Source organism: Lutjanus erythropterus, chromosome 7 (genome assembly GCF_056507025.1).
Source record: "Lutjanus erythropterus isolate fLutEry1 chromosome 7, fLutEry1.hap2, whole genome shotgun sequence".
Taxonomy (NCBI): Eukaryota; Metazoa; Chordata; class Actinopteri; order Lutjaniformes; family Lutjanidae; genus Lutjanus; species Lutjanus erythropterus.
In genome coordinates, this window is record NC_139323.1 from 6966677 (window position 1) to 7031581 (window position 64905).

The 64905-nt window shown below is 39.2% G+C and overlaps 2 protein-coding genes across 10 annotated transcripts; both read left to right on the top strand.

The window, feature by feature from the left end:
• Positions 1-242: 242 nt before the first annotated feature.
• evi5b (ecotropic viral integration site 5b) lies at positions 243-45734 on the top strand. 8 transcript variants are annotated; one of them, XM_084722497.1, is made up of 20 exons: positions 243-462; positions 12331-12563; positions 19383-19572; positions 23207-23431; positions 23616-23690; positions 23813-23938; positions 24049-24192; positions 25669-25758; positions 26022-26119; positions 27047-27107; positions 27197-27250; positions 28326-28358; positions 29947-30099; positions 30967-31098; positions 32232-32372; positions 32460-32618; positions 32957-33103; positions 33526-33621; positions 40350-40445; positions 40576-41261. In XM_084722497.1, the coding sequence occupies exons 1-20, from the start codon at positions 421-423 to the stop codon at positions 40639-40641; spliced, it is 2361 nt and encodes a 786-aa protein (XP_084578623.1). In that variant the 5' UTR covers positions 243-420; the 3' UTR covers positions 40642-41261. The 8 variants fall into 8 exon arrangements, with proteins under 8 accessions (XP_084578623.1, XP_084578618.1, XP_084578625.1 ...); XM_084722492.1 differs by lacking the exon at positions 40576-41261 and adding an exon at positions 45075-45734 and having other exon boundaries at positions 303-462; XM_084722493.1 differs by lacking the exons at positions 243-462; positions 40576-41261 and adding exons at positions 3341-3598; positions 45075-45734.
• A 4863-nt stretch (positions 45735-50597) lies between these two features.
• Positions 50598-56698, top strand: gfi1ab (growth factor independent 1A transcription repressor b). Of its 2 annotated transcripts, none has more exons than XM_084722501.1 (6): positions 50598-51687; positions 52291-52512; positions 53719-54098; positions 55352-55489; positions 55635-55800; positions 55982-56698. In XM_084722501.1, the coding sequence occupies exons 1-6, from the start codon at positions 51576-51578 to the stop codon at positions 56158-56160; spliced, it is 1197 nt and encodes a 398-aa protein (XP_084578627.1). In that variant the 5' UTR covers positions 50598-51575; the 3' UTR covers positions 56161-56698. The 2 variants fall into 2 exon arrangements, with proteins under 2 accessions (XP_084578627.1, XP_084578628.1); XM_084722502.1 differs by having other exon boundaries at positions 52327-52512.
• The last annotated feature ends 8207 nt before the right edge of the window (positions 56699-64905 follow it).

Consider the following 64905-nt stretch of genomic DNA (forward strand, 5'->3'; position numbering starts at 1 on the left):
GCCTACAGCGTCAGCTACATCTCTGAGCAGAGGCGTGTCTAACAAGCAACAATGGATATGCGTCACTGCTGACATGTAAAACCTGAAAAGTGGGTTTTACGTCTGTTCGGTATGTGAATCAAGGCTGTGTGCCTCGTCACATTTTCATCATGCTCTGATGTGGTTACTTCGTTGGTTTCTATTGACTTCTCTCACTCAGTGAAAGCAGGTGTGTGAACCTAACAAACACAGCCTTCCTGCTTCTGGTCATTTTCTAGTTCTTTAGATTATTTAACCTTATTTTTTATTATATATTTATTTAGGTTTATAGTTTTATATTGTAAGGACTAACCAGCAGACTTTTTACACGAGGATTAATAGGATTTTTTGATTCTACGACAGCACACCTTAGAGAGAGCACAGCGTTTGAACCTCCAGTCTATGCAAGCAGAAGTATTTTTTCCTTTCAGCGATGAACTTCAGGTAAGTTATTCAGGTTCAGATACTGATTAGATAAGTACTACACATGTAGAGCTACAGGAAATTTGACATTCTTTTCTCTGACTTATGAACAGTCATGATGTGCTGCTCATCTGAAACACAACAACATCACTGTTAGCTGTTAATGTCTCTGACAAAGCTGAATGAAAACTGAGGTGATATGTAGTCATGTACATGGTAACATTAATTTGGCTCAGTGTGAGCCTTCCTTGTCTCCTGTTTCCTGAACACATCATCTGTTATGGTCGAAACTAGGGCTGCAGCTAATGATTATTTTGATACTTGATGAATCAGATTAATCATCGATCAATCGATAAATAGTTGTTTGTTTTAACATGTCAGAAAATAATATAAAATGTCAGTGTTTCCCAAAGCTCAAAATGATTCTTCAAATGTCTTGTTTTACTCACATTTCAGAAGCTGAAATCAGAGAATTTTGCTCAAACTGATCACTCAAACTGGTTCATCTATTAAGTAAATAGCTGGCGATTAATGTAATAATCAATTAATAATCAATTACTTGTTGCAGCTCTTGTCACTACCCTAATTCTGAGAGTGCTGCCAAACTTTAGTAGTATAAAAATAATATACTGTGATTATTAAGAATTTGAAATGGACCTAGAATTGAGAATAAAAAGGGTAACATGTCCGAATAAATAAGGTTATTATAACACTTTGAAATACCTGCACCCTGGAATATCCACAGTCAGTCATTTACTTGAAGTCATCCCTTTGGTAACCCCAATTAATAGTCCCAGCCAAGGAGGGAATTTGGTTTTTTTTTGTCAAATGTCGGTGCATTATGTGTTTGTTAAGAACGTTTTAATACCAATAAGTCTGTTTTGACTAGAGTAGATTTTTAATAAGCTACATTATGATACTCAACTAGTACTATTAAGGCAAATACAGAGTAGCCTAAATCAGTGTTTCTTCAACTTTTTTTTATTTCCGAGGGAACCACTTTTAAAAGATGACGACCATAGCCATAGTCACAATAGGCCTTATCAATAAATCTTTGGAAGAGTTAAATCTGGTGTAAATGAAGGTTCCTGATCATTTTTACTGCCATTTCTGCATCACTTTTTATTATCTTACTGAAAACAGTAAATGAAATAAATGCATTTAGGCAGAGTTAACAGGACATTTCATTGTTTATATTTCCAGTCATCAGGAAAACAATACAGGACATTATAGCCTACCTCATGAATGAGACAAAATAAGTGCATTTAGGTCTTTCAGTCTGAATGTTTTGTGTATTGCAGAGATAAATTTGGGATTTTGAGAATTTATTTCATAGTCTTTTAATTATCTGGGGACCCAAACAAAATCTTCTGTGACCCACCAGTGGGTCATGACCCAGTCTGTGGTAATGACTGGCTGAAGTGATGCTGCTGTGGTTCAGCCACGATGACCTGCTTGACTCATATTAGTTTGCTAACTTTCCACCACAAGGCAAATAATCACTGCACCACATAACCAATATAAGTGTTAGAACACTCTTCAGGACAGCCAGTGTCAGAATGTAACTGAGTACATTTACTCAAATGCACTTAAGTACATTTTTGAGGTACTTTACTTGAGTTTTTCCTTTTTTATGCCACTTTATATTTCTACTCTTCTCTTTTTTCACTCCATTACATTTATCAGAGAGTCGATGAAGATTTTTGCACATGAAACATTTGAAAAGGGTATAAAATCTTATTTTTTATATTTTGAAAAAATTCTAGCAGTTTATACAAGTATGGCCGAAATGATTAATTGATTATCAATTAGTCGAGTGAAGGTGGGTTGACTGGCAACTTCTGATCAGTCAAGTCATTTTTCATGTAAAACATTTCATGGTTTCAGCTTCTAAATTTGGTGCTTTTGCTTTTAATCATTTCAATAAATTGAAAGTATTTATTAATAATTTTGAGGTTTGGAATTTTGGTTAGACAAAACAAACACTGTGAGGGTTTCACTTTGGGCCCAAGTTAATAGATATTTTTATTGCAGCCATATTGATACGAAGTAGTCGGATAAACACAGGTCTTACCAACGGTACCGATAGATAGCAGAGCCTTTCCACTGAGCCAGCACACACAATAGTGGCACCCTAACTCTCTTCAATCTAAATGGAACAGAACCTTAATGATATAATCGGTATCACCTGTGTTTACACCAATATTGCTGTGAAAAAGGTCTATTTTGACAGGATTTCTCACTATTTTCAGAATTTTCTTCAAACCAAACAATCAATTGAAAAATAATAAGCGCATTAATCCATAATGAAAATAATCATTAGTTGCAGTCCTATACAAAATCGTTAAAATTAGCCCCACATGAACCAGGTACAACAGCAAAATCCTGCTTTCACATTTATCTGTGAGTAATAATAATGTCATGATATCATATATAAAAGTATAATAGTCACAAGAGATATGTTTCTGCATTAAGTACTTTAACTTTGAATACCTGAAGTACATTTCCTCATTATATTTAGATTGTAGTATTTTCAATGCAGGACTTTTCCTTGCAGCAGAGTAGTATTTGTACTTTATAGTTATTTAGAATACTTCCTCCACCACTGGCTATTGTGTCCTTAGGTTTGTTTGAATCAACACAGATAATTTGAGATAACTAATCACGCCTCTGCTTTACAAAGATATTCCACTTCTCCTTCTAGCAATGATCCTATCGCCCCTTTTTTGTTCATTTGTAAATGCAGTATTTCCTCTCTCTGAATGAATGAAAAGACATACACAAAAGTCTTGGGGGTGTAGTGTGTCATCATGAACACGTGGTGGCGGTGTTGTTTCAGCTCTGAGCTGAGGGCGCATGCTCTGTGCGATGTAAACATTTGGTAGGCCGCCGCCGTCTGTCTGAGCTCTGCAGACATTAGTGTGTACACGTATTATACGGCTGCATGGGCTGGACCCACCGAGGAGTCAATGGGAACTAGCTAACTTAACACTGGCTAGCTTTCAAGTGGGAATCTAGCCATGCTAACTTGGAAAATATAGCTAATGTGTTCGGGTGAAGTGTTGGAAAACCAGTCTTTTTCTCTCAGTAGTAGGACTATACTTTCGTGCATGGGAAGCAGACGACGTTTGCTGCGGGTGGTTAAAAACGCTTCAAGGTAAAGGATGTCCTTGTTTTTTTTCGGGCTCTGTCTAATTACTGGAATGAACACTAACTCATAAAACCACTGCTAATTATCACGGTATCTGCCCAAGTGAATTGTATGACATTACATTTGAAAACCGGACGGTGTTAAAGCTGAACTTTTGCATTCGGTTAATCGTAAATTTAGCCTTTAGCACAGCTTGTTAGTGTTGTTACTGAATGTTTAGTGTTGGAAAAACTAGTTAACTGGCTCACTAAGGACTCCAGCTATCGCCTGTAAAACAAAACATCATTGTCTTAAGATAAGATGGGATTGTTTTCTACACATTTAGTGTAGAATTAATGTATCTGACAATGTAAAGCTACTGCAGCCTCGTCGAGTTCGTCAACCTGAGAGCTTTCTGGAAGAAAGACACTCTGCATACTGTTGCATTTGATGCTAGATCTCCATTTCAGCTCACAACACAAACGAGCCATGATAGGAACAGGGACTTCTGCTGTGAATAATACATCGATGCTCTGTTGAAGTTACTGCCTGTAAAACAAAATGTGTTTGATATGTGATAGCACGATGTGTAGCTTAAGCGAAGGATATAAACTACTCGGCATTGTCCAAGAAAAACTGTAGAAGTGACTTGCAAGTTGCAGCAACAGCAACAACAACACAGCTGTGTGACCAAAGCTGTAGAGGAGGATGAACCCACCAAACTCTATCATATTTAATATAACTTCATATTGTCAGACATTATTACAGTAACATCAGGCTGATAGATGCGTATGAGGATAGGGATTTAAGAGTGGGAAGGAAAGGCGCAATGTAGGCCGGTGCTGCCCTGGAAGTGACTGGATACTGTATGCAGTAAACTGGGAGATTAGATGTGGGTTATTAATAGTTGGCAGACCAGCACCAACCACAGTTGAGTAATAGTCCTTTAAATGAATTTCATTAATCACTGTGAGGAATGGGACCTTCCTTGGAGTAGAAAAAAAATCACTGTTAAAGGGACAGTTCACGCACATACATGTTTTTCCTCTCATCTGTAGTACTGTTTATCCAGCTAGATTGTTTTGGCATGAGTTGCTTAATTTTGGAGATCGGCCATAAAGATGTATGCATTCTCCAGTATAATGGAAAAAGATGGTACTGGCCATGTGGTGCTCAAAGGGCCAAAAAAAAAAGGAAAACAACCAAACTACGCCAGCCAGTTGTTGAAAGCATGCATCTACTCATGGATCATGGATACTGGGCAGCCAAAGAGGATGCCATTAATGTTTGCATCCTGCATTGTCATGTGCGTGAGCCTTTTGTCCATGAGGAGATGCTTCTTTCTGCACTGTGATACAGCTGGTGGACAGCAAAGAGAAAATAGTTCCTGCGTGAAACTGCTCTTAAGAAGGTCTATGGATTATCTCAAGTAACAGGGTCATGATTTCTGGAAAGCGACATTTTTGTTGAGTTTTTCAAATGTATTTTTGGTGTTCTTTAGCACCACAAGCTGAGCCCATCTATTTGAGTTACATTTGAGAGAGGGAGGCATCTCAACGGCTGGTATCTCCAAAACTGTGCAACTTACAGCAAAACAATATGGGTCGATAAATAATATTGCAAGTGAAAGGATAAATGTGTATCAATTAATGCTGTATTTCACAGCATGTTGACCCAGTAAAGTAGGAAAATTAGATTTATTAATAATCAGGGGCAGACCAGCACCAACCACAACCGAGTAATGCTCCTTTAAATGAATTCCATTAATCACTGTGAGGAATGGGACCTTCTTGGGAGTAAAAAAGAATTGCTGTTAATTAAATTATTAATTCTGACCAAATGCAAGCACTCAAGGAAAGTACTAGTGCTTCTGAATGTGTTTAACTCATTGTTTGATTAAATGTACTCAGTTTCAGTACACATTCGCCTAAAAATACTCTCATCAGACTTGAAAGGTTTTGTTAAGATAAATTTCTGCTTTTAGAATTCAGCCACTCTGCTTACATTAGCAGGTTTGGTGACACTTAACTTGAGGGTAAAAAGAATTTCCTGAATGGTCATAGCAGGATGCTTCTGCACTGAACAACTCTTCTCTTTTTGTGTTAGTCACTAACCAATATCTGCAAGACCATAGGCTGCCATGTCAGAGGACACACTTGTCAGTACTTGTTGCAGTTACGACAGAAAGCTTCAAGATTTGCTGTGACCCTCAGCCTCTGTATAGACGCAGTGGAACATAAAGTACATTTTGGGACTGAGGAGGGAACCGAAGATTCGTATGTATTTCTTTTATGTTTTGTATGTGTTAATTAGTTGTATTATTTGGAATTATCATATGTATAAAAAGGAAGGAAGAACGGGTAAATAGAGAAGAAACAGCTGAGACTTTAACGGGTTCATCTAACGTCTTGAAAATTTGGAAAATGCTTAATTTGACTGGGGCTGCACAATGAGGCCTAATCGACATGTTGTTGAAACGGCACTATCCAAATTGCAGAAGCTTTTTAATGAAGGTAAAATGTGTGACAAAACAACATTATAACGAAGGACTGGTGTGCTGCAGAGATGTTCTGGCTCACAAATCTAGTTGTACAAATGTAAGAAAATATGTTTGTTTGGCACAGACCCCAACAAATATCACATATTTGTGATTTTATTCATTTTTTTTCAGTAAAGACTAAAGTTGTGATGCAAAACTGATCATGTCCGGTAATCATGAATCATATCGCAATACCTGTCAAAATCACATTGCAGTATGATTTTTTTAAACCATATTTTGCAGTTGTAATTTTAACTGATATGTACTCATACTCACGTAATGAGTGAAATGATCCCATCTTCAAAATTGTCATTCGTAGTAAGATAAGTCCTCTGTTGTTAGTCAGCATTAAATAATCATCATCAAAACGTATCAAAGTTAATATGAATAGCCGGCAAAATTAACATGTGAGTGTGACAATATACATCGATCACTGTGGGTATAATGAAATTTGCATAGTAACAGTTTCAAAGACGTTTTTGGTTTGGGTCCCTCGAGAGTGCTATTAAAAAGCTGTACAAACTGCTTTAAAAAGCTGTAGTGACATTTGTCAGACTAAGTGCAGGTGAAAGAAGTGAGTCTTTCATGTAATACCACATATGGGCAAATAGCAGCCTCTGGAAGACCATACACACAGTCTCTGATGTAGACAATGGAGATTACACTCACTTTTCACAGACTGTGTAGTAGTGGGTGTTTTAGATTAACCATAGCTGACACTCCCACAGAACAGACCATCCAAGACTGAGATTTATGTGTTGGCCTTATTGATCGAAACATTGAATTTCCCACTTTTTTCGCAGTGCAAGTTTTGCAGGCCAAGTGTAAAATATTAGCCGGTGGTTGGAGCTCTCATTATGCGGCTACATAACAAAGAATAGCCTTCAGCACGACTATTGAAATGCTGATTGTACACTGGGAAAATCTGAGCTTCCCTCTGTGTGTGAAGTGAAAGGCCTTTCTACCGCAGTGTGAGTGTGTTATTGTAAGTCAGGCAGGCTTGTGTTTTAATTCGCTCACACACACACACGCACAGCACATGGAAGGCATTTTCCCTAAAGATAGCCATGCTGTCTCCTGCTGGGCCTGACTATTTTGTTCATAACCACTGCCTGGAAACGGCATGTGATGAAAGATGAGTGAAAAAGAAAGGCAAGATTAATTAGTCTTATATTTCACAGAAGATTACAGCTGTATTGTAGTTTTGCATTTGTCCTGGCTTAAGAGTTAGTGACAGTCTTTTTGCCTGATCTGTTTTGCAGCACTGTGAGGTATCTGATGGGTGCTGTGCATTTTGAATTAGGAGAAAGGAAATGCTTCTCTGTTCTTCTTCTTTGGTCTTTCTCAGTTCCCCAATCGTCTTGAAGTTGTTTCGCTGAGGCTTTCTTCTTGCCTCACTGTGGGTTTCATTAGCTATGCGCGCTGCATCTCAGGGCCCCTTTTGAGTTCTTTGGCAAACAAAAGCAGAAACAATCTCTCTGTATCCAGGATTTATAGGGAAGCCTGGCTTCAGTTGGCTGGGCTTGCCAGCAGGAATGTCTTCTAAGGCCACCTGGACACTGGCATCTCTCAAAACATGGCCTTCCCCTGTCCTAACTGAACAGATTAAAGTTTAGGTCTGCCCATATTTTGCTCCCTGAATGTAGTATTCAGATCAACAGTATTTAGTCTGCTTAAAAAAAACTACATGAAGGCAGGGCATGTGGGGATTTGTTTTTTCAAGTCAAACAGACTAATAAGCATTAATTAGTTTCATCCTTAATCTTGGCTAATAAGAGCACACATAAACAAGGCAAGGTCCGGCCCTAAATTCACTTGATTCCACATGGTGTTTAGTCGTCATCTTTTCTCTCCCCAGTTAGTTCTGCATGGCAGCCCCTACACTGGCAGTCAGTCTTTGAAGAAGCCTCTCGCCCTTACACTCTTTTTGCTTTATAAAGAGAGAGCACAGACACAATGCAAGCCAGGCTCAGTGGTGCAGGAAAAGAGTTGGCTGGGGTGAAGAGAAACATTCATCCAAGATACAAATTGGGGAGAGCAGTTTTTCAGGATCATCATTTTCCGTTGATGTCCTGTATAAGAAACATTGCTGACTCTTTTCACGCAGTGTGTATAATTAATTATGATCTCCTTTTAAACATCTAACATTTGAGTCAATTGCGGTTATCTGTAATTGGATTAATGTGGCTGTGAGGAAGATTAGATGTCCTGTATTTATTGTGCTTTTGTTCTTGGGAATTAAGTTACAGTGTGTAATTCTGTTAATTCTTTTTTCATATAAACTGGATGTAATCATCAAGAGACTATTTGCTTTCATTTTTCTGCCGATTAAGTGGAAAATGTGCTAATCAACATCTGAGTCAGATTGCAGTGCACATGCCCTGGATAAGGATAAGGATATGTCTGTCACTGCTGTGGATCCTGGTATTTTTCTTAATGACAGTCTGAGTGGGTAAATACAACCTGCATTTTCAGACTCATTATTGTTGACTTAATGTTGGTGTGAGCAGTGTACTGGGTGTTGGGCTGTATGGGGAAAACACAAAAAAAGGTTTTCGTTTATTGATTTCTCTCAGTGATATGTGTGGGGAGTCAAACTGGGGCTGGATACGTTCGGCTTTCTTTCTTCTTTGTTGTTTAAAAATATACAGTAAACACGCACAGTACAATTACAGTGATCTGTGGTAAACAAGGATTGTTATTCTGCCACGTGCTCGCTGTGTCCTCGTCTTTATTTTGAATTCTTGGTATACTGAACAACGAAACAACATAGCAAGGCGTGTTTTTATTTTAATTTTCAGTTTATTCTGCAGACCTTTGTTGCTTGCATCATGTTTATGCTACAAGATGAGTGTTGCCCTCTATAGTTTATGAGTCATATGATCATCCATCCGTGGTCCTGTAATGCAGCCAGGCTGTAGTACTCACAGGATGAGGATCTGTTAGTTTAGCCGTAATGTCAGATTGTTGATCCAGGTCAGTAAATGTCCCCCACAGTGGCAGCTCAGGAACAGGGTGGTGTTATGAAAACAGTAAAAGTTTGGTGTACCAACTTCCTGTTTCTCTCCCTTTTAGAATAGACTTGGCACAGGTAAAGCTCTAATACTGTGTTTATCTAATATGTGTCACAACCACTGCCCTGTAGACTCACTGTAAATTCTTTAATTTAGAATTTCCTTGTTGCCTATTTATTCACACATTTCTCTGGAAAAATTAGGTGAATCGGAACCTATCCTTTAAAAAGTCACACAATAACACAAACTAGTTTTGTGGCTTTGGAGATGGTGGTATTTGGCTTACAGCTAAAGGGCCGTTTCCCGTTGGAAAAGGAAAAGATGGTCTGACAGCAAGGTAAAGCAGGGCCTTTTTTGGGTGACTAAAATACATTTTGCTGCTGACTCTGTGCACAACAGTAAAATGCTTAACTTCCTACACATTACTATGGCTGCCAAATTAGGGATGTGCTGACTGCCATATATTGTAGGTAATACTCTGACTATGGATAAGGAAGTACCTCATAAAACCCCACTTAAAAAAACCCAAACTACCCCTACAGTTTAATGACAAGAATATAAATATATGGGAAAATCCCATGTGCATTCCACTGAGCTTCATGGTAATGTAACCTATAATACAACTGTTCTCTGATATTTTTTCAGATCTACCTTTTGAGATTTTAGCCTGCTTTTGATTTCAGTCATTAGGCTTCAAAATACAATAGCCTTCTATTATTTCACAATGGTATTGTATTTAAAGACAGTCCATCTGTGTTGTGCGGTAATAGTAAAGTTAGCATTTCAGTCTGTGTGTACAGGAGGATAAAAAAAGCTTAGGTAACATATTTTCAGTCTGTAATGTAGCACATTCCTATCACCACATTTACCACAGTCTTTTCCTCCACCTCCTTTGTTTTACTCTCTTCTCCTTTATATCTTTTGCCTCTGTAGACCTGATACTCAGAGAAATGACTCATCATTTTATACAGAGTAAGATGCATGAAATGATTGGTTTCCTGCCTGGTAGCAGGATCCAGACTTCCCGCTGGAGTGAAGCTGAATGCTCATGCTGTGTTTTGTTCAGGTGTTAGGTGAATTTCAGCATGGTTTTTTTTTTTGTTGTGTTTTTTTTCCTTGCTGAGAGCAGAAGTCCACTTCCTGTTGTACGCTGGCTTCAGCAGGAGACTTCAATAAGTTGTAAGGCCTATCTTTTCTGTAGCACTTTGACCGTTCCCGACAGTATGACCAGTGTATGACTACAGAGCACCGTGTCATTAAATCGGTCGAAGGTTCAGGTAAGCGGCTCACCTTCATGATAGAACGCGTTACTGACATTTCAGTTGAATAGATTTTTCTTTTTGTGGTGTTCTCTTTATGAATACATACTGGATTTCCTCAGGGAGTGTGTTGACTGAAAGCCACTTCACAGCAGTTTGGATTATTTGGAATAGCAGGTAGGAGTGTATAGAAGATTATCTTCATTAAGTGTGTTACTTTGTCTTTGATTTGGCATTATTTAAAAACAAAAAATCCATTGAATTATTATCCATCAGGTACTCACATCCTCACTGTCTTTTTTTGTAGACTGGCTGTTGCTGTTGTTACTTGGTACTTGGTAGTCATGTTTGATGCTGTTGTCAGTGTACCACGGAAATGTAATGTAGAAGTTACAGTGTTTGTTAATTCTCAATGATAGGTTATCAGGGATAGATCCTAATGATTTTAAGTACTGACCCTATGGGCCACCAAGACCGTAAATTTGGGGGCCCAAATGTAAATTTATGTAAAAACAATACAGAAAAAAGGGCAATTTAACACAACTTAACCTGGTCTTCCTTCACAATAACACTTGAGTTGTCCACTGTTCCCTTGAATTGTGATGTGGTGTTTCTTGAAGGGAGTGCTTCCAGTGAAAAACAAGGAAACGTCATATTGTAGCCTCTTGAACAACTGCTTCCTTTCACTTCTAAATTTTCATTGCCATTTTGTTTTTCAGTTCAGTTCGCCCTTCATGTTTTTCTAGTTCCTCTGTAAGGATTGCCTCAGCAGTTTGAGTTTGAATTCTTCAGTAGTCTTGGCTCCCAACGTATCAGTAGCTAGCTGGCGAATCATTCACTGTTTTTCTGTAATGTTAAACTAAAAGGTGTAAAGTAGGGGTATAAGAGAATGCTGAAAATATTGAGTATTGCAATATTATGTTTTCTGATACTGTAATTATTCTTAAAATAGTGCATTGGGATATTTTGATGCATGCAAAGATTTGTTGCAGTGGTCAATTTTGTGTTGTGTTTAACACCACAACTGCTAAATAACGACGTTCTTATTTAGTGTTCCTGTTTTGATTGCATTAAAAAAGTTAACTTTTTAAACAAATGTTAAGCATATGATAGTATGTTTTTAATACTATGACAGTTTCCCTAAAATTATATTAAAAAAATAGCAATATATGACCTTGCATAGAGTATCACAATATATCGCAATATATTGAATCAGAACCTTTGTATTGTGATACGTATCGAATCACCAGATTCTTGCCGATACAAAACCCTAGTGCAAAGAACAGGGGGTGGCCAAAGTGTCACATTATCTGGCCACAGACCACAGAAACATGGTTATTGTTAAAAAAAAATGAGCAAGTCATTTAAAGTGTTGATTGTGGAATCAGAAATTGACAAATTGATTTGTCGATACTGAGTTTGAAAACTGAGCAGCTGTATTGATTTGGTCCATACTGACTGCTGGCTCTATGCTGCCAGTGCAGCTCTAACAAAACTGATAATGAAGCATTTAAAGGTGTCAGGATGTAATGATGTTCAGTAGCGGTAAGGTAAGAACTGTGGACCTTTTTATTTCATGGTTCTGGCAGGAATTAGATGCTCACAAAAATATCTCATTCATTGAAAACAATTTAAGCTTCAAGTAATTAAGAAGTTTAGAAATTGCGTGCCCTGTGTTACTAAGCTTAAAGAATAAGATTTATTGTGGACATGTTATTATTATCAATCAATACCAAATGTGTTTTTTCCTTCAAAGCATTTTTCACAGAAGCATATTGCATAATCTCTGGCAACATTACATAAAGACACAAAGGCCTACATATTAGACACATATACATGAATATAGATGATTGATTGATCGAATTTCTAATGACTGATTAATTGCACATCGATTAACATCCCTAGTTATTACTGAGTGAATTAAGAGGTATTTTTGATCTTCTGCAGGTGGCGACAGACAAGGTTGCTGGTAAGCTGAGTTCTACTCTCTCATGGGTGAAGAACTCGGTGTCCCACACGGTCAGTCAGATGGCTAGCCAGGTGGCCACGCCCACGTCCCTGCAGACCACCGCAACCTCCTCTTCCACGTCTCTGTCCTCGCCTGCACTCTCGCCATCCTCGCCGGCGCAGCTCAGCCCCGACGATGTGGAGCTGCTCGCCAAACTCGAAGAGCAGAACAGGTAAGCAGTCTTACGCGGGGATGGAGAACACGATCTGACTGATTGACAGACAATCATAAACACTAATTCTAACATACTACTCTTGTTTACCATTCTCTCATAACTTTCATTACTGGACTCAAGTATTTTGACATTTTTTTTAACATTTTTATTTAGATGTTCAAGTCAGTATTCAAACTTTGTTTAAGTTATTATTGTTTAGTCCTTGCCTTGTTTTCTTTACTCACCTGCACTGGTGTAGAATCTTTGTACTCAACCCCACCATCCCCCTCCTGTTCTACACACACAGACACAAGAGTGACGTCCAACAGGTTGTGACATGCCAGCTAACTAAGCGGAGAATACAAAGAGCTCTGAGATGGAAAGAAATTTCAGAGTCTCTAGTTTATTGGGTTCCAGAGGATTTTGGGGGTTTAGCTGTTTGGCAAAGAGCCTCAGCTTTTGTTCTCTGAGGGTTTGGCCGCTTTTTGTCATTTTGCGCTCCTCACATAAAGGCAAAGCCATGAGTCAGTTTTGATGTAATGTTGTGTGATGTCAGTTATTTGCTGGTTTGTCGTTTTATAGTGTTTGACCTGGCCTGTAGTTAACTGAATGCAGTGTGAGAGGGAAAACCCCAGTGTGTGTAAGCTCGAGCCTGACTGGTTTCAAGATGTTCCCTCTGTCTGTGTGTGTGTGTGTGTCAGGGTTGGATCACTACACTGTAGCCTCATTTCAGACCGTCTCATCCACTGGCTTAACAGTACCTAGGACAAGATATACAAAGGTTAAGATGTGGCAGAGTCTGTATATCCTTCAGCTTTATATAGAGAGAGACTGACAGAGAATGGATAAAATAATCACATCTCTAAAGTCCCTTTTACACTGGGCAAAAAACCCACTAACACCCACTAACATCTGGCTTTTCTCGTGGAAAAGTGTACAATCCGCATTCACTCCTGGGTCAGATGACTCTGCAGTAGACACAGGTATTTATTGTCTCCAGCTCTGATTGGCAATGATGTAAGCATGAAACCCACGAGGACATGCTATTTTCACCCCTTCTTGGCAGAGGCATGAAGGCTAGTTGCCTTGTGTGTTCCTTTGTCATCCACATGTGCTGCTTGGGTTGACTTGGTGCTGCACACAGGGCACAGATTGCAGCTGCTTTAAGGTGTGTATTTAGTGATGATTAGTGCTCATATTTAGTCAACCTCAATGTTATATAAACATTTTACTTCCTAAAAATTCTCCACAAAAAAGTCCTGCATTATTTTGTTGTCTAAAAACTTTTATTGTGACGCAGCAAAATCATGAAACGTTGTTTTTTTTATTGGCAGTAACTTAACACAGCTCCTCTACCTGATGGTACAAATGGCAACACAGGAGAGACTAAACTTCTAACCACAGAGATTCATTTACACAGCATTTCTCTCTGCCTTCCTGCATAGACACAAGTTCAATCTCAGCTTCCCAGCGCACCTCAGAAAAAAACAGAAACGGTACTTGTTATGGGAAAAGGGTCAATTACACCAAAACTAGCATTTAAGTGCTAGTTTTGGTGTACAAATGGCATAATGGGGGCAGGAATGGGCAGCAGCCTCCTTTTAGTTCTGAAGATGGCAATTTGTTATTCATTGTGGTTGTACATTTAGTTTTATGATTTGTGGTTACTTTTGATAAGAGCAAGGCTTTGTATTGGCAAGAATCTGGCGATACAGTATGCATCATGACACAGGGATTATGATTCAGTATGTTGCAATAATTTATGATACTGTAAGCAAGGTGATATATTGTTATTTTTTAAAAACTTTTTAAACTAATTTTAGAAAAAAAACTATCATAGAATTAAGAGCATGCCACCATGCATAATATGCATAAAATCTGAGTCAAAAAAGTTGCAGATTTTGTGTGCTTTTCTTTTTTAATCAGAACAGTGAAGATAGCTAACAACACTGTTATCCAGTGGTCAGGGGCCTAAATACAACACAAAATGAACCACTGCCATGAACCTTTGCATGTGTCATGATGTCAACATGGAGTGTTTTTGAGAATTGATACAGTAGCACAAAACAAAATATCAGAATACTCAAGTGTAATGATATTTTCGTATACCTCTTGTGCAGAGTGTGGTGAGTTGATACTTTAAAACTGTCTAGAAGTTTGGCTGCTTTCTTTCTTCTTTTTAACCCTGTATGGTGTAAATCCAGATGCACTGACATGTTGGTTGTATTCAAGCAGTACGTCTCTTGGCAACGACCACCCATGACAAAGTTAACAAACTAGTTTTACTCTAGTCCTCTGAGTACAGAGTTATCAGAATTGTGCCAAGTAAAACCAAGAACAAAGAAAAATAGTTGCCAACTATTTTGATAATCAATCGTTTCAGTCATTTTTCGAGCAAAAAGGTCAAACATTTGCGGGGATTTGCTGTTTTTCTTTGTCATTTATGATAGTAAAGGGGTATATAGGGTTTCTGACTGTTAGTTGGGCAAAAGAAACAATTTGAAGATCACTTTGGGCTTTGGCCTACTTGCAGCCCCGGTATGGTGTCAAGCCAGATGTACTTGAATGTTGGTTGTATTGATGTAATATGTCTGTCAGCCACTCATGACAGAGTGCTTTAGTTTTCCTCCAGGCCTCTGTTCCAATAAGTTCACTGAGTTATCTGAAGTGTGCTAAATAAAACTGAGAACAGGTCTAGGTTGGAGGTGTTTCCTGGTTTACCACACGCAAGGTGAGCGGATAAGTACGTAAACCTGCCTCTTAGAACATGATCCAGAATGTGTCGTAGTTCACTGGTAAAAAAAAAATCTACAGTATAGCATGCTGAGTTGTAGAGCCCTTAATTGTTTGCAGTTGTCATGTAACTCTACACTATCAGAATCAGCATTAATGGCCAAGTATGTGTACACACACTAGGAATTTGACTCTTTGCTCTCAACGTACTGTACAGTATTAGACATACAGATAAGCGCTAAGGCCACAAAACAGGACAAATAACATAACAGCATCGTCAATAATAGTATTTACACAAGTCAAGTGTTTAGTGCAAAGAAATATCTATATTTTACTGTACAAAGAGAAGACTACATCTGATTATTGGTCATGTGTAACAGTGGTAACAATCGCCCCACATTGAGCAGTAAAGGCCTTTTGTAAAGTAAGATGTATTCTTTGTGTTGTGCCTGAGATGTTCATTGTTCCCATCAGATTAAAGTACTGTTAGAGGATGACGCAACCCCTCCTTTATTGCCAACTTTGTGAATTCTTCCTCCGTTGTGACTCTCACCCATGGCTAGTGCACTCTGCGTCAACATGGAAACCGAGCATGCAGTTCAGAGTTCGGGATTGTGTCACAGTTAACTCTGGTGAAGAAGACAGCACAGCTCTGTTGAATGCAGAGGTCGATGACTCATGGGTACGCCCACAACGGCCACCGCTCCAGAATGCCAAGTGACACTTGTTGTGGTGCTTTCCCTCATTAGGGGAGATCAAAACTAACCAGGGAAATGTTTAATTTTCCCCCTGATGTCTTTTATGAAGCTCTGAGCACACTCCCATCTGGTGAACAGAAGTCATAAGAGTTGAGGGGCTCATAGTTCACCTGCCCTTTGACCCCTGCCTCCCCAACTCACAGCTGGGCCCCTTCAAAAGATCTGTCTCTGCCGTCATGCTTTGCTTCTCACCGGCAATGCAGCAACCCCCCTTAGCAACGTACAGATATCTATCAAGCAAGCAAATCTTATCATTCTGTTTACAAGACAGGTGCATCAACAAGAGGGAGGTCACTGGTATTCATGTGAATGATCCACTGCACTTGCTTACCAAGTGTTTGTGTGTTTGACGAGGCCCTTTGTACCCTACAGAGCAGATAAAAGGCACGAGCATTCGTTCAGGAGCGTCACACAGACGAGGAAGTCCCACGCTGACCTGCAGATTTACTGATCTATAATCTATAAATCAGACATGCCACCGCTCCAGAATTCCTAAAAACCAGAGATGTGAGGAGTACATCATGAGTTTATCTTGGTAAGACGTAGAGTACTTTAAACTTGTTCTCCTGCTTTAATGAACTGCAAATTAAGATCATGACACTGAAATCAGGTACACGCTTGAAGAATGTACCTCTGATTGTTTGACTTTTTGTCCTAGCTCAAAATTTTATACAAAATTCCCCTTTAATCACTGCAAATATTGCTTGACCAAAACCAATTTTCTGTAGTTTTTTGTATTTGGTATTTGTGAAGCTTCAGACTTGTGTTTGCCTACTGGTGAATTATTAGCAGAGGTCTTAATATGTTCAGGTTCATGTGTAGCTCAGCCTGCTACTGACAGTTTGTGACAGGTTAACTGAAATGGTGGAAAAACTGGCAATTCCTGACAATTCCTAGCAACAGCCTGTCCCTTTTATTCTCTTCTGAGCTCCACGTCAGAGCTCGAATACAAGCGAAGAAGCTCTGTCGCGGGCTGGTCTTTCTGGCCGTCCATTCCACTCCCTCCCACGCGACCCAAATTTGGCTGTAACCCTAGCCATTCTGGGAGCACCCTCAGTAACGTCACAGGCTCCAGTGGAGAGGCCCCGGCCTTTTTCCGAGATCAGGTGTCTGAGCCTTTGTGTGTCTGTCATGAGCTCCTCTGTGCCGCACAGGTCGCGAGGCACAGCTTCTTTTCCCTGCACGCTGATCCTTGATCAGGTCATTACCTCCAGTGACAAACTGATAAGAGTGATACAGGCCAAGATTAACCTGCTGGAAAGTAGTTCAAGCTTTTCCAGAAATGCACTTCAAGTGCTGACCATGGATAAAATATACATAAAGACTCTGGAAATATTTGACTGACCTCCAATGGATTCATTGCTGCTTTTGTGCCAGACCTGTGGTAGTTCTTTTCAGCCACTTGAAGCTGTTGCTAGAAGAATTTAAATGAGCTCCAACCCTCTTCTTTAAGTTTTTTCTACCCCTTTTGTATAGTCAATCAATGCTACCTTAAGAGTGTTGTTTTTAATGTCAGTATTAACCCCCTAGTTATTGTGAGAATTTGATTAAGGCAGGGGAATGAATGAATGTAAGGGGCTTACATTCATTGAGAATGTATCTGTATTCCTCCTGTTTCTAATCCAATTGTGACTGCTGATGAACAGACACTACATAACTGGACCAGCTGCTTCACAGTGATGGTGTCATTTATTCTGTCTGGAAAATTCTCGAATCAGGCGTTAGTTGTTTTTGTTTTCTTTTGAGAGGAGAGCTAATTGCTAATTGACTGCTAATGATCAGGTTGTGACAGTTACTGTGATGCAGTGGGTTATTTTACAGTCATAGAGCTGCAATACATTAGTGCAGAGTGGCTTTTTAAATAAGCTCCCCATTTTTAGCACTGCCCTAGAAATGTGGGCAGCTTTGATTTTAACACTGGATGTGTCTGTGTGCCTCAACCACAGCGTGCAAATGATCTGGCAGTGATTCTACATTTAGCAGAATTTGAAGACTCCTATTAGCACCCCTCCACTCCTCCAGTACATCCATGTATGTCTAGTGATGCCAATGTATGTTGTCACATTTTTGACATCTTTTTTTTTAAAATTTGGTGAAGATCTTCAGTGGGGTTGATGTCTTGAGATTAGTGAGGGGAAAGCAATGCCATCAGTACTTTTTGTGCATGTTATTAACCCCAGAATAAAAGAAACACTGTCACGCCTGGATATTTCCATTTAAATGTTTGTGTACAAGTTTTGCATTACTTGTCAGCTTATTGCAACCATAACTGTGACACTTTTAGTTCTTTGGCTCCTATTAAACCATTCAACTTGTTTTGTTAAAAAGGTGTCTTTTGGAAAGCTACTTTGCATTTAGGGCTGCTGTTTGCCACTAAACATATCACTACATTCTAAGTAGCAGGACTAGAACACTTTCTTTTTAAAAATATTATATCTATCAATTTGTTTTGCCAGGGGACAAAATTTGCATCAGCGACAGGCCACATGCTAGTTAAATATTCAAGTGGGCGCTAGATTTGCTTCACTCACCATCAGAAAACATGGAGTGACTGGTCACATTTGAACTCTCACTAGCCATTTAGCTGATGTATGAATAAAAAAAGTTAACTTTAAACCCTTTTTTTTATCATTAGGCCACATTGACTCTCTTTGTTGAGATGGCCTGGTATCGGAGCTGTCCAGGCTTGTCTGCCTGTTCTCGCATTGGTTGGATTTGACTTGACATTTCAAAGCACCAACAGGGACAACAGTACAGCAACATATTAATCAGTCAGTATCATGTAGATGGTTAAAAGACTACTGGAGCATACATCTGTTACTCAACCAAAAGCTAGGAAAACTTTTCTAAATTGCATTTGAACAAGACATTCAGATTAATATGATATTTTCTTTGTAGAGCTACAATGATTAATCAATTATTAAATTAATTGCCAACTATTTTGATAATTGATTTATAGATTTTTAAGAAGAAAAGTCAAAATTCTCTAAATCTGAAAAGTTACCACAGGGATAACTGGCTTGTGGCGGTCAAGCGTTCAGTAAACTGAATATTTTTGGGTTTGAGGATGTCACCTTGAGCTTTGGGAAAGATTAAACAACATTTTCCACAGTTTTCTGATATTTTATGGTCAAACAACTATTAAATCAGTTAATGGAGAAAAAAATAGACCAATGAATTGACTAGGAAAACAGTCAGTAGTTGCAGCCCTAGTGTTGCATCAGTTAAGAACATAAATTTGAATTAGGTTTTGATAAGTAATTGGAACAAACATTTCTTTGTCGTGGACTTAACCATGTGTGTACACAGTGTTAACAGTACATCCCACCTCTTGCCTTCACTGCAGGCTGCTGGAGACAGACAGCAAGTCGCTGCGCTCCATGAATGGCTCCAGGCGAAACAGTGGCTCCTCCCTGGTGTCCAGCTCCTCTGCCTCCTCCAACCTCTCCCACCTGGAGGAGGACTCGTGGATCCTGTGGGGACGAATCGTCAATGAGTGGGAGGAGGTGCGCAAGAAGAAGGAGAAGCAGCTTAAGGTGAGACGAGTGCACATGACTACCTGTAAAGTGACAGGCGAGTCTCGTGCAGACCTGCTTAAGAGCTTACTGACACACGACTGCATTAACGGCTTACTGAGGCACATTTGACCCATCCACTGAAGAAGAGGTTACAGCAATCATGGAGCTGTGATTTTATAAATGTATCTCTTGAGCATACATTTTTGTCTGAAAATTACCCATTTAACAAAGATAACACTGTTCCCAAGCACCCAAAGACGAAAACAGTGGCTCTTATGATTCATTTCTGGATGTAAATAGCTTTAGTTAAAATCTAGGTCACACGGTCTCTTGTGATATACTGGCGTTTTTCACCGGCATTTATATCAAGCTTTTGCCTGACTGTTACAATGGTCCTATCTGTTTGAATGTTTACTTGGTCCAGAAATTAAGTCTATGGCTATCTTTGTCCTTGGTAACCCTGTAGTGTTGTCATTGAACCTGTTATTTTAGTTCTTGACATTTGAAGCTAATTTTAGGGTGCTTGTTTCTACAGTTACTCACTGAGGTCTTGTAATAACCCAATCCTCGGTCACCCTCTGTCGCAGTTTGGTTTAATCTGCACATGTGCAGTGGAAATGTGTGTAAACACAACCACCAGGAAAATAGAAAACCCTGCTCAGTACTTTGTTGGATAAATGATAACAGGCACAAGTCATGGCAGCAACTCCACAAGGAACCACTGCTTGGTGCAACTGCAAAAGTTTAAAGTTGTAACTAGATCATCATGTCATCTGAACGCTCCTCAAACCTTTCCTTGATAATTCTTGCACTGTAACAGGGAGCATGCTTTTGGTCCATTCATTTTTCAGCTTGGAATTTCAGCCACAAAGCTCCAAAGTCAAAACTGCAAGCTCTCATAGACATAGTCACATTTAAAGGAGAAATCTGCAATATATTTACTGTAATAAATCATAAAGTGACCATGATGTGCCGTCAGGGTTCAAGGAAACATGTTAAGTTGAGATACTAGCTACACTTGACATTAATGCTGCAGCCACACTGTCCCCATTTAAATTTTCCAGACCAGACCAGATTTTGGATGCCAATTTCACATTAATCAGAGGACAAATTAGTGCAGAATTTTCACCGAATGAGTAAGTGTCTGTTTATGAGTCATAAGAAATCATTAATAAACTTGTAGAAGGTGTAGATGTTTATAACTGTTAAACTGAACAAAATATTAATGGAGTTTGGCAGGCAGCGAGACAGGCAGCCACCTAACTCATCATCCAGAGTGTGTTGTTTCAGAGCAGTGGGCTTTTGTTTTCAGATAATGGGCTTAACTTTACATTGACAGACAAGTGACAGTTATAAACAGCTGATCAACTTCAAGTCAAGGACTTGTCATCACTTGTAATTGTCAATTTATGTCAAGTTGTGCACATCCTGCAGTCCTGTGGTGCTCCTGCAGCCTGCTTGTCTCTGCAGTGTCTGGGAGGACAGGAGGAGAGAAACAATTTGCTTCAGCCATTGATCCTATATTAAAGAGGATTGTCAATCTATTTAATTTGTAGTCTATGGCTCCAACTTGCTATTTGGACTACAGTACTCATTTCCGCACATGCAATAGCTACATATTGGCCCACATGCAAAAGCAGGTGTGGATTAAGATTAGGTTTCTGCATGAAACTGTTGATGAACCCACACATGCAAATGGTATGGAACATCTTGTGCAGAGGCAGGGTTTCTGTTTTTTGCCACTTTGTTTGTAAATGGGGAAGTGTTGCGAAGGACCTGTGAACATGCATGGGTGTTACTATGTAATTTAACAGAAGTTATAATGACCAGACGGTTGCAGCTAGCCTGGGATATTAATCATAACTGCTGAGGCCTCCACAAATGTGATGTTTTCTTCCCCTTGGCTTGCACAGAAACCCAGTTTCTATTGCATGAAGGAAGGAACGTTGACTTTTCTGTCCTTGTCAGCAAAACCCCTGAACTGTTCATGTTATCTGTCATCAAGACCCACATCTGCTGAAATTTGTCAGTTAATTGATGAGTTGAGCAAAAGAAAATTAATCAGCAACTATTTCCATGATCAGTTGTTTCATTTTTTAAGCAAAAATGTTAAACATTTGTTGTTGCCACCATCTTAAATGTGAGAATTTGCTGCTGTTCTTTGTCATATTTCCAAAATTAAGACTCTTTTGGTAATATATTTTGTTTAGTTGATATCTGTTTAATCAATGTGCTGTTGGAATATCCACTGCATATCTAATAAGTTGTGTTAAGCACAAAACACTGAAATCATTGATGCTTTACATGATATCTGTGTTGGAGCTGTCACGGCGCATTAGTGTAATGCAGTGGTGAGCTTCAGAAAGCAGCTTTCGCTCTGAAACAGTTAAGATATCAGACAGTGCATTGTTCCAGCACAAAGCTTGGTTTGTCTTGTCTAACCTCTGAGAGGGGAGAGAGATCCCCTGCTGAAAGCCTGTGTGGGTGGACCTCTGCTCCAGATGCACCCTGCACTGACCAGATGCACACACACACACAGACACACACACACACACACACACAATCCCACCACAGCAGGAAAGACCAGTGTTCCCTGTCAGCACAGGAAATTGCTTAATCAAATTGTATCAGCAGTAATATATGGAAATGTTCAGAAGTGCTTTACTGACAAGATTGTATTTGGCAGTGGAAATCGTGTTATTATGAGATGCATACTGTGCTGAAGTGGGAACATAAATACTAGAGTACAGAGCACGCCCATGGCTGTATGTGTCTGTTCTCTTTCTCACAAGAAGCTGCTGTGTGTTTTTACACTCTCACACTGTTGTCCACACTCAAAAATGAACAGTCAGTTGTAAAAATGCATGTAAGATATCAAAGTTGAGAGTAGAGCTGCACAGTTAATCACAAAATTATCGAAATCGCAATATAGCCGGTCTCATTAAGCATCCACAAAATTTTGAGTTAAAATAAAGATCCATAACTATTAGAAAACCTAGTTCAAAAACAGCTCATTTTGCTGTTTAGACCGTTCTTAAGACTGCGTAGGCATGGCAGATCATGTTGTGATTGAAATCTCCCTCAGCAATACTGGTACTGAGGCTAAGCAATGTACTGCAAAATGTATTTTAGCCTCCTAAAAGTGGCCATCTAGAAAACTCAGTATCAGTTTAAATGTATGCTTTATTTAAAATATTTTCACAGCTTTACTTTGCTGTCAGAAAGCCCTTTCCAATGGGGAACTGAAGCAGCCACAATTTCTCTATGAATCCACCAGACCTCTTTGACAAAAACAGTAATTCTACCTCACAGAACACAGGCCTTGCTGGTCTACAGCTGCTTTGAGTGGTTAATATTACTTAGTGTTATTGTGCGACTTTGTGTTCTTAATACATTAGTTTGGATCTAAAGTAATGTTAATTGCTGCAATTTGAGCCATCAGTAGACCAACAACTCCTGTGTTCTGCCAGGTAAAATTACTGGAACATGTACAAATATATTAATATTTCAAATTGGGAATAAAATTAATTTCTAATACTTTTTAAATGCTTAGTATTTTGTACATAAGACCCTGGCTTGAAATTCCTCAATAAAGTTTTTAAAGTAAATCAATCAGTCAGTTTCACCAAGTTTCTGTTCTCTTTTTCCACAGGATCTTGTCAGGAAAGGGGTACCTCACCACTTTCGGGCGATAGTGTGGCAGCTGTTGTGCAACGCCCAGAACATGCCCATCAAGGACCAGTACTCGGAACTCCTGAAGATGACGTCACCCTGCGAGAAGCTGATTCGCAGAGACATCGCCCGCACATACCCCGAACACGAATTCTTCAAAGAGAAAGACAGTTTGGGCCAGGAGGTGCTTTTCAATGTCATGAAGGTAAGTCTCCGTTTGGGTTTGAGGAGCCTGACTGTGTGCAGATAAACTGATAGTTGTGTGTACAGGTAACAAAACAAGGGATTTGGCTCTAACAGTAGTTTGGGGATCGAAACAATAATTGGAGTGTGTACAGCTGCGACTCTTGCAGAAACTCACCCAGAGCTTATCACCGTTGGCTCCTCAGGCATATTCTCTGGTTGACCGCGAGGTTGGCTATTGTCAAGGAAGTGCATTCATTGTAGGACTGCTGCTCATGCAGGTAATAATCTCCTCTTCACCACACAAACACACTGACTCACCAGCTTCCAGCAAATAGTTTGACATGTTTAACGAATTATGGAAACACTGACTAGGTTTGACATCATCCTGTAACTTTTCTAGATGCCGGAAGAGGAGGCTTTTTGCGTATTTGTGAAGCTGATGCAAGACTACAGATTAAGAGAGCTCTTCAAACCCAGTATGGCTGAGCTGGGGCTCTGCATGTACCAGTTTGAGTGTATGATCCAGGTAAGACACCTCGTACTTGCAAGACTGCAACTAGGGATGATGACAGCTCATCAGAATGTGGTCATGTGCTGTGGTAACAGCGTGAATCCATGCGATTTTTCTCTTTGTAGGAACAACTCCCCGAGCTGCACATGCATTTCCAGGCTCAGAGCTTTCACACTTCCATGTACGCCTCCTCCTGGTTCCTCACCATCTTCCTCACCTCCTTCCCCCTGCCCGTCGCCACGAGGATCTTTGACATCTTCATGTGTGAGGTGAGTTAAAAGGAGCAGTGGCTGTTCTCAGGAGCTCTCACCTACTTTGAATGATATCCTGTATCTGCTTACATGTATCAGTCTGTAAAGAATTTGTATTAAGACTTTGCATATTTGTCCTTCTATTCATTTAGCTTGCACTTTATTCTTGTGTACTCTCACATTCTAGAAGAAAAACTCTAAGGGCTTCATATTTCACTTGTATATAATGTTTGTGATTAACTAGTTGAATACTAAACATACTTTATGTCAATGTGGCTAATAAACAGACAAGTTGTCTAAAATGTAGATGTGACATCTAAAATGTTAATGCAGAGTGTTTGTACAGATTAGATGTAAGGTTAACATTTTTTTCTACTGCTGTAAGAATGACCCAAGACAGATTGACTGTCATGGAAAGGATATCCATTAGCGCCACCTGATGGAGAAAACAAACATTACAGTGCACATTAGTTGTTATGATTGAATTGTTGTATTCTTTCTCAGTCCAGTTAAAAACACATTTTAAAAAAACACACTGGCTATCATCCATTCACTAACACTTTATAATAACCAACATTAATAAATGGTAAATTAATAGTTAATTAAACTTAAGTTAATAGTTATTTAACGTCTACAAAAGATGAAATTATAAATGTGTTAACTAATTAGTAATAATGCTATAATATGTTATTTAATCATTAGTTTGTTTACTATAAAACAATGAATTTAGAAATTATATGATTTATCATAGTTAAGAGACACAATTACATTCTGCTTAAATTAGTAAACAGTTAATTGTTGCACACATAACATTTTATGTACTATGTATTTGTTATTGATTACCAAATGATCTGTAAACCTTTAAGATTTCTTAAATCATTATTGAGACACTTCGTTAAACATTGTTATAATTAAGTTTCAACTGATGATTATAATATTTTACATACTTGTGTACATATATTATGTTACATTTGTGAACTTATGTAAGCAATGTAATTATTTTAACACAAAGCATGGTCTTTTCCTAAACATACTGAAGTAGTTTTTGAGCCTTTATTTTGAAAGACTGCTCACATGTTGCATATGTGTTATTGCCCACTTGACTAAATGTGCAAAGCAGACATTAGAGGGGCAACGACACTATCATAGTTTAAAGTGTAGGGCCACTGATCAGTCTGCTGTATTTGATGAGTTGGGACTGGGAACCTTCTGTCTATAAATATCATCTGGATGGTTATTTCAGGGTTGCAACTGATGTTTCTAATACTTTGTAAATGGTTAATAACTACTGTTTAGTGCTTGGCATTTCTAAAGATGATTACAGAGCTTAAGAGTTGCTTAATTTATTATTTTCTAAGTATACAGAGGTATTTAAAAGTTAAAAGTAAAATAATTGACATAAATTCAGCTAACTATCAGTTTACCATTTATGAGTGGTTAATTAAGTCTCCATTTCTTCTTTGAAGACATAACTCTGTCGATCTCTTTGTTCAGGGTCTGGAGATAGTTTTCCGTGTGGGACTGGCCATCCTTCAGATGAATCAGACTGAACTCATCCAGCTCGACATGGAGGGAATGTTACAGGTACATCACCACAACCTCCACACAACTTGTCATTCAAGCAGCTCCAATTTCTAGTGCAAAATATGCAGCTCCTTCCAGGGAGGAACCTCCACCACACCCAGATAATTGATACATGTGTACCAGTGTAACATGCTGACTTTGATTTGTGCTTTTGAGGTCAGTGGAACACCTGACTAAGTCATCAGGGTGCATAGTTGTTTGAAAGACGCTGCTTTATGGGTGTGTTGCACTGATTCTGCCTTTGTCTCCTCACTGTGCTCCAGCACTTCCAGAAGGTCATCCCACACCAGCTCGACAGTGGACCAGATAAGGTCATCCAAGCTGCTTATCAAGTTAAATATAATGCCAAGAAGATGAAAAAGTAAGCACAACTCTCTGTTCATTAACACCTACCAACCTCTCCTTTTAGCTGATGCATTTATTTTTACACTGGAAAAGCACATTACATTGTGGTTGGCCCGCCTCCCTGCAGCTCATCAATCTTTATTGTTCTGGTTCATCATGTTCACTTTACAATCAAACTCCCAAACTTTTCTATGGCTATTTCATCACAGCTGTGATTCACTGAACTGTCACTACTTTATGAGAAATAACTGTGTAATTTCATGCCAAGTATAGGGTAACTTATTCCCCTAGAAAATATTATTTGAAATGTATTCCTTACGTGTGATGAATGCTGTTTTTCTGTAGACAAATGTCTACCAGTATTTTTGAGTTATATAGTAGAGCTGAACAATTTTGGAAAAATATTTAATTGTGATTTTTTTGACTGTTATTGCAATCACAATATGATCTGCAATATTAGAGGGGATGATAATTTTTGCATTATTGTTCTTATTTTGATTGGAAAACTGTGGTGCGATTTTTATTTATTATTTATTTATTTTATGGCCTTTATCAGATATTTCACCTCCTGCGATTTAAAAATTGCAGAAAGTTTATCAGTTTATATTTTCCCTGTAATTAGTACCAAAGTACAAGTATTTCCAAGAAAATTTCTGCAAATGATTTGGAAATTACATCCTTATAAATTATGTTTTTATGATTGCAATGTTTAAAAAAAACATCTAAAATATTGGCAGGCATTGAAAACAAATTGGGACATTTTATAAATTACTCTTGCACGGTGTTAATATTTGACCCTATTTTTATTTTCTCTATGCCAGCCCACACTACAAATTTACAATACAGATTTGTTTTTGGAGTTTTTTTGTTTTGTTTTGTTTTTTAACAGCTGTGTACTATTCTTATTTTTTGTTTTCACTGTTTGCCTGTGAATTTGTTTCAGGTTAGAGAAAGAATACACTACAATCAAAACTAAAGAGATGGAAGAGCAGGTGGAGATAAAGGTGCGTAGAGATCGTTGAGTGTGTAAAGAGATATCCTGAAGGCTCCACTGAATGTATTTGGTTTCATGTGATGTTGTAACTTGTTGCAGAGGCTGCGGACAGAGAACAGGCTCCTGAAGCAGAGGATAGACACATTAGAGAAAGTGAGTGCACTAGTGTTTGTCACCAGACAAACCGACCACACACTGCTCCCTGCTCATCAACATTACATTAACCCACCCAGCTGTGTACGCTCATACATCATGCATCTCCTCCTAATGAGGGAGTCTTGTCTATCACTAACTGGGCTGTATTAGTTGAAACTTGTCCATTTCCATGATAAACTGCCCCTGGCTGACTGGTACTGTACTGTAAGGTGAATTTTCTGATAAAGTTTTCATAAACAGGAGCCATATTTGGACTTGAAGTTGTCTTGGTGTCATGGCGACTGTTCGTGTGGCTCAGATAACTTCCTGTAGTGAATTTTAAAATTCACTGGACACCACTAACTCGAGCAAAGACTGTAACAAGCCTGTTTGGAAAGCGAAAGTGGCTGCTTGATGCTGTTCAAGCTGATACAAAGCACTGCATGCCATGTTGCACTGTTTGTATCATTCTGCACCTTCTTTTTGAACGGGCACTACTGCTGCCAGGTAAAGGCACCATGCATGAGGTCTGCCGTGGATAGAGAGGGTGTCTGCTCCGCTGCATTTCCCTGCAGGGAGGAACACTGGTCTAATGGAGTCCGTTATTTAAAACCAGCTCGAGGCTGCTGCTCTCCGACCTGTCTCTGCCACGTTAACTCCCAGGACCTTTTTGAACTCTTTACTAACTGAGACTGTTGGGTGAACCGCGTCAAAGCCCAGAGCTTTTTGTGCAGTTGAACAACACGTAGCACCTTAACACCTTCACCATGCTGTTGTGGCAACATGCTTCACTTTCTATTAGAACTAGAGCTGTCCTGTGCTTCTTCCTGTCTGAAACCTGTGTAATCAGCACCACCTCATTTTTCACTTTGGCCCCGGCTTATTTGCACCTTTTTCACCACACGTGCATGCAATGTTCCTTTTCTACCCCTGAATGCAAACATCATTCTACAGTCCATAAACAAATACATCTGGAGGGGAAATGAACATTGCATTTCTTTGTCTAAAACAATCAATTGTTCTTTTGTGTGCTTTAAACTGTCCTCTGGATTGTCTCTTTCTGCTGTCTCTTGTCGATATTTCTGTTTTGTAGGAAAGTGCTTCCTTGGCAGATAGATTGATCCAGGTATATTCCTCATTTTCTCTTTACCCTTATTACTTTTGTTGCACCTTCCTTCTTCCCTCTCTCTCTCTCTCTGTAGCATTGCATGCTTATGATTAGCACAATGAAGGACACCGTAATAACGCAGGATCTGATGACCTCTACTGATTCTCTGAATTAAAATTAAAGCATTACAAGAATTACAATTAAAGCACATTATAACTGATTACAGTTTTGAATAAGTGCATGAAATGACCACATTGTGGCAGACTAACTGAGAGAATCACAAATCATGCTAAAGAAAGATGGTAACTTTGGTATTTTCAACATGGACCATAGTTTCCCATTTTTGTGGCTACTGGAAACATCAATTTTTGAAATTGGTCCAGTATTGAAGAAGAGCATCATAAAAGTGAGTGTAATCCCTTGTAATCTTGCCCCTGACAGCGACAGAGAGAGAACTTTTTTGAAAGGGTGAGATATTGGGCTGCAACTAATGATTATTTTCATCATCGATTAATCTGTACATTAGTTTCTCGAATTAATCAGTCATTAATCTATTAGTGGTTTGGACTGTAAAATGTCAAAAAATAGTCATCACTGTCATCCAAAGCCCAAGTTGACGTCCTTAAATGTCTTATTTTGTCTGAAACACAAAGATATTCAGTTTACTGTCAGAGAGGAGTAAAGAAACCAGAAAATATTCAAATTTAAGAAGCTGAAATCAGAAAATTTGTATATTTTTTATTTTAAAAAAAGACTCAAAACGACTAACTGAAATAGTTGGTGATTCATTTAATAATTGATTAAAAGTTGATTAATCAAATAATTCTTGCAGTTCTAGTAAGATATGTTTTGTTTAAGTAGTTAGTTTGCTTTCACCAAACTAACCAGACTCCCTTTGCAAAACTGTAATTTTAAATTAGTCATCATCTTTATTCAAACTCGACAGAAACAAAATAAAACTCACTAAAAACACCTTGGCTCGTCTTTCCACCGATCCAGCAATCATCTACAGCTTCTCTTCTGCTAATCTACTAATATTTTCACATCTACCTCTGGAACTAAGGGTTTATTTTGACCAAACCAGAGTTTGTGATTGTTGGTCCAGTGTAAGGATGAGCCAAGACAACTTGGTGTGCTTTATTTTGTTTCTGTTGCACTTGAATGAAGATGACAATGTTAAAATTACAGTTTTGCAAAGGGAGTCTGGTTAGTTTGGGGAGAGCAATAAAACAGCTGTTTCTGGTTAAACAAAAAATAACTTAGCCTTTACAAAAACAGTCTGTGTCTGTAGAAATCATTTCCATAATGTTGTCTGACACGGATTATGTTATAGCTAGCTCTCCCTCAATACTGGACCAATTTCAAAACTTGTTTTCGACACTTAGACAAAAAAAAAAACTAAAAAAAATAGGGTCCAGGTTGAAAGATACCAAAGTTACGCTCAAAGAATTAAAATAGAGATCACACTTTGCTAAAGCTAAAACGAGCATGTCCTTAGAAAACCAGTCCCTCATCTTCACTTCTGATTTGCCCACCCATTCCGCCCTCTCGTTTTCACTTGCTGTCGTGCTCACTTCCACCCCTCCTCGGTTGGTTGTGTCCCAAGGGACAAGTGACTCGCGCTCAGGAGGCGGAGGAGAACTACCTGGTCAAACGGGAGCTGGCCACAATCAAACAGCAGAGCGAGGAGGCCAGTGCTCAGCTAGAGCAGGCCAAGAACACCATCAGGCAGCTCCAGCAGCAGCAGCAGCCACACGCGGTAAGGAGGGCCACCGAGTCCCCAGCTGGCAGGTTGCACCGGCTCAGATCCCGCTCAGTTTGTTACAGGACGGGAGCCGTGACATTGAGACTGGGATGTTTCCCACGTCAGTTTGTCTTGTGAAGTACTGAAATGTCAGGCCGACCATTTCAACATCATGTGGTGTGCTAGAACTGACGGCTGAGCCTGTAAAAAAACAAAAAAACAAACAAACTCCATGTTGGGTGTGTCATAGTTATCCTCCCCCTGCCCAGTTTGCATATATTGCCTAGCAACAAAATCCAAGCAGTGTCAGAGGAGGGATTTTCTCACTTTGCACACAGGCTTTGGGTAATGATCTGTTTTGGCATGCATGAATTCAAATTGGGACATGGCGTACTACACAGTTCAGCCACCAACTCTTCTGCATTCACAGAAATGCATTCATGAATGTGTAAGCAGCTGTCTCACGGGCTGGTAGATTTCACACATTGCACCTTGCTCACAGAATCCTCTCGCTGCATATCTGTTGACCTAACATCGTTAATTATTGATGGTTGGATTCCTGATGATAATTTGCAGGCATTACAATGTTTTACATAATTTGCTGTCTTGCTTCACAATGAGCAGTCATGAATTATTTATGTGAAATTGAAAGGCAAAATGGTTGATGTCAGTTGAAATAAAGGTGGAATTCTTTATAGTAGAGCAAAGAGGCATCGAGGTGTGTTGTTAATATAATATTAACTGAGACTGTTTAATGGACTGGAATTATGTACATCACTGGCGGTCAAGTATCTTGTTCTTCTTTAAATGCTAACATTGAGAACACACAGGCATCAGCATTTGTAGCTCTGCTTATACACTCACGCACACGTCCTGTTGTAGAAGGGAGCCCCTCGGTACTCTGAGGAGTCGGTACTGCAGCTGGAGAGAGAGCTGGTGCAGGCCCGGCTAATGGAGGCAGAGTCTCAGTGTGCCCTCAAGGAGATGCAAGACAAGATCCTGGATATGGAGAAGGTGGGCTGACTTTATGCATTCTATGCACTCTGTCTTAATTTTTCACCTTATGTAATCCATTTTATGTGTTAAGAGTTTCATCCTTATTTCTACTATTATTATTGGTTAAGTTTACATCAATTATGGCATGCTATCCATTTTATTTTTACTATTATTAAGTGGGTTTTTCTTATGTTTTACATGAACTCTGGCATTCTTCCCCAGTTTTTATGTTCGTTCTGTCTTTTTTTATGAAGCACTTGGTGCATGTAATTTCTTAGTTGTAACACACATTTCTTGTATGAAAGAGGTGTTTTCAGCATTTGGGGAGCCCAATGCAAACTGTTGTTTGTCCTCTACGATGGTCTGGGGCGTGTATTTAAAGTTTCAATGCATCACCTTGGTGCATTTTAACAGGAAAAGAAGGTAGAACTGTGAAAAACTCTTGACACGTTTTTACTCTCAAATGTAAATCAAACATTTCAAGTTGGCCTCTTGCAATTTAACCTGCAGCAACTCTTGAAAACTTTGAGAATTTACAGAATCTGCACTTCTAACATCTGACATATTCAAAGAAATGAGACAAATGCAGCATTTTCTTAAAATGTTATGCAAATGTTAGGAGCAAATTTGTTCCTAACATAACTGTTCATGCTATTTCCAGACCTCATGAAAAAGTCAGCAAAGTCTCCACATTGACCCCATAATATATTAAAAAAATATTGAAAGTCCTTTTGTGTTTTCAAAGGAGCACAATCCAACAGTTGTTGTTGCTGAAACATCTGTATCCATACATCCAAAGTACAACTTTCCAACTTTACTAATTTGGGTTGCTTAGAAAACAAAAACGATGACAACAGGTAGCTGCTAGCATTCTCACAGAGTGTGCTCACATGAACAGTGAGGTGACATGACATGTGACAAAGCTTCCCCAGTCATCTCTGGACTTGCATAACACTGCTTGGGGCCCCACTGGTGGTTTTGCGGGCCCTGTGCAACCACATAGTTTGGATATAACAAGGAACAGCCCTGATGAAAGGTGCTATACAAATAAAGCTTCTTATTATTATACACTGCTTGAATCTTAGCCAACATATTATATGACTACTTTTGCTACCTTTTAAAAACATATAATTCTTACATACCTTCCACAGAGGAACTCGTCTCTACCAGATGACACCAATGTGGCGCGTCTTCAAGAGGAGCTGATCGGGGTGAAGCTGAGAGAGGCGGAGGCTCTGACCGGCCTCAAAGAGCTTAGACAACAAGTCAGAGACCTGGAGGATCACTGGCAGGTGAGCACCAACTTTCTCTTTGTCGGACATCTTTTCAAAGTGCAAAACCTGACAGAAAAGTGACGCACTGTAACGCCTCCCCCTCAGCGTCACTTGGCGCGCACAGCTGGTCGCTGGAAGGACAGCCCCAGGAAGAACACGCTGAGCGAGCTGCAGGACGAGCTGATGAGTGTGAGGCTGCGCGAGGCCGAGGCCCAGGCAGAGCTGCGAGAGACGAGGCAGAGGATGCTGGAGATCGAGACGCAGGTCAGAGGTCACATCAGCTTGTTTAGATTCATGTTTTGTGCTGCATTTTCAGATTGTAATTGCAATAAAAGGTATACTGTAATGTAGATACTTAAGTACGGTTGATCTAGAATTTTTCTACTAAACAGTAAATGAGCTGGAAGTGAGTTCTCTACCTGTATTGTCACACAGTATCCTTCAGAGGGCAGCAGTCATCTGTTCTAAACAACTGAAATTAAAGTGTGAGGGAGGCAGTTCTCAGCATCCCATTTTGTCACCAACTTTTTGTGATTAAATTGATCATTTTTAATCAGTAACATTCTTATTTTTTCCTCAATGTACCATCTGTTGCCACACAGAACCAGATTCACAGTAACCAGCTGCGACGGGCGGAGCAGGAGAGTCGCTGTCTCCAGGAGACTGTGCAAATGCTGACGATGCAAAATAAAGACCTGAATGTGCAACTGCAAGAGATCAAGCGGAGACAAGCTGAGATTGAGTGCAAGGTACAACTCTGCTGCTGCTGATCTGCAGCATGTAGCACGGGGACAAACCACTGCAGCTCCGTTATGGCAAACTTTAAAGTTTGTGTTGACATGTAAAATTGATGAGGTCAGTATCTAGATCCAGGCAGAGGAAGCAACTTGCTCTGTTTTCAGTGATAGTATTTCACCTGATGGTTCTGCTGATGCTGCTAGATTTCTGGTGAACTGTGCTTTATAGCGCAGTAACGCAGGAATTTCCCTCTGCAGGATATAAACACACACACACACACACACACACACACACACACACACACACAGAAAAAACACAAATGTTACATAATATCTGTTTTTACTGTATCAGCCTTCCAGCCTCACACCTCCTTGGGGCTTTGGTTGAACTGCTCAAATAACGTCATTCTTTTGCTTGTTTGTTTTTTCTGCAGAGTAAAGAAGAGGTGATGGCAGTGAGGCTGCGGGAAGCTGACAACATTGCTGCTATGGCTGAACTCCAGCAACAGATCTCAGAGCTCGAGATACAGGTAAAGTCCCAATACACTATTTCTGTGTTTGTCAAGGACTTCACACTCCTGCCTCTGCATCAAATCCATCAACTCCCTCACAAACCACATTTAACAACTAATGAAACTCCCCACAGACATAGAGTTCTATTCTTGTTTTCATTAGCCATGTTTCCATCCATTTTTAAGTATCACAGTAGAAAACATTAACTGAAATGTCAAAACCAGAATTAGAACTAGAAAAAAGTTGTTTGCCTGAAGTGGTTTTTACCTTTTTTGAAAAAGAGGTAATGTGCTGAACGAGAGACAGAAATTTTTGTTCTGGCATAGTGAACAATAAACTCACTGCTTCTCCTCCCGACAGTCACTCATCACTTCCACTCTGATCGCTCCACACAGATCTGATGTAACCTTCCTCACATAAATACATGAAACAAACAGAAATGTGTGATTTCCATCCTGTTTCGTACATTGTTTTTCACGGTTTGAGGTTTGACCGGTGCTCTTTAAATTAGTCATCTGTTTGCACCCTCTTCCACTGCAGTGTGTTTTTGACTGGAGAACTGATGCACGTACTGCTTATCTCAATTAGCCAAATCTAAAAGTGACAATTAACCCCCAAATCAAAAGTACTTTTTTTTTTCTCTGGCCTGTTGTGCTATTTTTCCATCTATACTATTTTGGTATGAGTTTTGGACATATTGGCCGTAGAGATTTCTACCCTCTTTCCAGTATAATGGAACTAGATGGCCTAGTAGTGTGGTGCTCAAAGTGCATTTAAAAAATACATTTCAAAAACCCCTGCTCACAAAACTGCTAACAACACGGTGTGTGTGAGAGAGGGCAGACATCTCTACAGCAGATATCTCCAAAACTTTGCAACTCACACCAAAAAAATCTAAGCTAGATAAACAGCGCTACAGGCCATGTATTTTTGATTTGGGGGTGAACTTTCCCTTTGAATAATCACAGAAGTTTTAATTTGCATTTTCTATAGCTGATTCACTCAAAATTCTCTTAAAATCTGCAATACATTTGAAATAAAACATGGCGATTGATGTGAGCAGGATGGTTTGGTTGGTTGTCTTACTATTAGCAATGACAGGGACATTATTTGCCAAAGTTAGAATGACAGTGGTTGTTTTACAGGACCAATTTCTGTACTTGTGGTTTTAGTCTGAGCTCCTCTTACTGTTTTGAAATAGGTATCGATGGGGGAAAAACCTGATGTCACACACTTCCATCCACCAATCAGAATTTCACAATACAGGACTCTTAATCTGATAGCAGTTGATGTGGTGTTTGTTTACGTTGCCAAGGAGACAGCGGTATCACTCAAAACTGATCAAACCCCACCCACACAGTCCTGAGATGAGCGGAGTTACTTCACTTTGACTGTGGCTCATTTAGTCATGAATATTCAGAGAAGCTTAGATTTGAAAGCAAAGACTTTAGACTCACACATGAAGCTGCTCCTCGTATGACAGTCTCAACAAGCAATAGTGAAGAAACCAGTATTTACCCCCAAACAAATGTAACGCTACACACAAGGGTGACCAAAACAAATACAGGCCTGTTCTGACACTGCCAGCACTCAACTGTTCTGATTGATAAAAGATAAAATCATCTAAACACCCACCTTGAATACTTTTAGGCTTGTTTGTGGGCTCAACACTTGAAACACCACACTTTTCATGTGAGTAAAGCTATGAAGTTATGAACAGTGAATGCGGCAACAGGCAGATAATGTTATTATGTGTAAACAGGCTACAGGGCAGAGGTTCCCAACCTTTATTCCTTGCAGTCCCGTGTAGGTGATTCAAGTCTGCTGTGGTTTCTATGGGTTCTTGAGGTTCTAGTAATTGGTCGTTAGGTTTCATTGGTTGTAAATTAAGGTGACTTCACTAAAGGCCGAACATGAGATGTATCAGTGAGGGTTTTTTTGGTTCTACTTATCGAGGCCTATAAATATGTTGTCAGAAATCTTTTTTCAATTGCATATAGCCTTTTTTGGAATTCTTTCCAGACGTTTTAGCGTGGTTGGATGAATGAATGGTTTTAGATGAGTCAGCAGACGTATTTTGTTTCGTCACAAAATGATTCAATGTCTGTCTGAAACCTGGTATTTTAACCCACATATGTGCTGTGGAAAAAATCTCTATATAGATGACATATGACATATGAATGTAAATCTCTGAGGCAGACTAATCGACTATGAAATTAACCTTTAGTTGCAGCTCTAAAGTCAATTAACTAAGATATTCATTATCGATTAAACAGCCAATTATTTTCACGATTAATTAATTCTTTGATTTAGGCTATAAAAGGTCACAAAATTGTGAAAAATGCTCATCAGAATTTCCCACCTCCCAAAGTAATGTATTCACATTCCTTCTTTTGTTGACAAATGACAAGAAAAGCAGAAAATCCTTACATTTAATAAACTGGAATCAGCAAATGTTTGTTCCCTTGAAAAAGTACTGAAACCATTAACAAAGTTAGTTGGTAACTAACTAACTAATCCTGTGGGCAGCCATAAATGGAGGCTGCTCTATAAAGGAAATGAATGACAGAAAAATAAAACACAGTTGTAATACTATAAACTATTAAGTTGTGAATGTTGACAAATACTGTATATTAACAAAACACAAAGCACATCGTAGCATGTCATAAAGATTTAGAGTGCTTATAAATGCTACATAGGGGGAGCTGAGGTAAAGTGTTACAGATAATGGGTAAATACCAGTTGCTTAAACCGAGTGTCAAAATAAAAGCTTTGATTTTCTGTAAGACAGGTCTGTTAGAAACAGTTGTGACATGGGTCACAGGAGTTAGTTATGTAAAATACTGTTGTAAATATATTTCTGAGTTCAAGTTGTTTTAGATAATCTAAGCTGGAGGCCTGGACTATTTTTAAGTATGACACCCACAAAGAAAACGTCCCCTCCTTCCCCCTCACAGGCGCAGATGATCACACAGTGTGGTCTGAGGTTTGGTTACTAAGTGATAGAGCAAAAACATGCAACTCCAGATATTTACCACTACCGCCTTCACACCTTTCAGAATCTGCGCAGTGAACTCTCATTTCAGCATATCGATAACATGCAGAAGTCTTGTACTTTCTTCACACCTTTTTTTCCCTTTTATTTTACGATCAGCATGTAGAAGACATGTTGCAGAGGGTGCTTTTTTCCACAGAGCAGAGTATTCATTTGTATTTGAGCTGAAATCACTGTGCCAGTCTTGGCTTCTTGGTCTGTGGTTTGGTTAGTTGCTGTATAAGTTGTGGGTGAACACTGGTTCAATTGCATGAAAATGTGCTTTAAAAAAAAAAAAAAAAAATCAGTTTCTTGCCCTCTTCGTTAGAAACAATGTGACGCATGTTTGTGGTGACAGTTTGCAGCTTGCTTTATGATGTTCGAGGTCACCAAATGATCAGATTAGCTTTGTCAGTCTCACTACTTGGCGTAGAAGGCGGCGCTGTGTCACTGAAGTCACTTTGAACACTGCTGTTTTCATCCCACAATAACAAAACACATAATCCTGCAGAGATTGAATGAACAGATACAAATTAATGATAACAATAAACCCTGATGGAAAACACTGTGAGTGAAACTAAGATGTCTAGAAAGGTTTCTGTGTAGGACTCTTTCACTACCACAGTCATGGCCTCCGTTTCATGCCACAGCTCCACTGTCTCTGTGCTGATAGGAAGTGGTTTCTCATCTTGAAGCAGAAACTCTACCAAAGGTGACATGCATGGTTTATTTTGAGGTTTCTATGACATGCTCAGAGATTTATACTAAATGTTTTAGCCTGTTACAGGACGTTCTCACGTTTACTCTGTGTAATGTATATTTAGTGTTCTGTTAAATATGCTCAGAAACGTAACTGTTATGTTGTAAAAACAGAAACAAAATGTAACTGGAGTCACGCATCTTCACATATCCTTTGCAGATTAAAAATAAGACGTCATTGCCACAACAATGGAGATGCACACGAAGTGTTAAAATACTGTGACCATATATGACGCACTATCAAATGAAATTCTGGTGCATTTCATTGGAATTTTTTTTATGAGCTGTGATTTTGCTCACTAGTTTAGGATATGATGATAATGATGGTTGTGACGTTCAAAGAGCCAGATTAGATCAGTTGCACCCTTTGCTGCTGTTGCCACAGTAGATGACTTTTAACTCTCCCTTTGACTTTTCTGCCTCATCAAAAATAGTCGCACTGCCCCTGATATAACAAAAAGTTCAACACACTTTGAGTGTGCAGGGGCGAACATGAGGGAGAAATTTCGGTGAGACTGTTTGGCATCTCCAGCCACAGCCTGCTGACACCTGTTGCTTCACACAGCTGAACACGAGGAAGTCTCATTAACTGCCTGCCCCGAATCGTTGCAGTGTTTTGGAGTCGCGAAACCTCAAAAACAACCGATTCTTGGAAAAATCTTGCTTGTTTAGACTCTTCCATGTGAAAAAAAAAAAGCCTACAGGGACTTGCCATTTTCAGCTCCACCTTACTACATGATTCAAACACTTTAAGTGTATTTTGGGGTGTTGGCGGGCCAGAGCAGACTCGGTGTCACCTCTCTACCTCTACACCCCACCCCTGTTGTGTACTGCTGTGTACACGTCTTCCCTGTGTTGTCTCCCGTGCTGCAGCCTGTGGTTTGATCTCCTCTGAGCGCCCTTCACTGGTCTCACTGTAGAACTGGCAGCTTCAAGGGTGTGATTGAAGTTTGAAATAGATTGTGTTTGTCTCCAATGCCTGCAGATGTCTTCAGTGAGGAAGGTAAACATCACATGGGCTGTTTAACTGTTAAAGCTACCAACCAGTCTCATCCCCAGGGCCCCAGGAGGAAATCAAGCACAAATGATAGTGTTTTGTGTTTCCCCTGACATCTGTTGCTGTATGATGCTGCTTTTTTAGCAGCACGGCTCTAGTCCGTGCTAGTGTTTGTCCTGCCTGTACAGTAGTTCACAGCAGTTAAAGACTAACTTTGGTATTTCTCAATCAGGACTCTATTTTCTCATGTTTTTGTGTCTAAGTGACTAAATGGGACAACAATTTTTGAAATTGCACTGCAGCCGTCAGCTGTGAAGCGCCAGCATAATCTTTTGGAGCAATATCATCCTGTCAAAGTATGTCCACTGAAGGTGCTTGTTTTGCCACAGACAGGCTCAGATTGTCTGACAAAAAGGTCTGTCTCTGTAAGGATACTGTGTATAATGTTGTCGACGAGTAAGATCCTCTCTGTTTAACCAGAAGCAGCCACAGCCACCACACTCCATTTACACACACACACACACACACCTTGCCAAAACCACCTTGGTTCGTCTTCCCACTGTTCAAACAATCACCAACGCTGGTGTGGTTGAAATGAACCCATAATTCATTGAGGTAATGACAGTATTCTGGCTCTACACAGTTTCTCACTGCTCCTTCAATCTGTCTCTTGCTCCAGTCCTGATAGCTTCACATCCAGTGTGGTGAGTTTAGGGTTTATTTTGACCAAACTGGAGCTTTTCTGATTGTTGGAACAGTAGAAGACAGTGTTGGTGAGTTTTATTTTGTTTCTGCTGATTTAAATAAATAGAATCTGATGGCATTGACAAGAGTGATATGAACGGTTTGTGGCTAAACAAAGAGGATCTTGCTCAGGCTGAAACTATTTTTATCATTCATCAATACTGATTTCATTTAGTGCTGCAACTAACAATTATTTTCATTATGGATTAATCTGTCAATCATTTTCCTAATTAATTGATTATGTAAACTTGTTTAGACCTATTTTTCAAGTCTTTCCTATAACTTTTTTTTTTTCATTACAATTAATCTATCAATCATTTTATCCATCAATCAGTTACTTGTTTGGTACGTAAAATGTCAGAAAATGTTGAAAAATGTTGATCAGTGTTTCTCAAAGTCCAAGATGACGTCCTCAAATGTCTTGTTTTGTCCTCAACCCAAAGATTTTCAGTTAACTGTCAGAGAGGAGTAAAGAAACCAGTAAATATTCACATTTTAGAAGCTGGAATCTGAGAATTTGGACTTTTTTAAATTAAAAAATGGCTCAGAATGAGTAAGTAGTTATCCAAATAGCTGTCAATTAATTTAATAATTGATTCATAATTGATTTATTGTTGCAGCTTTAATTTCATCATGGAAAATCTATGAAAAACGCTCATCACAATTTCCCAGAGCCCAAAGTGATGTCTTCTTTTGTCCAGTCAACAGTCCAAAACCCAAAGACTCTTCATTCATTCTCAGAAATGACAAAGACAAGTAAAAAATCTACACATTCAGGAAGCTGAAACCAGCAAATGTTTGATTGTTTGTGCTTAAAAAATGACTGAAACAATTAATCAATAATCACAAGAGCTGTCAATTAATTTTCTTTCAGTTGACTAATCATTGCAGCTCTAGATTTCACTCTTAAACAAAAAAGGTCTCTTTACATAATTTTGTCAGACATTTAGAATACCAAAGTGGATGTACATTGACAGAACAAAATTCCTCGTAGGGATTACATTGTTAAGTGTTGGTCACATAGACACAAAAACCTAATAGATTGAAAAATACCGGGGTATTTACAGGTTTTGACATAGACACTGCATATCTTGTTTAGTTGCAAGTTAAACCTCTCCTGCAGATGTCAAAATAGTTCTTCACCTTCCTGAAAGTCATCTGTATCACTGATTACTGCAGCTCAATTTTCTCCTCCTGTCTTCTACCAACAGAAAGAAGAAGGAAAGGTCCAAGGCCAGCTGAACCACACAGACTCAAGTCAGTACATCCGTGATCTTAAAGACAAGATACAAGAGCTAAAACACGAGGTGAGACTTGTGAAACCAGCATCAGGTTCCTCAGTATTCGCACTTTAGTTTCATCCTACAGCTTTTTTTCCCCTTCCATCGTAGAGATTTTGATTTTGTTGTTGTCTTTTACTTTGATCTTGCTTTTCAGAAGATTTCACAACATTCTCTCAGATCTGGTTTGACTTTGAGGCAAACAGATTACTACAAGTGTTAACTACACCCAGGGACTTCCTGTGTGGAGTTTACACTGCACACCACTATAACCTCCAGATGTTTCTATAAGAGGGTTTTACCAAGCTTTTACAACAGAGCAGCACCATGACAGATAAACCTTGATTTATGTTTAGAGCTTAAACATCATCACTGTGGGTTTGGTAATGAATAAAAAGTAGAATTTCATCAGTGATGAATTTAACTCACATCAGAGAAGCAAAAGCATCTCTCTCTAATCTTACTACCTCAGATATTCATATTTGTTAATTGTTGGTGATGCATGGATTATGCAACAAGGTCAAATGTCATGGCTTGAACATCTGTCCGATTGATTGGCCATCCGTTGATTGATTTCCATCTGATCAGCCTTTAGAGACAAAGTGGCAGGGTCCAAAATGAACACAAGCAGAAGCAGTAAATGGTGAGAGTCTCTACCATGTTTTGGTGAGCACCCTGTACACTCTGAAATCTATATCACTTTGTACTGCATGGGTGCTAACAGGGACGTCAAGGTGCATTCAGGTGCACTTTATAAACTCAGAAATCTATACTCAAATGGCCGCAAACATTTTTTAAAATGAGAATGTTTCATTTTTTTTCCTATGTTCAAATACCTAGCCCTATATTTGTCATTTTCTTTTTCTTTCTTGACTGCATTTTAACATTAGATGCTAAAATCATAATGGTCTTGGTCAGATTTTAAAAAGATATAAGCAAATTATTCTGTGCAAACGCAACCATATTCTTGTACAACAGGTCCTCAAGTACTTAATTTTGAAGTGGTGTTTATAGATAAACTTAATTATTAATGATTGAGAACCATATCTTCTTTGTTTTGATGGTTTTTCAAACTGCAGATTAGATGTTCCTTGTCTTCCAGCAAATCAGTTATTTACAGGAAGAACATCATATCTTGACATCTGTGGCCTTTACTGAATCAAACCAAGCAAAAGCAAAAAACCTGAGTAATTGCAATGCTTGCATCAACTTCTTTTGACTCTATATCAAGGCGGTGCACTCAGTCATTTCTCCTCTCACCTGGTTTGTGTGGTGGTCACCTTGGGTTAAAAGAGTGGCCTGCTATGAATCATGCTAACTCAAGTGTCTGCTGTGAGCTAATGTGAAAGTAGAGAGCAGCTCAATAACAAGTCCCACCACCACCACCCCTCACTTAAAAACCTGCTTCACTTTGCTGGAAATTTTGACAGCAGCCAGTCAGATGTCAATTAGATCATAATTTCCTTTTTGTATGACAACAACAGGAAGGCAGGCTACCAAGTTTAGACAGGTGGAGGTAAATGCAGGCTTATCGTCATGTTGTTGTGTTGTGTATTGTGCTCTGAACTGGCCTCTGAATGCATCTCCTCCTACATGTCTGTCTGTTGCACGGCAGGCCGACTCAGGTAAGTTGGCACAGATGAGTCATGTAACCCCCAGTGGTTTGACCCCTGACCGTCGTGCAGCCCCCAACCCTGGCTCCATTTGGGTTTGTTTAATTCATGTCAGGTGAGACGGTCATGGATGTTTCCGTAGAAAAGTTTAAAGAAGTGATAGTTCACCGCTCTATATAGGAAGTTAAGTCAAACCAACCAGTTAGTATTTATTCTTTAAGTCTTTTCACTTGTAAAACTGAAAAATATGCTGTTAGACACACTAAAGATGCATCCAGGGTTCCTACACATTGTCATGTTTTTTTCCAGCAGATTACAGCTGTGGTAAATGACATTTATTAACATATACATGCTAACATGTTTAAATCCAATGTTAATTGTTCTATAAACAACTAGAATTATGTTTCAGATTTTTGACAGAATTCTACAGAAAGATGACAAATTAAAGGAAAACACAAAGTTTAGTGTCTCAAAATGTGTTACCTGTCTGTAAGCAGACTTGGCTTCCTATTAGAGCTACAACAATTAAACAATTAATAAATCACTTATTAAATTAATCTCCAACTATTTTGATAATCGTTTAATTAGCTTGAGGGTTTTATTTATTTATTTATTAAGAAATAAAGAAGTCAGGTGTCTGATTTCAGCTTCTTAAATGTGAATATTTTCCGGTCGTTCTAACATTTTATGAACCAAACAGCTAATTGATAAAGAGAGAAAATGATCAACAGATTAATCGACAATGAAAATAATCATCACTTGCAGTCCTACATCCTATATAACCTGTTGAGCCAATATAAAACAATCAATCTATTTCTTTTTTTTCATTTTCAACACATCACTAATTGAAACAGCCTCAGGGCATGTTGTGAGGCTCAGGCATCTTCATTTTGTGCAAAATACGAAAGACAGACTGTCTCTGACTTCTTTTATTTCTTTATCCAAAAAGCAAACTATTCAGTCAGACATTACTATGAAAGTAATGCAATTACAATCCCAGGCAGTTTGAAGTATTTAAAATCCCAAATACTTTTTCACACCCTAAAAATACTACAGTAAAATTTAAGCATTTTCAAAGATTTCGAGAACCCATAAGAACCCTGTAAATCAGAAGTTTCGTCTTGGTGTAATTTGTCAAAGTTTGCTATTTGACTGCAGCCGATTTGCCTCATTCTGTCTTGTATCTAGTGGCACAAGAAACATAACATTGAGACTATAATGGTGGTACATATGTACATTAATAATAAAAAGAAGAGGAGGCTCTGACTAAAATACAACACTAACCTTCTTTTAAGAGGCAGTTTCAGGAGTGCATCAAGTTGTTTTTCCCTGTGGAGAGTACTCGGTGCACACAGACATAGGTTACTTACACAAGTTCTGATTGTTTGTAATTATGGCTGATGGTCCCAGTGGCTGGTGGAGGTAATAAAACAACAAGAATAACTGCAGTGTAACAGTAGTTGCAGTGTGTGTTTTCCAACATCAGCCACAAGGGGCAGTAAGCTCAATGCATAGACAGAAGCAAAGTTTGTGATGTACTTGAAAACTTGCTCAGACAATCAATGTAAAAGTGAGATTTATGCTTCATCCAAAGTCCTTTTTGTTTCTTTACTCCTCTCTGACAGTAAACTGAATATATTTGGGTTGTGAGTAAAACAAGACATTTGAGGATGTTGGTGTAGGCTTTGGGAAACACAGATCAACATTTTTCACCATTTTCTGACATTTTAAAACAAACAACTAGTTGTCAGTCAATCAAGAAAATAACAATACTAGTCATTAGTTGCAGCCCTAATCCAAAGTGTTCTGGTTTTATAATCGAAAAGACCTGGAGGAGGAGGAGGAGTAGTAGTAACTGGTTGATTTGGCTAATATATGTGTAATTAACTTCCCAGCTGTGATAAACAGCAACACTACCACCTCTGTAATATGAGGACACAGGACTGTCTCTCATGCCATGCAGTCCCAAATGGAGCCAGCCCTCACCCATGAAGACATTTTACAATAGCTTTGTCCCAAATCCATGTTACATACTGGTTCTAAATGAAGTGTAGTCCCAAAACATGTACACAGATATATACAGTTAGTGTGCAGTTAATGTACACTTTTGATCCACCATGTAATGTATAAACAAAATGACAGAGCTGCTCACAGCCTGTTTTCTCTAAGGTTAACTTTTTTCCATCGGTGCACTTCTTGTACTGTTTCTAGATAGCATACAAGATCAATACAATATCATTAACTATTCTCCACTAACTGCAAATTAAGTACTACTACACATTATTACATATATGTATTACGGATTTGGGATACAACTCATATCTGATTGTTCCCATTTGGTTTCTGGTTGAATTGCTGCCTGCATGTTAGATTTGTGAAAGACATCTTCATTCTGTTTGTGCCTGTGATACTGTTTACATTTCGCTGACTGCCAAAGACTTGACCATACTGTGTTAAAGGGAAGATTCACCACTTTTCATGAGGATGATGACGCTAAGTGTAGTCAATTTAAGCAATAAATTCCTCAGTGGTGCTATTTTTAAAGAAAGCTGGATTCTCCTGCTGCAAAATCTGTTGTTCTTCCTGTACCAGTGATGTCACCGTGATGTAGTTTGTTTAAAGGAAGAACTAAGAGGCTATTTCAGCTTGGATTTCTAGTCTCCACTTCTGGGTAGCCAGGGGCAGTGCAAGATGAGGATTTTTGGAAAACAAAGTAATAGCTATAGGCTAGGGTGGTGATACAGCATCAGAAGCTCACACCCAATGCATTCTGGTACATGTAGGCACTGCTGGCATGGCTCCACAAACAGGAGAACTAAGCGTTCTTGGTCAATACAGCAGCACTGAGGATGGCCTCAATTGACTACATTACCATCAACATTGACTGGACATCCACATGAAAAGTGGTGAAGTTTCACCACAAACAGTACATGTAATGTCTGTCAGTCTTTGCCTTGTCCCTCAGGAGTTGGCTCATCCTTGCATGCATGGATGCAAACAATGTTGGTGTTTCTCCTAACACTCTCTGTGCTTCCTCTCACAGATTTGCTGCTTAAAAGGACAGAAGGGCATGGCCAATCAGCCCAGTTTTGATGGGATCCACATTGTCAATCACTATGCGGGGGATGATGGGTCTTACCACTCTTCGGACGAAGACGGAGGCAAGGACCCCATCCTCCAGGACACCCAGCAGAGGAGCGGGGGCCGCATCAGACTGCGCCCTAACCTCCGGGACACCGACAGCGAGGACGAGGACGACGACGAAGCCCTGCGACTCTCTGTGCCTCAGAGCAGCAGCCACAAGTCCACCACCGTGTGAGTTTGGACCGAGGCTGTGTCAGCACCCACTGAGGAAGAGGAGGTGTTCCCAACAGCCATTTCAGAGGACAAGTCTGGATCTGGAGTTGTGAATTTCAGAAAGGAAATGCATCATCATTTCATATCATGAGAATCACACTTATGGATTTAGTTTATTAGTTTGTTTGTATTTTTTATGTTGTTTTCTTTCTAAGGGCAGCAAACACCAGTCTGTCTGAGCACCACTGGCAGAATCAGAGAACTCAATAACGTGGAGCGTAGCAAACTCTACTGGGGCACAATGAACGGAGGAGGAGGTGTGTCCCTCCTCTGACCCCCTCCTGTAGGTACAACACAGAGAAAGAGACTGTGCAATAAAACATTTTATGCTATATTACACACTTCATCCAATGTGTTTTTATATTTTAAAGCATTTTATAAAACATCAAAATTGTATTGATGCCGTTACTACTAAGTGTCCACCATGCAGAGGCAGAGTTGTATAAGTGCTGTGTGTATATATATCTATTGTCTTGACAAGCTTGGTCAGAGGCTGGTATCAAAGCCGCTCGTGTCAGCCAGCGTTGACTTGACTTTTTGGCCTTAGCACATGCCGCATGCCTTTCACCAGGGCTGGTGTACCACAAGGTCAATGTGACATCTGCATCCTTGTAGATATGTAAATGTGTATTATGTTTTGTTTTTTTTCCAATTCCTTTTGAACTTGAACATATGTATCTATTGCATATCTGATGTTTAGAATATATTGTACAATTGAGAAAAAAGGGACATATAAGTTAGTTTAATATGGTAACACAAATGACAAATCCTTTTTTTGAGACAAGTGAGGTGAAATCCTGTGAAGAAGAAAAGAATAACTGATCGTTCCTCATTAGAAGACTTCAGATTGCAGTTAACGTGGTTAATTAGTACAGGCAAGGGGACAGAATTCTTTTAAAGGGATGATTCAAATTATTTGAGGCAGGGTTGTATGAGGCAATTATCAATAGTCGGTTTATTACCTACAGTCAGTCACCATGGCCCAAGTTTGGAGAAGCAGAGAGGAGTATTAGAATCTAAGCTAAGTTTTCAGTAACACAAGCTAACTGACAGATGGAGGCAGCAGTAGACCAGCACCTCCCTTGTTCTGTGAGGTAAATATACTGTTTTTGCCAGTGAAGTCTGGTTGGTTAGGAGAGAGCAATATTTGGTTCATATAACAGAGTAAGGAAACTTTTAAAATACTGGTCTCTGACAACACTGCTGCAGCCAGCATGTTTTTTCATCGCAGTGGCCTGTGTGGTTCTGCACTGTGCACGTTTCATATTTATTCTCTTAACATGGAGCTAACATTAATGTTGAATGTTTGCCAAATCATTATCTGTTATGAGTCATAAGAAATTGTTAATCTTTTAGAAGGAGCAAATGTTTGATAACACATTGCTCAATTTAACCGTTATACAGTCTGAAAAGCAGTACAGCAGACAGTCACTGAACTCAGACTCAGTGTGTATTTACAGAGCAGTGGTCGTTTGTTTTTAGGATAATGGGCTTAACTTTACACTGACCGTTTCTTGTAATTCTAGCAATTAATTCTGTGTTGACAACTTTCTGGAGTCCGTTTGGAGGTCAGTGTCCTTGCAGCCTGCCTGAACTAGGGAGAAGGCTCGCTTAGATATTTTGAATTTGGATAGCAGTACCCACTCTTGAATGGTAGGGTGCCACATATTTCACCTTCAAAGTGATATTCATTTTTAAATGTTTTCACACCTGACCCTGTCCACAGCAGTACGTTGTATATCTACTGTAGCTGATACACTAAAAAAAAGTGCCTCTTAAACCCGACTTCAACAACTCTGAACTATCCCTTTAATTACTGTTGCTGTTGTACTGAGCTCTCTCAATGCATCCTGACTTTACTTTCAAGATGAGACCCCCAGCAGTAAGACTATTCAGCACAAACTACATTCGCTGATGAGTCAAACATAGTGAGTAATGTCGATCATGTTCTGCATATCACAAATTTGCACGGAAATGGATGACGGCCCCTAGAGAACTCTAAACTGGGAGACAAAACTGAGATAATGCAACATATTACACTTTATAACATATTATGGAGAGGAACCCGGGAGCTGTCAAGTGTTACCAAAGTAAGCACTATATATTTTGTGTTGTGCTCATCCACGGGCCAGTTCCACTCCATTTCACGCGCAAAGGACCTGGATGTGTAAGACTTTGAATTTCTCTGAATGTCTGTATTGAACACTAACTCCTGTATTAAATGAGAGGCGAGCTGGAAGTGAACGCAGCACGTCCAGGAAGCAGAAAAGATTCTGATTTTGACTTGATGATGATGATGATAATGTCCCTATGATGAACAAGAGAACCCTGTGTTGTTGTTTGATGGGAGAGGAACATGTTATGGCACTTTTTGAGTCTGCAGTGCAGTTAAGGACACACATGGCAACACTATGGAGCAGTCAGCACACTCTGGAGACTAAATGAGATTGTGTGTGTGTGTGTGTGTGTGTGTGTGTGTGTGATGAGTTCACAATAAAACGTTTGATAAACTCTTGAACTGGTGTATCTCGTTAATGAAAGCAGCAGACCTCTGATGTGAAATGTGTTCAGATGACTGTGAGTGCTCACTCACTCATCTGAACATGTGGGATGTTGTCTTCCTCTGTGAAGATGCTCGCTTAGATTGAACTGCTTTCAGGAAGTGATTTCTCGTGGTTTTTAGAGCTCAGCCTCAACTACTAATCATTTCATGCAGAAAACCACATTATAAAAAGTGTTTTTCTCTTCGGGCTCTCTGAAAGATCAACCAGGTTTGTATTACTGCTGAATACTGATAAAAATGATTTTTTAATTTGACATATAGTCTAGTTGTGATGGTCAAAGTGCTGTAAGGGCAGTTTATTTTTATATTTTATATTGCAGTGATTGAGGATGCTGGCGGATATTTTGAAAACGCGTGACAGTTTATTCAAATTTGACCAGGCTGGTTGTAAAACCTCAACACTTCAGCTCAGCTACCAAACAGACACGTGCCTGATATTTTGCCACATTATTGCATCATTTCGGCATCAATCGGTAAGTTTAGATTTAAAATTGATTAGCCGAATTTAAGATAAAACACCACACTTTTAAACTAAATCACCCGGACCGGGACACTTGTTGCAGCTACATTTTAAAAATATATATGTGTATATATTTACTAACCTTATATTTGTCCAAATTCTTCGGCGAATCCTGAAACGTTCATCATAGTTAGTGAGAACACATTGAAATCAGACTGTGTGGTGCAGTGTGTGGGAGGCATGAATCATTTTGTGTTTTCGTATGTAGAAGCGTCTTTAAAGTTGACTTTCAATAGAGAACAAGTGTTTGAATAAATTATACAGAAGCAATAAGGAAATTAATTTAGTCATCAAGTAGGAATTTAAAAAAACGCGGAAAAAATCAATTTGCAACAAGTGATGAAAACCTTAAGATGAAGTATTATTATTAGTAGTAGTAATAGTAGTAGTTTTATTGTGTTTAACTTTTTAGTTGTAATGACAAGATGCCACATTTGATAACTTTACGCACCGTTACTCAAGTCCTCTCTGTCTTTGTCCTATCGGTTGATCCGGTCGGGTAGCAGCGGGGCCTGTCCTGCCCTCTTTTTCTGTTTATCGGTGCGGACTTCATATCTTCAGCAGCACGGTACAGTCCGGATGCTACACGGCCCTCGTGTGTCTAATCGAGCCGGGACATGATTTCCTGCCCTTCATGTGCTGATAGGCCGGTTTGACTGTAGCCGACAAGTGAAAATTCACCGCAGCTATAGCCTGCGAGGATGAAACTGTCCCTCAAACGATCCGGGTCTTCAGTGTTGTGTTTTAGTGTGGAAAATCTTTACGGTGAAAGACGATTTGGCTTTAGTTGATTTAATAGGTAGATGGATGTAGAAGATGTTAAACTGACAGTTTGCATTAAGTGCAGTTCAGCGATCTAAAAATATTTTTCCATACGAATTGGAAAATAATGACGCACAAAATATTCAGACAACGCAGATCAATGATATGAATGATAAATATTAATGATTTGATTTTCCTTGTGATAATCAAAGTTCCTCAGTCTCCACCACTGTCATAGTTTTGACAACTTAATTTGTTGCACCTGCGGTGGATAAAAGGCACCAGGACTCACGACCTATTGTTCCCGTGCGTAATGACGCTGAACCGGCGTTACAATGTGCGCCCTGCAGGGCGAACAGAAAACAAGTTGTCTCTGTGTTGTGAACTTCTTTCTTCTGGGTATAAAACCCGGGGTAATGTGAAACTGACACCGCGGGCGTTAGGACGGCGAGTGTCTGTCGCATAATAACAGTCTCTGGCCCGACAGACCAGCAGACCGGGACACGGAAAGATCAGACAAACTTTGGCGTGTGCTGAGTCCAGAATTAAAATGCATTTAATGTGGGCCATTTCTAATGAAATACTGTCCATTTCCAGTGTATTTCAGTGAAAATCTGAGCAAACTCTGCTGACAGACCTGCGCGGGCGTTCAGGCTACAACTGTGAAACTGTGTGTATTTCTCAGTGAATATAATCTATATTAAGGACTGTCGACTCAGAGTTTCCCCTCGCCTTTTTATTTCACCGCTACATGCTAGGTCTACATCAGTAACTGACACCCTGGGGTGCGCCTCCGTGTTTCCTCTCCCCCTGTCAGATTGAGTAAAGCGCAGATAAGGCCTGGTTGTATCACTCCTCCTGATTGCCACGGGCTCCTCTGGAGACACGAGCCGCAGCCTGATCTCGGGGGCTCCAGGCGGTGGGCTCCACACTGCAAAAAAAAAAAAAAATCCGGCTTGGATTTCAGTTTATTGTCTGATTTTTTATTTTAGCATTTTAAAAAGTAAACTGATAGATGAGATCACCACACTCTTAGATTAAGTATCAATGTTAGCCTATAGAAGTGTTGTCATTTCCCGGCAGTATTAGAGCAAAATGATGTCATTTTCTGAATTTACCTACTTAGTTATTAAGCCACATTATTGATGATTATTTACCAAATCTTATCGTGTTAATAGTTTGTGAAAGCACCAGTAGTTATCCCTAAAATATTATTGTAGTATTGATAAATATAAATTTGATTTTGTCCACCAGCCCTACTTACACTGTTGGGTAGTTCTGCAGAAATGCATCATCTTCTTTAATATCATCACTATTTGAGAATTTGCCATGTGTTATTTTATAGTAAATGCATATAGAGATAGGGGAGACTGGGGATGTGTGGTACACAGTTTGAGCATCAGTAACACAGTGGCTGTTTATGCAACGTCTGAAATTTTATAGATGGTGCGCATACTTGTCTATTTAAAATAAAAATCACTCAGACATCGGCTAGAAAATCACAATGTCAAATATGAAGTGAACTGGGGATGAGTGTAAAAATGAGAGGTAATTTGGAAGAACTTTATTTCAGAGTAATGCAAAACAGTTTTGGATATAGGGAACAATTTAAAGTGACTTGTATGTACAATACATGGGATGCTAAGCCAAAATTAAGCTCAGTGTTGATAAATGAGATCCCTGCAACTCTTTTATGATTGATCAAATTGACAGTGTTACAACTAACCTGGTGTAACAGCAGTCATTGTCTCCCCTATTGTATATCACGGTATAAGCTAAAAATATTGAGAAATTGCTTATAAGCCATGATGCAGTGTATCACTTTTTTGGAACTTTCTGTGCGTCAGACCTTCATCGGAGCATCATCATCATCATGTCTGCTATAAGTGATCATCCTGCGTTAAAATGAAAAATAAAAGCAGCTGCTGATAAGTCTCCGGCTGTTTCTTGAAAAAAGACAAAAAGTCTCCGTCACATGTGTATTTGCATTGAGAAAGTGTGACAAGAAGTCGCCCCCACTGCACACTATTTTCCCTGTACCTGTTAAACACATGTAGGTGCTGACTAATAAAAAACCGTAGGCGGCGGATATTTTTTGCAGTGTGTGAGCGGAGGAGCCGCTGCAGTGACACCTGTCCGGCGCAACACCTGGCAGACGGGACGGACGCTGTGCGCATGCTCCGTCGCCAGGTTGCAATCTCTTAAAGCTCTTGGAAGCCGCATCTCCCCGAGCAGTGGAGATCAAATCTTTGCGGGGTTCAGACAGAGCACCGAGGACTCCTCTCCTCTCTTCTCCTCTCTGCAGCTGGATTATTATTACTGACGCTCCTCTCACATCAGTCATGCCTCGCTCCTTCATGGTGAAGAGTAAGAAGGCGCACAGTTACCACCAGCCCCGGACTTTAGAGGATGACTACAGCAAACTGGACACCATTCTGGCGCACATATGCTCAGGTTTGTACTAAAAATGATTCCCCTTTTAAATATGCGCCACTGTGCGAAATGTGTCTTTTAATGTGACATTTTTATCTTGTTTTTTTAAACCAAAACATGGGCTCATTTTTGATGTTACGGGACAACTATTATGGTTACAGGCATATGTAAATTATGAGCCACAAAAAGAAACTGCATGGATGGAGTTTTCACTGATTTTACCGTTTAAATAACTGGAAAACGTCGGTGCAGTGCATTAAACAGGCCTTAACGTTACTTTTTAATTTCTCAAAATGTAAAAACAAAACAAAAATGAAAGTGAATTTTCCGGTGTTTCTATAGCTCTTACATCTGTACTGAGATTTAATGCAAACGAAAACTTGCATCCATGAATAAACTGGTTATTATAATGACGCGTTTTTTAGTCTTTATTGCATCACTTTTGTTTTTCTGTTATATTAAATTATAATATTGCTAAAAGTGAAATAAACTGACCCAATACTTTTGTCACATCTAATAATCCTGTTATATTTGTACAGTTCTTCTGTATCAAAAGTGAACAAGTGGCCTATAATTTAAATCTCCAACACTCGTTTAAAAACCTCACCTCTCCTTGGTTTTAAGATGCTGACTGTGCTCCGTGTGTCCTCCTCCTCTCAGACGCAGACAAGCTCCCAGAAGACACCGACCCCTCGGTGGACACGTACGGCCTGTCTCCGGACTCCCACCTGGCCGACGCAGCCGATTTCTCCCCGAAGTCTCCGCTGAGCTGCGCCGACAGCCTGTGCGCCCGCTCCAGCGACTATGAGGACTTCTGGAGGCCTCCGTCCCCCTCTGCATCACCGGGTACACACACCAAAACACACACAAACAAACACACACACACACACACACACACACACACACACACACACACACACACACACATTATATTTTTGCATTATGTCTGTCTGAAATATATTGTTGTATTCATTTTTATGCACATTTTGGAATCTACAACAAGATAATACTTGTTTGGTGAATTATTGCTATTAAATATGACCACAACTAAGGGTTATATTCATCATTGATTTGACTGACCATAATTTCTATAAAATGTCAAACAATTGTAAAAAAATGCCCATCACAAGTTCCAAGAGCCCAAGGTGACATCTTCAGATTACTTATTTTGTCCAACAAACAGTCCAAAACCCAAAGACTCTTCATTTACTGACCAAAGAAAAGCAGCAAATCCTCACATTTAAGAAGCTGGAACCAGCAAATAATTTACTTCTTTGCATGAAAAATGACTGAAACAATTAACAGATTATCAAAATAGATGGCAACTAACTCTGTTTCGATTGGCTAATCGATTAATCAAATACTTATTACACCTCTAAGGAATATCATCTGGAATATCCATCTGAAATATATTGTCAGATTTTTATTTTTCCAGCACATTTTGGAAAGCATAATATGACAATATTTGTTTGGTGAATTAAGATAATGACATTGGAATAAATTCCCTTTGTGATAGACTATTCTTTGAAGAGTTTACATGTTTCATGTGCTACCAACTAAGACTGCAACTAACAACAATTTTAATCATGCGAAAAAGTTGTGAAAAATGCTGAAAAATGTGTGAAATGATTAAGAGATTATCAGCAGTATTGTTTATTTTGTTTTGATCAACTAACTGATTAACCAACTAATCATTGCAGCTCCTTTATGCACATGTTTTCTATGATTCCATGTCAACATGCTGTCACATTTTATAGTATTAAGCTCCTTTTAATCTACTTTTTTATTGCAGCAGTTTTTTAATGAAACAAAAAAAGTGTGTTGGGCCCTGAGATAACTTCACAACAAATTTTCCAGTACTCATTGATTTATGATTTAGCGCACACTCCCTCTTTTTCATTTTATATTCTTGGTTTTCCCAAAAGTACCATCATCTGGGAATTCCCTGAAAGAACATTGCATGACTCTTTTTGCCCCATCGGGCCCTGGAAAAATGCCCCGCTTCAGCCATGTCAGTGGTTTCATTAAAATTTCATCTGTTCCTCTCTACAGTTGATTCGGAGAAATCCCTGTCTCCTCTGGTGGATGAGAACCAATCCTTCACCATTCCCTTCCGGCCGTACGCCTGGAGCAGCTACCCGGGGCCCGGGCTGAGGCCCCTGGTGCAGCCGAGCCTCCCTCCCAGCATGGAGGTGGACAGGGGCCCGGCGACAATGGCATTCTATGGGGACAGGAGCACCCACCCAGCCCTGTACACAGCAGAGCAGACTCTTGGCGAGGAGGCTTATGGTGACTACAGGAGGCACGCCGCCGCTCTGTTGTTTCCAGAGGGAGGCCTGCACGTCAAGAGCCACAGTGTAAAGGGCCAGTCTGAGCTGCTGTGCTCCAGTCTGATTCTCAACGGTGCTTACAAGTGTGTCAAGTGCAGTAAGGTGAGGATGGAGATGTACATGGATGGATGACACAGAACTGCACTCTGAACTGCAGGTGTTGGTCATCTAATGTTTGCTGTCTGCAAATCAAATGATCCCAATGATCCCAATGATACACACTGCTGAAGTGTCACTGAGTAAGACATTAAGGCTGGGTTGCACCCCTAAGTTCTTTTTGACCTTAAATTATATTGCACATAACTTTTAAACTAGCTTGAAATGAAAGAAAGGTTAAACTGAAACTGAAACTCATCTCAGAACCTCAGTTTTGTCTTTACTTTCAACCAAGATTTAATTTAATTGTGTTGCACCAAAACTTTAAAGTCCATTTAAAAAAGTAATCCAGTATTAACTTTAAACTTACACATGAGACAGTTTAATTGTAAAAAATTGCTGCATTTCTTGATGGATTACACAAAATAATCAAGTTCTTCAAATAAAGAAACAGAAAATTAGGGACAGACTCAATCCAATCAAGTTTTTCATTGCAGTTGATAATTTGCCCAATACGTTTTTCTCAAAGGGGGAGAAATTCGAGCTTTTCTGTCAAGCCATCAGAAAGAGGCTAACCAGGCTAACATTTTAGCTAGCTAGTATGCAATCTAATTTTTTAAAAATGTTAAATGTTTGTAATGTTTTCTAGCTAGCAAACACTGTAACATTTTGGTAACTTTTTAGCTAGCTAGCAAACAATCCAATTTGTTAATTCTGTAGCTAGAAGACAATGCAATGCTTTAACATTTAAGCCAGCAAGAAAACGATGTAACATTTTGTTAACTTTTACCTAGCTAGAAAACAATGCAACATTAAAGTAAAGAGCATCTGAAAGTGAGTGAGTGTTTCTCCACTCCTCTTTTTACTTTTTAGGTCCTGAAAGCAGTTACTTTCACTATTTATTTGTTTATTTATTTATTTATTTTAATTTGGTTAAGAAAGAAAGAGTTTCGTTTACATCACTAAACTTAAATTTACTAAATTGAGATGAGTTTTTGATTGTGCAACAGAGATCTGCCTAATTTTAAATCTGATTTACTCATTTTAAATATAACTTTGCTAAACTCTGATTAGAAACAATCTTAGACTAAATGAATCGTTGTCGGTGCAACCCAGTCTGAATGGCTCTGGTTGATTTCCTTGTCTGAATGAAATGTACCACTGGGATTAATTAACTATCTATAAAAAATATTTCTATTTTCAGTTAAACTTTATTGTTTTTCCAAACCACCTATAATGCGTTTTCCTCTCTCCACCAGGTGTTTTCTACTCCGCACGGTTTGGAAGTCCACGTCCGCAGATCTCACAGTGGCACCAGACCATTTGCGTGTGAAATCTGCGGCAAAACCTTCGGACACGCAGTGAGCCTGGAGCAACACAAAGCCGTGCACTCTCAGGTAACCTCAAACACTTTAAACCGCATCCTGCAGTTCACACCTTCATCTGGTTCTGCTGCGTCTTGTTGTTGTCAGGTTGTGTTTTTTCTGTCAGGGCGAGTGCTGCTGCTTGAAATCGTGACCAAAACTCTGCTCACGTTTTCAGGAAAGAAGCTTCGACTGCAAAATATGTGGTAAAAGTTTTAAGAGGTCGTCAACTCTGTCGACGCACCTGCTCATCCATTCCGATACCCGGCCTTACCCCTGCCAGTACTGTGGGAAGCGGTTCCACCAGAAGTCAGACATGAAGAAACACACTTTCATCCACACAGGCAAGTGGAGAAGAGGCGGATTGTCTCGGAACATACTGCAAAGTTAAACTGTTGTAGGACTTTCTTACGTTACATACGGCAGAAAAAGAATCTGTGCGTAATTTGTGCGTAAAAATCAAAAATCCTTCGCTAATTTTCAATAAAAGACAACTAAAACGTTTTCTATTTTTTTTTTCTTCAGGTGAGAAGCCACACAAATGCCAGGTGTGTGGGAAAGCGTTCAGCCAGAGCTCCAACCTCATCACACACAGCAGGAAACACACCGGCTACAAACCGTTCGGCTGCGATCGCTGCGGCAAAGGTTTCCAGAGGAAAGTGGACCTGAGGAGGCACAAGGAGACGCAACACGGACTGAAGTGAAGCGGAATTAACCGCCATCACTGCACGAACCAAGTCATGTAATCTGACATTTGCGCCTTTTTTATTATTTCTTGGATCAAGAATCACTTTGATTCGCTTTGTAAAAACTCAGTGTGAAGGTGCATTTGAAAATATATATAGTTAGCCGAGAGGCAGATTATTTATTTATTTTACTGGAGAAAACGTCTCACGAATAAGACTTCAGGTTTAAACAAACGACTTCTTCTGACGGACACCGGCAACACTACTAATTTTACCATCTCCGTTTCAAGAAAACCAGAGATAAGCTGTGAACTGTAAGACATGATGGAGCATAATAAAGTAAAATCATCATGTGTCATCATGAACCAGCCTCACCGGGCATTAAAGCCCAAACATTTGTGCTCACACTTCAGATAACCGGATCGACAATAAAGCCAACAGAGATGAAAATCTGCGCTTTTCCAAAGAACCTTTTGTTTTCAGTTTGGAGATGCTGGCAAAACAGCCTCCTCGATCGCACTGTGTAATTTAATAAACAGGAGGCCTTACTCACGAAGCTGTTGTCTGACACTTTTCCATGCTGCACATTTTGTTGTCAGAATTAACGATTTTAAATACCTTGTTTCACCCCCAGGTTAATTTATTTTCTTTCCCCCTTTATTTTTATTGAAATAAAAAAAAATCTGAGATGACTTCTTTTCCAAATGAAGAATATGGGAAACACTCCAGAGACTGAAAAAAGTTTACTGCTCATTTAACTAGAATTATGCGCTATGTTGCATATAAAAAACCATGCTATTCTTTAAGCAGGCCTTAAGGGTTTTATTATACATTTCCACCTACAAGACAGCAGGGTAAGATTGTTCTCCAAGTGTTCAGGAAAATCAAAAAACAAAAGGCCAGGACTTCTCACCATCTCGCTGCTGTGATTGGGATTGCCCAGAGGCCATCGCGGCTCCTGTTTGTTTTGACCACTGAAGCCACGTGTTTGAACGTTAAACAGTCTGAGCAGATTTAACCGTTAACCAAATGTTTTTTACCCTCATGGCTGTTATTTAAGAAAGAAAAAAAACGAGTTTTGGCAGGAAACTGTCAGCACATGCAGCAGCTGTGATCCTCTGAGGGATGAAGCTGGTGCTGGGATGGAGTTTCACATAGTTTATTACACCTCTGTTATGAGCGATGGTTTAATCTGAGGCCTCTGGTGGATTAAAGGCTGTACAGTTTGATATCAGGCAACAAGAAATCATATTAAGACACTGACAATTAAGGTAACAATCAAATTACAACTAATTCTAGAAAGTGGTAAAATATAGTCAATAAAGCAGAAAAATAAATAGAAAAGAATGACTTCTGATGTGATATTAAGTGGGGGTCCTCCCACAGGAAATTCTGAGGATCAAACACTTTATTTCCTGCATTCTGGTGATTTTTATGCATCAATCTGTAGCAGAAAAGGACATAAAGGAAAAAACAAATCAGGCACCAGGTGACAATTCAAAATTAATGAAATATATAGTAATGAATCCCTACTTTAAAGGGATAGTTCAGATGATTTGAAGTGCGGCTGTCTGAAGTACTTATCGATCGTACATGTATTAACTACAGTAGATGGAGGATGTCATGCCCCTCAGCACCAAAATATATTTTAGCCACTGATAAAAAGGTCTGCCTCAAAGAAAAAAACACTCAAAATCAGTCTAAGTATATCATATATTTACAATATTTTCTTTACCTTGCTGTCAGACAGCTTTTTCCAACAGGAAACCCCAGTTATATGTGCAAATATGTCTCTCTCCAAAGCCAGCAGACATCTTCAGTAAAAACAATAATTTTACCTCACAGAACATGGGAGTTAATCAACTATTGCTGCCTCGATCAGTTAGGTTGTTTGTGTTATTGCGTGAGTGTGGTAACCCTTTGAAACACCAGAGTCACACAATAACACAAACTAACTGATAAAGGCAGTGGTGGACCAGTTACTCCTGTGCTCTGCGAGGTAAAATGTAAAATGTTTTTCCTTAAGGATTCTAGTGGCTTTGAAGAGAGCAATATTTGGCTTATATAATGGCAGTTTCTCTGCAGGATAAAGCAGTGAAAAGATTCTAAATATAGCGTACACTTAAACTAATATTGATCTTTTAGGTGGGTATTTTTAAGTGAATAAAATATGTTTTGTTGCTGACCCTGTCTACAGCAGTTCAGTGCTCAGCTCATGTGCTGGACTGCTCTCTGCATCTTCAAATAGTAATATAAAGAATCTAAACTATCCCTTTAATGTTTTTATTGGGCATGTGTTCTAAATATCAAGGGGGGGTGTATGGTACCATATATTTGAAAACAAATTAATCATCTTTTTAGAAAAGCACTGACCCAGGAGTTACTGCCATCACCTGATCCTTTTACTGTCTCCTCTTCTCTAACTCTTAACAAGGCAAAAGATTAAAAAAGAGGAACAATCAGTCGTCCTCCCTCAACATTGATTGAAATCACTGACTCACAAGGATTTTCTATGCTTCACTTCCCTCAAAATCGTACAACATTCAGGCCTGCGAAAATACTGAATATTTTAAACCCCAAGATGAACAGACAGAAGGAGAACAGGAAAAGGCAAGCTCATTTAAAGCGGCAAGACTTAATGGAGCTGTGCACCTTGGTACTGTGTTGTATGACAGGCTGAGGATGGTCTAAATAAAACTAAACCTCATGTGCACCCCACCTTCCTTAATTAGCTTTTAAAAAAAGTGTGTTATTTAACAGGAAATGCATATTTTTTACAGGAAATTACAAACAGAGAAATGCCATCTGAAAAGGGCACACTCTGCTCAGATGCAGTGATGGTAATTGTGGTCACAGGAGGATTTCCTCCTGTTGGACTGAAGCTGAGTTTGCCATTAAGTGCCTTTAACACTCCGAGGCAGCCTCAAGCCACCATCCGGACCACAGGCCTTTGAAGTACGGGCCAAGTGGGCAAATTCAGGTGTGCAGAACAGGTGCACTTTTGACACCTAACTCCCCTCAGAACTTTTTTTAAGCAACTTGTTATTTTTTAGAAATTGTATCATTTGACTGATGTTTTATCTGCCAAGGTGTTGCACGCTTTCCTCTGAGAGAGGAATCTCAGAGAGGATCTTTTTGAGAAAAAAAAAATCTTCCAACGAGCCATTAGGCTGGCCAGATTTCCTCCAAGGGGCACGGTTGGATTTTTTTAAAGCATTACCCCACTGCCCCGAGGCATATCAAATATGAATAGAATTCGGCTCAATCGATTCGAGTGGGCGAGTAATCAGAGCATTGCAGTCTGAGGGCTCAAATCTAGGCCTTCTCCATCTTTGGTCCATAAAGTGCTCATGCAAAACACACACATCTGTGCACACGCGACCACACATGCACCCACCCAGAGGTACAACTGCATTAATTTTTCTTGACAGACATAGTTGTGCAATTAGAAAGTTCACTGTCTGGGTTTTGTGGTTTTGGATGATTCATTATTCATCTGAAATTAAACATGAATAATAAAAGAGAGATTGCAGAAACAATCTGGTGTTTGATTTTGTTTATTTGCATTCGACTGCATGTATTTCCAATGTGTTATATGTTTTATTGTCAGAGTGCGGAAAAGAGTTTAAATAAATCTACAAATACCTCTTTATCACTGTATTCTGTTTTCATGTACAGAAACAAAACTCTTGAAACGGGACTTGGAGAGGAGTGACACTTCTGAAACCACCTCCTGCTGTGATGTTCAGTCTGATACACTAAAGGAGAAAACCTGATTAAAACATGACATGCAATACACTTGGGTTGCAAGTAAGGATTATTTTAATTATCGACTAATTATTTTAGTCAAAATCTGGAGGAAAATGCTCGTCACAGTCTCTCACAACCCAAAGCAACAACATCAAATTTCCTTTTTTGTCCATCCCACTGTTAAACATCCAAAGACTCTTCATTCTCTGTCATGAATGTCAAAGAAAAGCAGCTCTTAAGAAGCTGGAAACAGGAAATCGTTGACATTTTTGCCTTGAAAATGACAATTAATCAAATCAGATTATCAAAATAGTTGGTAACTAATTCTCTTTTGAACAACTAATCGTTGCAGCTCCAAATATCTCATCATTTTTTAAAACGGGATCAAGCTCACGCCCACACAGGTGAGTGTGGGCAACATCTGGCAAATGGTCAGATTCATTTGTTGTGCTTTCCATAACAGAACAGACAGAGACGGCACTATGACGAGAGAGCAAATGTGATTACCTCCCTGAGGGTGAGCAGGCCTGTTGTGTGTATATTGTAATAATAATGTGGTATTCGCTCTCACGCTCTGTTCAGCAGATTTCACACAGGTTTGACGAGTTACAAAGAGAGATAACCTGAGAGAGATACAGGATTTCTAACGGCAGGCTACGGAGAAAAAGCACTGATTAATGTGATCAGATGCAGGCAATGACGGTGAAAATTTCTTGGAGGATGAAAGGAAATGAAATAAAACTGTTGTCATACATTCTGGATTTCATTTAGGAAACTTTGTGCATCAGAGAGACTTTTCCTCTTCACCTGTCCCCTCCCCGGTGGTTGACACGCCAGCTAAGCTGGGGCAGACGAAGAGAGGCAGGGGCTCATATAGGACATAGCTCTTTTGTTGCAGAGGCTTATTCATTATTCACCTGATCTGAAAAACAGACTGCAAACCAACTGCACAGCTGTCATCAAGCAACAAGGCGTAGACACAAATTATTCATGACTCGGCAAAGAAAAGGCAGCAGAATGAGAGGAAAATAATAACAAGAGACATCAGCGAGGCAGCTGACAGGCTGAACACGTGTGGGGAGAGCTGACAAGCTTCCTCCTGGAGTGCCAGCCGCGGCTACACCACACTTCTCCCAGACCGCTTTTACACACCATATATAGACTTTTACAGCTTCAAGCATGCCTGTTTGCTTAGGACTTTTATATTGGTTTAGAGATTTTTCTTCTACACAGTAAATCAATTTATTTAAAAAATTACCTCAGGTGACTTAGTTTAGTATCTTGTGATGTCCCAGCAGCCCTTTCTAGGGTGTTTGGCAGACTTAGGAGGGTTATTTTAAAATTGTAGTCCAATACAGTTACAAATTACCTGTCAAAAATGTAATCAGTAACCTTATTCAGGTATCACAGTATTCACAGTAATGTAACCTGCTTACTTTGTTATTTTTGGATTACCTCAATTTCAAATATGTTCTAATTGTTTAGCCTAATGTGTTTTATGTTCATTGTTAAGTTTGTTAATTGTTTGTTCAGCTACTACAGCTATTACTTCAGTAAACTGCCATATTTAGTCTGGGTTTTGTGTTATAAAGCATCACCACAAGCATCACCACCTTCTGTGGTTTTGTGTTGTAAACTATTTTTCTGTTGCAGTAATACTGACAGGTTAGCTAGCTAACTGGATTTCTATGTAGCTGATGTTAGCAACTGGTCTTACCTGTAACATTAAATGTTTATTTAAATTAGATGTTCAGTTCTTGAATGACTGATTCTGACTCACTGCATGATGAGTAAGGTTCCAGTTCCTCATGAATGTGAACAGGGTAAGTGGTTTAGAGAAAATGATTAATATTACAAAAGTATATTGAATCATATCAGGATCATTTCTTGGTGCTTTTCTTTCTTGGTAGTATTATCCTGCATTCATGTGGTGTTAAAATAATCAAAAATTTGTTCTGAGGTGGGGTTCTCTTTTAAGTTTGCCGTTTTTTTACCTGCCTTAATGAAAAAAACCTTAGACAGCTTAAAGATTGTACAAAACTCCAAGGCTGTTTACTACAACTCAGATGGGATAAGATTGCTAACTTTTAAAGCATTACACGGCCAGTCAACAAGCTACATTATTGAACTACACAAACCTCTTTTAACTCATGTCACATATTACACTCTTCCTACAATCCCTTTCCATTTCAATCTTCCACCAGGTTTTAAGCTTGCATTGTTTTATCACTGTTTTGTTTCGTTGTTGTGCTTGTCTCTTTATCTGTCTCTATGCAGTGTCTATAAATTAAGTTGATCATAATTGCTGCTACCACTAATGATAATAATGATGATAATACAAATAAGAAGAAGAATTTTGACCATGTGGTTTTAGTTTATATTTTAAGGCCAACATAATATGAAACATTCATGTTGGCTGAGGTGTTTGTTTATATGTGTGTGGTAGTGGAGGGGGATGGAGTGTGTTGTTGTTTTCAGTTTTCAGACCTGTTTATAATGGCTTGTCCCGAGGTGTTTGTGCGTGTGTTTGTGATTCTGCAGCAGTGACTACTCACACACACACACACACACACACACACACATATGCACACACAGCATTGACATCAGAAAATGGTGGAGGCCAAATGAGAGCCAACATTTTTCTCCGGCCGTCTTGAAAGCTTTCCATTAGCCGGGCTCTGTTGTGATGGTCTGGGGCCCTGAACAGCATGAGTCCATGGAGGGCTGGGCGGTGGTGGGTGGGGGTGCATGTGTGGGGGATGGCTTGGGATGGGGACCCACAGGTTTGATGAAAGAGGGGGGGGTTGGTAAGGCTGTCCGCTCATTTAAAGACATGTTTTTCCAGTTCATTTAGCATTACATATCACTAGATGATTTGGATGTGAGCCGCCACTCAGGAACAAAAAGCTGCTCCGCTACCACTCAGTTAGAACTTGTGTCAATGTCACAGCCCCCTGCTCTCTAGGTGATTTTACACTGCAATTGTACAAAAAGAACCTGTGTTCAATCCTTTTACCACTTCTGCTCCTCAACCATGCTCTTGTCTTGTTGGCCTGGTTTGGTCTTTTATCTGAAGTCATGTCTAATAACATATGAATCCTGGAGGTGACATTAAAAGGATCCACTCTGGCTAAAAGGCCTCCTAACAACAGATTCTCTTCTCTTCAGGGGAAAGAAAATGCATGAAAAGGAAATCTTCAGAACATATGACAAGACAGAGAGCTTTGTTGCATTTTAGTGTGTAGATGATATTTTTGTTCACTCCTAAAAGGTTTTACATTGCTGACAAATTGATGTGAAGAATGTAAAGATGTGAGATTCATGCAAAAATCCTTCCATGCTATACAGTTAATATGTAACTGTTGTCTTTACTGTACAGTAAAATACATGAAGCTATTTCTTTGTATTGATTGATTTGTATTGCCAATGTGTGAGCATATTGTAACATAATTTAAAAATGAGACCTTCCCTGACTTTCACAGTTGCCTATAGCAGCCTGTGTTCTGATTTTTGTTTCTATGGGGTATTTTTTCTGGGAAAATCCAAAGGATGGGACATTTATACAAGAGCCTCACTTCTCTTTAGCTCCCTTACATTAGAGAACTTACATTGATGCTTCCATGCGCTCTGCTTGCAGCCCTAACAGTCTGCAGCACTAGCTAATGTTAGTTTAGAAATGGAGTCTGTGAATGTCAACACCTCATCTAGCAACATGATGGTGGTCAATCATGCACAGTCTTTTGTATGTCACCTCACTGGTTTGGCCGATACCGAGGAATGCTTGCTCATGCCTGTGGAGAGAGTCTGGATATTGAACCAAATACTTTTTTGGAAACTTAAAAAAAAAAATCCTGCTCAGAATTTCTTTTTTGTTTACTTATTCTTTTATTAGACAGACTTTGATTTAAATCATAATTTTACTAATTTTAGGTTCTATTCTTTTCAGGAAAGTAGTTGCATAAATGCATTGTATTTAAAGATTAAATGATATTGAGATGTGTGACTTTTATTAAATGGGACATGTTTATATCTCAAAGTATTGAAAAAGTAAAATTTTGATATCAGTACTAAAAGCGAGTTAATGTTCCCACACTTTTATACAGTATTTGGTCTGAATGTATGACAATATTGCATCAAAGTAGATTTAACATGCCTATATTGGCAGTGTTCAACAGAAAAAGTATCCTTAAGGTTAAGTCCTAGTCCCACAAAGTAGTTCAGTGGAGCTCACTAGTGTGTGGCCAAAGAGGTTTTAATAGAAGTGACTACAATATAAATGCGCCTGTATCTGGAGAGTCAAATTTTTGGTGAGTCAGTATTATGGCTAAACCACCACCATGAAAACAAATGAACACTCAGAGCAAGCCACTTGAATTGTAGCTGGACTTAAAAAGGCTGTTCACTCACGATGCCCTACATCCTGACAGAGCTTAGACAGTTTTGCAAATTGTACTGTCCATATCCACACAGACTCAAAGTTTTGATTGCTCTAAAATGAAGTAACAAGTTCTAAATAATACACGAGTAAAAAAGTTAGTTTTTCTAGTACAAGTTCTTTTCATGTTCCATTTTTAAGCTGTAATTTTACTCTTCTGTACCAAAATCTAAAAAAGACAAATGTCACAAGTGTTACCTATGCCTCCTGGAAAACACTAAGATCACTGCTTTAAAAAACTAGCAAGTTAGCTTGCTAATGTTAGCTATGTTCATTTTTTCAAGTTAATTATTTGATTTTATTGATTTTTTTTACATTATCTTGTAATGGTCTGTTGGGCTTTTAAATTGGTTTGCTTTAGAAAGCAGTTAACCTAACGTAATACATCATCATCATCATCATTCATCATTAAAGTTACGGCCATAATTGCAGTAGACCTTAAAAAATATTAAAAAGTAACTTCAAGTACTGACCAATTAGCCTACTTTTTCACATTTACTTGACTAGAAGAAATGAAGTCAAAGTGAAAAAAACTACTCATCTTTTATGGGAATAATTGTACTTTTACTTGAGTATTG

What these genes read in the sequence shown, in the direction of transcription:
- gfi1ab (XM_084722501.1), top strand. Translation starts at nt 51,576, where the DNA reads ATGCCTCGCTCCTTCATGGTGAAGAGTAAGAAGGCGCACAGTTACCAC. An exon ending in ACAAAGCCGTGCACTCTCAG is followed by an intron (nt 55,490 to 55,634) that starts GTAACCTCAAAC and finishes TCACGTTTTCAG; the next exon opens with GAAAGAAGCTTCGACTGCAA. An exon ending in ACACACTTTCATCCACACAG is followed by an intron (nt 55,801 to 55,981) that starts GCAAGTGGAGAA and finishes TTTTTTCTTCAG; the next exon opens with GTGAGAAGCCACACAAATGC.
- evi5b (XM_084722492.1), top strand. Translation starts at nt 421, where the DNA reads ATGCAAGCAGAAGTATTTTTTCCTTTCAGCGATGAACTTCAG. An exon ending in TGCTTTTCAATGTCATGAAG is followed by an intron (nt 23,432 to 23,615) that starts GTAAGTCTCCGT and finishes TTGGCTCCTCAG; the next exon opens with GCATATTCTCTGGTTGACCG. An exon ending in TTGACATCTTCATGTGTGAG is followed by an intron (nt 24,193 to 25,668) that starts GTGAGTTAAAAG and finishes CTCTTTGTTCAG; the next exon opens with GGTCTGGAGATAGTTTTCCG.